The sequence below is a fragment of the Impatiens glandulifera genome, chromosome 6, assembly GCF_907164915.1.
Source record: "Impatiens glandulifera chromosome 6, dImpGla2.1, whole genome shotgun sequence".
In the NCBI taxonomy this organism is placed as follows: domain Eukaryota; kingdom Viridiplantae; phylum Streptophyta; class Magnoliopsida; order Ericales; family Balsaminaceae; genus Impatiens; species Impatiens glandulifera.
The window spans coordinates 48,216,254-48,288,342 of record NC_061867.1 but is presented as its reverse complement, the minus strand read 5'-3'; the positions used below and the strand labels follow the sequence as shown (position 1 = coordinate 48,288,342).

Below are 72,089 nucleotides of genomic sequence, written 5' to 3'. Positions count from 1 at the left end.
AGATTGTTGATTAACCGAAATAAATGGAGTCACGTGATTAATAATATGACAAGTCAATTGATAATAAGAGATAATAATAATTTTAAACATGTAGATGAGACTGTTGGTTGGTCAAAGTGGTGATAAGTAAGTAAGATGAATGTTCGAAGTGATATCCAATTATTAACACTAAAAGGCGAAAGTGTGTATTAAATAAATTTGTTTACGTGGTTACGAAATATTAAGTTGGTGACGCAAATATTTTAAATGGTATTATTATTTAATATAAATTAATTATTTTAATATTTAAATTGATTTATTTAGGTGATAATAAAATATGTGAATTACATAATAAATTATTTAAATGATTCAATTCAAATAACTTTTATCTACAAGTCTTGGAGATAAAAGTTGAGAGTTATTTGAAAATAATCTTAATTCATCCGAATCTAAAATTGACATGTGTACAATATCTTTATCTATATATGGAGCTCAAACAAAAATGATTTTGAATTATTTGAATAACATGTAAAATTGTTTTGGTTTAAGGTTTTTTTGTTTTCGTTATTTAAAAGGTATTTGGGTAAAGGTCCACTCCTAAACCAAAGGGTATCAATAGGCTATAAATATATATATATATATATATATATATATATATATATATTAGTTTATAAAAAATAGATAACATTTTAATAATTTTAAGTAATAATTTGAATGACAAAAATAATAATAAGTTGTTGAAAATAAAATTCAAATAACTTATTTATTTTAACTTAAAATACATAAGTAGAGAAAATATGTAAATCAAAATGTTATCGAGATAACTTATCACTTGAATAGAACAATATATAACTGTTTTTCAAATTAAATTTTCATTTCACTTTTTTCTAATATAATTAATTATTTATTTCACATTTAATTATTCCACATGTTTCCTTTTCTCACACATACAAAAATTAGGACTACAAACTTTAAGAAACTGAAATCACAATAAAGCTATGAAAATGAAGAAAAATTTTAGATATAGTTTTTTAAAAGCAAAATTTTTGTTTGAATTTGATTAGTATGTTTTGTATTCATATTTTTTTCTTTCAAAAAGAATAAGTACTAAGAATAAATTAATAAATATATATAAAGGTGAACAAACGGTAAAACCAATCGTTTTATCCAATCTGTATTAAATCCAAACTAAATTTATCTGATCCGTAATCTAAACTATTTTATTAATTAATACTGATAGTAAATTAAATGGATTGGATATAGTTTGGAAAATTCAAACTAAAAAATATTTATATATTTGTCTTTAGGTCACTTGTTCAAATCCGGTAGGTCAAAATATTTTTTCTAATCTCATGTTTTGTTCTTAATTGGTTTGAATCCGATAGTTACAAGGGTTAGTCTTTCTTTACCTCGAATCTTTACAAGAGTCTATCCTTCTAGAGGAGACCCTAACTTTTATGTGATATTTTGTCATTAATTTTGTTTAAACGATTTTTATCATTTTTAATATTCATGTACCGTTTTAAAAAGTTTAATATACTAATATTTTCAAAAATAAAATTATAAATGGTTAGTTTAATATACTAATATTTTCAAAAATAAAATTATAAATAGTAGGTGAACCGTTTTAAAAAAATTGAATATGCTAATACTTTTGAAGATACAATTATTATTAGCAAAGTAAAATTACACCTTTAACAAATATGATATATTATATGTGATAAATTTTAAACATAAACCGACCTTAGCTCAGTTGGTAGAGCGGAGGACTGTAGTAGTTGTATGCTGTTATCCTTAGGTCACTGGTTCGAATCCGGTAGGTCGGAATAATATTTTAATTTTAAATCATGTTTTTGTTCGATTTGTATTAAACTTATCAAATTCGTAATTCAAACCATTTTAATAAATAATACGAATATGGATTTGAAATGAATATGGTTTGGATATTTCAAACAAAAAAATATTTATATATTTGTAAATGTTATTCAATAATTTTGATTTACTGGTGAGCAAACGGGTAAAACCAATTCATTTTGTTTAATATGTATTTTAAATCATGTTTTTGTTTGATTTGTATTAAATTCAAACTAAATTTATCCAATCTGTAATTCAAATCATTTTACTAAACAATACGAATCGAATATGGATATTAAATGAAAATGGTTTGGATATTCCAAACAAAAAAATATTTATATATTTGTATATGTTATTCAATAATTTTGATTTACGGGTAAGCAAACGGATAAAATCAATCCGTTTTGTCCAATTTGTATTAAATCTAAACTAAATTTATCAAATTCGTAATTCAAAACATTTTACTAATTAATACGATCGAATATGGATATAAATTAAATATGGTTTAGACAATCCAAACTAAAAAATATTTATATATTTGTAAATGTTATTCAATAATTTTAAATTAATTTGATTATTCAATCCAATCCGAATTAAACTTAATCTGAATTTAATACAAACCGAAATAGTTAATCCAATATTGTAATTCAGTTCGGATTAGTACGTCAAATACTCACATCTTGTATTAAAAAAAATCTAATTACGTAATGTTTAATATGTTTAATTATAAAAAAAAATATTAAATTTTTAATGTTATAATTAATTTTATTTATTTATAATTTGAATCTTAAAAAAAAGTTAAAAAATCTTGTTGACTAAATACTACAGAAATAAATAAAAATATCGAGGTAAAATGTAATTTAAAGAAAAACATATTAAAAAATATATTTTTATTTAGATAATTTAGATAATCATAATCCAATCCGATCCAATTTAAATCCAATCCGAATTACTATTTCAAATTTAAATTATATTGAATTTCGAATTAACACACCTAACTATATCAATGAAAGGAGAGCTATTAAAACAAATTAATAAAAGTGACTGAGAAAAAGTATTAAAATACGAGATTTAGTAGTGAAGTGAGCATAGAAATATAAAATAGAGATATAATAGAGATCTAGATCTAGAATAGATAGATAACATATAAAAGACAATAAAAAAAGCTACAAAATATTTGGATTAGGTAAGTTTATAAATATTTAAATAACTCCTTATGTTTTAATGCATATTCTTTAATAATTAAATAAATTAATTTATTAATTAAAATATTAAATTATTCTCTGTTTTCTTTTAAAATTAATACTCTATTAAAAAAACAACAATCTTTTCCCACAATAACTTAATTTTTCATAATTCAAACCAAATAAATTTATTTAAATAACTCAAATATTAAGAATAAAAATTTTAAATCTTTATTTTTATTATATTTAAGAAATAGGAAAATGTATTTTTTGCACCCAATTTTGAAGGTAGTTATGGGCATGTTATGTTCATTTATTTTTACGTTAGTAAGTTGATTTATTTTTATTTTTATTTTTAATAGGTTGGTGTTCATTTATCTTTCTTGTTTGTTTGTTTGTTTGTTTTGTTTAATAAATTTCTGTTTAAAAAATAAAAATCATATTATAATTAAGTAATTGGAAATATTGTCAAAGTTTATGTCCTTATTTGAATATCTTATCAATTCTAAGTAATATATCTTATAAAATAAAGTTTATATCCCAATTTAAGTATATTACTTTACTTTAAATCCCATTTTAATATTTTTATAACATGTTTCCGGGTAGGGTCAAAAATAGATAAATAATGGGCAAATGACCCATACCGTACCAATTTCCGTACTATAAACTATGTACAAACGCGTCCTTGGACTTTTCTCCATACTTTTTTAATTTTTACTGTCACCTTTATTTTGTTTATTTATATTGTACTTTTGCCACCTATTTTAGTAAATTTGTAATAACAATAAAATAATAATTAAATAAATAAAATAAAAGTAGTAATAGAATAATTTTAAATGTTTATTTTAAATATACTAATTCAAGTTATTATTTAATAATGGTCGAATTGTCAAATTAAGCCTTCTTATTGGAACAAATTAAAATTTTGAATATTTTATTTTACACCTCATATTTTAACTTTAACGATAAGAAGTTTCAAAATGTAGATAGGAAAGAATCGATAATCAAGATTACCGATTTGTTGAAATTTGATAGTTAAATTAGTAACATTATCTTTTATTTATTTATAAATGTTACGTATATAATAAGTTAACGGTGTTTGAAACGGTTTAAAATCTCGTTTGATATACTTTAACCTAAAAGTCTCAAATCGTAAAGTTTATACTAAAAAGTTGTCCAAATTCTAATTTGTCTCAATATCCCAATTTGACCAAACGTGAATGTTCGAACTTAAGACCTCTTAGAAGTCGGAATATCCACTTTTATTTTTTTTTTTGTTTCACCGCGATTACAAGAATGGATAGTTTGTTCTTTGTTTTTTATTATTATAGTATCTCAATCTATTCAAATATTTAGTTTCTAAGCAAATTTTGATTTATTAAAGAATTTGTAAACAATAACTTTAATGATAATTTTTTACTTATACTAATATTCATGAATTATTGAAAGACAATAAAATTGACGATGAAGTGACAACACTTGTTTAAACATTTAATGTATAGTATTCACCGCGAATAAATTACATATTCCACTTCAATTTCTTGTAAGAATATATATTAATAGATTAACAAAGACTCTTAACCACATCATATTTTTTTGTATTTGTTTTACTGAATTTATGATATTCTAGAAGCATAACTTAATTATTTTAAGAAACATAGTTAAAGATTGATTGAAATAGTTTTAAAGGTTAAAATGGGTAATTTAGTTGCATATTTCTAAAATTATGATTTGTACCAAATATAGATGTGATTATTTTTGGCATGAGCGTGACTTGGTGGGGTTAAAATTTATGTCATCCATTAATGACACATTATTATTATTTATTATAAAAAAATAACATATGATAAGAAAAAATGAGGAATTTTAACTGACTATTGTTGACTCTCCATAAGTTATCTATTGTTTAAAATAATTGTAACAAACATTATATGAGTGTGTTGGAATTGATTTTTCATATATACCAAGTCAAATAAATATATCATATTCAAATTTGGAAAATTTATTTTATAGTATCAATAAATTTGTTGATAATAAGTGTTCATAAATGGATGGCTGAAAGATATCATAAAATAGTTTGATAGTTCAATTGAAAACTCTTTGCAAAATAATTAAATAGTTCAGTTGCACTTTAAATATTATGGAAAATTTTGAGGTGAAGTTAATTACATGTCTATCAAACAACAACATTTATTAAATTGAAAATTTATAAAATATTATAATATAGTAAGATAAATAATCCTATATTTTCAAAGGAATTAAAATAAACTTAGTCCAAGATTTTTTTTTAAAAACACGAAATCAACCCTCAAAATCAGAAAAAAAATGTTTAAAATACATTCCCAACACCTAATTCCAACTAACAAACTTACACACCAACAAATTAAGATGATGAATTTGTAATGATCATTGAATTTCTAATGATCATTCAAACCAAACCAACATAAATATGGGTTAATAAGTCATGTATCTCGTATAGATCTTGAACGAATCTCATCCAACGCAATAGAGATGAAAATCATCATCTTAAGATTGTTGATAGATAATCATAGATTGGGTTATTTCAAATACACCTTAATATACAACGATTGATACAAGCAATATGAATCCAATCAAATTAATAAAGGGGTGATACCTCTAAGAGCTAATTTTATATATGAATCTTTTTGGTTAAAAAAGAAGCTTAGTTTGATGTTTTTTTAGAAAACTTGTTTTTAAGTTATTTTACTAAAATATAAAATTATAAAATAGATTAAAATAAAATATTTTATATTTTAATTGATGAATCGGATGATTTGATAGTTGAAAAGGAAGTAGTTGTTATATTATATATATTTTTAAATTAAGAAAAGATCAAACAAGCTCTAAGATGGTTATTTGAAGTTTTTATTGGATTTTCTTAAAAATATATGTGATTTTATAAAAATATGTTATTTGGATTTTTAATTAGTTGAATTATTATAGTTTTATTTATTTAAAAATTCTATTTTTATAAAATAATTTATTGGTATTGTAGTATTTTAATTAATAAATTAAATTATTAAATTTTTTAAAAAAAATAAAGACTTAATTGATAAAAATTCAACTTAATAGCAAACTAATTCTAAGAGTTCCACGCCTGAAAAATTATGTTTATTTATTTGAAACCCTAAAATATTAGGGAATGATAGGAAACAACTTCTCTTGGGTTTGTAAGGAGAAATCACATGGATGATGAGAACAAATGAGATTAATAAATTTGGGTTATCTAAGTAACTTTATTATTTGAAAAAGAATGATTAATGATGATTTTGAAAAAATAGTGATTTAAAAAAAAAGATTTAAAAGGTATTAACATATAATGATAAAATAAAAGATAATAATTTAAAATAGATGGTATTATAATATTTTGGTTAATGAATTGAATAATGTAACGAAAGAGAGGAGTGATATGATATTTTTGGGTTATAGCTATTTGAATCACTTCAAACGATCAAGGCCTAATATTTTCAACAATAAATTTTACCGTCAAAATTTAAATTAATAGGATAGGTTTGAGTGAGCGGAATTGAAATTGAAATTGGTATTGAAATTCTAATTCTAATTTTACAATAATTGACATTAAAATATAATTAAATTTCTATGTTTAGAAAATTATAATTCAATTTCAAATCCTAAGTTTAAAAAATATAATAAATACAATTTTAATATATATTATATATTGTAACCCCGGGAAACTCGCACTAGTGTGGGGCGTGGCATGGACTAGAGTGATTTGAGGTTCAATGATTTTAACATTGGTTTACGTGTTATGCATCATTTTAAAATAAAACATTATTTTAAAACATTTTGATAATTCAGGTTTTAAAATTAATTAAAAAATTAATTAATTTTATTCATATTTGAATAATATGGGGATTTGCGATAATCAAATAACAGTTTTATTTTTTTTTAAGAAATTATTGTTTCATAATTAATTTAAAAGATTATTTATTTAAAGACAGAGTCGACAATTATTTTCGAAAAATCAATAAAAATGTGTACGTGTAGAAACATATTTTTTACTAGATTTTTGTTTTGGTTCGAAGTTTGGTGATATTCTAGAAAGGACTTTCGCGCTTAATCATCTGTACCCGTTTTAAAAATGTATCTATTTATAAACTTGGTTTTTGAAAATTGGTTGTATAACATTTTAGTTTTAACCGATTATTCTTCTAATCCTCATGCTTCTGAGTTTTAACGTTATTTAAAATATTGTAACAACAATATTTAAATGCTGGTAAATGTCACTGATGATAACTAGAGAGGAAAATACCTGAAGAATATCAGTCATTTTAAAGCATTAGAGTTTAAACATAAATCTCAAACAAGCCTTTGGCAAAATATTTTTTTTTAGAAATATCCGAAAAATATTTTGAAATCATTTTTAAATCTCTTGGGATTTTAGAAAATGGTTTGATGCTTCAAAATTACAAAAATAATTTTGGATTTTGAAAAGGGGAATCAAACATGCTTTAAGATCGGTATCCTAGGCCTTAAATTCGATTTTCTCGGTCGGGGTTTAGGACCCTAGGTCGAACTCATCGGTCTAGGCTAAGAAGCCTCGGTCGAGGTGCTAAGGACTCTCGATCGTTGGCTTAGATTATCGGTCAATGTGTAAGAACCCTCGGTCCTAGGTTAACTTTGGGCTAACTCTATCGGTCATAGGTCTTTGGGCTAACTCTATCGGTCCTAGGTTCTAGATTCTTAGTCGGGGTCGAGATTCCTCGTTCTTAGGTTAGACTTCTCGGTCAAATGTAAAAATACTCGGTCGGACTTCTTAGTCCTAGGTGAAGAACATCTGTCGGACCACTCGGTCCTAACTGAAGAACATCGGTCGGACATGTCGGTCTAGGTTGAAATTCTTGGTTGGACCTCTCGGTTCTAGGATAGGATTTTTTAGTCGGACTCATTGGTTCGGACCGAGAATCCTCAATCGGACCTCTCAGTTCAAGGTCAGACATGTTAGTCATAGGTCGGACATGTCGGTCCACAAGAACATCAAAATTGCAAGTTTTTCAATTTTGATTGGAATTTTGTTTATTTGATCTATGGGTCTTGGTAGCTTCACAAAGCTCTCACGAACATTTATAATATCATCCTAAGGTATAAATCGACATAGATGATGATAAATTTGTTCAAAACATTTTGTGACCAAAATTGATTTTTTTTAGTTTTAAAGTTATTTTGAAGTGTAAGGAGCTATACAATAGCTTCCTTATACATCATACTTGATTGGTACCAAAACAAGAATACTGACTGTTCGTTTGGATTAATTCAAGAACACAAAATTTTCAATTAATTTGAAATTTTTTATTTAGATCAAACATTATCGGAATGAATCAAACATGATTCAAATAGTTGTCTAACATCATTACAATCACGTTGGGAAGTTGTATGGGCTATGATCCTTGAAGATTAACCCAAGAACAACAAACCTAATTTTTGAAATTTTCAAATTCAAATTTGGGTTTTTATGTTTAAGGTTGATTGGTTGCTTCTAACTTAAATAGAAAGCTTGAAAATGATCATAGGATTGATTTTCAATCATAAAATTGAATAACCAGACAAGATACAAGCTTATGCAATTTAAAATATAAAAATTTCAAATTCAAACTAGAAATATGAATTAGAGTGTGATTGGAATCTTACCAAGGATTGGAGAACACTCCTAGGACTTTAGGGAAGCTTTTGGGATGTTAGGATCCAAGTTTTAAGGCCTATTCAAAATTTCAAAAATTTCCAAAAGCTTGAAACTTTAATAGTAGATTTATGAGTTTCTTCGATTTGAAGCTAGCGAGTGGATCTCTTGGCTTCAGATTTATTCAAGGAGCTATAGTCGGTTGATCCATCCAAGTTTATTGAATTAGTCAAAAATACTAAATGGTGTTTTGGTTGTTCTTGGCTCAACTAGTTGGAATTGTTAGAAATAATGTCTTGAAATAACAGAAAATATATATAAAATGATGTTACAAATAAATTAAATAAATACAATATTACAAGAACGAAATCACCAGATAAAATGTTGATTCGAGGCATGTGTTAAACACATTTCCCTTAAAACAGTTCCACCGTCTCCCCATGTGCTAGAGCTTGTCACAGATGGCTGTCTCCCAGGGTACAACGAATCTAGTAGTGATTCAGCACCGGAATCACTACACAACGAGCTTGATAAAGTACCTGAACTATCACCGGGTTTCAACGGAAAATATCGAGCGAAGAACTCGAAGAACACTCACAAAATAAGAAGAAGGCTTTTGGAATTCTAGAGTGAGAAAGATGAAGGATGAAGTATTTGTAAAATGAATAATGAATGGGTATATATTGCTGAGAATTAAACCTGTAAATAAAACCATCCAAACGTTTATTAGCAATAAATATTGCTCATTCATTTGTTAATTAATCCATAACTAATTAACATCAGCCTATACGTTGATTTGCAGAAATGCAATGTTAGACATTCAATGCTAATGCTAGCTAATTGAAGAGTCCATACGTTAGCCAATAGGCCAATTAAAGCTAAATGTTTATCCTAACATTATGCTTTAATTTTCTAATTAGGCATTAAATATTAATTAAACAATTAATATTTAATTATAATTTGGATTAAATTCACCGTTAATTCACGTTTGAATTTGTGTGAATTTTATTTGATTTTATTTATTTACAATCTTATTTCCATTCATTAATGGAATTAGCTTAATTCCAACAATCCCCCACATTAATGGAAATTGAAAGATTAACCCGGTGAAAGGTTCAACAGTTGAATTCTACATAGGATAGGTAGGTGTAACCCTTTGAACCTTCCCTTGTGAAAGTATATAACTTTACTAGCCGATTAGTAGACTCGATGTCCTTGAACTATTCTGCCATTTGTGTAAACGATTACTCACTTTCACATAAAATTCTCCCTGATACATGTCAAGCTCTCATGGTTGTGTCCATTTTGGCCATGGAACACGTGCCTGGTTCTGTGAGAGGGTCTAGAATTGAGCCGTGCAATTCTTTCGAAGCGGCCCCACTTCTCCCTCACATAGGTGATCTCTTTTCTCACAAAGAATCATTAAAAGCGATATGCTTATCCTCGTCAAAATATATATTGTTTCGTTATAGGATTAATCCTCAACAATAACTTTCCAAGTTAGTACAATTAGGTTGTCCCATTGAACCTAGTTCTTGGGATCTCCAGTCTGCATAGGTTGGGTTTTCCTTCATACCAACTTATAGTAGGCTGATGTCTCATAAGACTTCAAACTATCTCTCTATTCAATAATTTGATTAGTGGATCCACTGTGTTATCTTTGACTTATATAGTCAAATTTGATAACTCCATTAGAGAGTATAGTCTAATGACATTATGTCTAAGACGTGTATGTCTAGACTTGTCATTGACTCTAAGTTTATCTAATTTCAAATTATTATTACAATAATTAGAAATTTCTGATAATCTTGGAATGTCTTCTAATAAGAAGCATAGTCATTCGTACATGCTTACCATTTAAACATTTTTTTTTTTATGAAAATATTGTTTACTTGACTAACTAGTAGACAAAATGTCTTTGAACTATTCTGCCTTCGTGTAAACGATTATATATTTTACATAAAAATATTTTATTTTTCGACATAAGTCAAAAATATAGATTATAACGTTTAATCTATACATCATAAGTTTATTAGAAGATTTCCATACGTAGATTGCACTTCTAAGTGTAAACATATTCACTTTAAGACGTAAAGTCTTTCATTTAATAATATCAATATATCATTTGATAACAATATGATATTTCGTTTAGTGCAATTCATATCCTTTATGGATTTAACCATTTTTATCGTAATTTTTCAACGATAAAAATATCGTACAAAAGACACGTAATGAAATAATTTTCATTGTCTTCATTATATATATAATTGTCACATTCACTTTTTAATAAAAGTATGATCAAATTTTCATATCATTATTATAAAATTTGTTATAAGTCATATCAAGACTTTATAAACTTTCTTTTTCATTTATTTCATAAAATTCTTTTGAAGACATTGGTTCTTCAAAATTTTATGAAAATAATGTCAAAATATGACACGTTTCTTGATTTCAAAATCTAAAATATCGATTTGAACACCAACTCAGCAAATATAAACAAGACATTTTCTTGTTATTTTCTTTCTTTTTGTAAAGTTGCGCAACTTTATCTTTTATAGAGAACATATTTCTCTAACAATAAATTATCTTTTTATTTATCATAATATACACAATTATTTTTGTGTTATAATCAATTAAAATATTTGCCCCCACATTCGTGTTGGTACCCTTGTTTAAATCACACACTTATATGATTTAAATCAATGATTTTCTAATCAAGAAATTGTCACACAATTCTTTTACAAATTTCTTTTGTTATACTTATCATACAATGAATAAGATAACTATATCATAAATATTTAATTGAATAAAATATAATTTCTATACAAGAGATTAGAATGTTTATTCATATATAAACCATTCTTCACATAATCTCTACATAAGAAATTAAAATATTTAATCAATTAAAATATTTATTTCAACACTTAATTTCTATAAAAGAAATTAGAATATTTAATCAAATAAATATTCACCATATCACATAATTTCTACAAAAGAAATCAGAATATTTCAAGCATCTTTGACCGAAGTCGCTCAAATATTTATTTTCGGTTGCACGTTTGCATCCCATAATATCGGCACGTTTGCCACATTATTCTCAAATGAAACAAGACTTTCCTTGTAATTATTTGATTTCAAAATTATCAAATTAAATTAAGTAAGTCTTAATGATGCGTTGAACAATGTATATCAAATATATTATATTAAACCAAAATTAATATATCCATATATATGATATTGTATATTATTGCTTCATGAATTTTTGTCACCACAACAAAACAACTATAATATATATAGTCAATAACATAGAACGTAATCAAATAAATAATATGTCATATATTATTAAACAAATATATATACAATTTCATTTATCATTAAAAATACGTTTAAAAAATACATGATAATTAATTAGAATATTAATTATTACACTTAATTAGAATGTTGATCATTTATCTTTAATCGAATATAAAACTAACTAATTATAAAAATAAATATTCATGTCATCAATTATTCGTTTCTTAATTAATTAGATGACCTTTAACATTCTATAACAATTCTTTGTCAATCAAAGAACACAATTTGTGACAAATTTCAAAATTATCTATTAAAATAAAATAGATATACAATAATATTTATTCACGTGTGTATATAAATAACAAGTTAATCATACATATTATGAATTAACACAAATTATCATATTATTAACTAATATGCATGATATATATACAATTAATCACTTAGTAACGTAATCAAATAAAATATAATTATAAATATATTTCATATCTTAATTGAAGCACTTACATTGCCATATTTTGAACAATAATCGACGTGAAACGACTATGCATGCTCAAAAATAACTTTGGGTAAATTGTTCTTACCGAGACAATTTTTGCAAAGACAATTTCGACTAACATAGTCGTGTCTTTTTAAATGCATGATTATAATAAGTTCTAACACAAATAACTTATTTAATCTCAAGAAATTTAAATGCCTCAAAATATAAATGACAAAGTCATTTTAGCAAATTAAATTTCTATATGAGAAATCGTTAAGTGCCCCATTTTATTTCATAATTTCTCCACAAGAAATTAGAATCATTCTAACATCCATGGTTAAAATCTTTTTGACAGATCAAATTTTATATAAGACATTGTTATGGGCACTCATTTATCTCATAATTTCTGCCTAAGAAATTGGAATATTTCAATTTCAACGACTATAGTCATTTTAACGAGTCTGATAAAGAAATCATTTCCTATAGTCATTTTAACAATTATTGACTATCTCATTATCTCATAATTTCTACAGAAGAAATTGGAATGGTTTCAACATCAATGACTAAATTCATTTTAACTAGTCAGATTTCTACAAACAAATCATTGATCATTCCATTCATCTCATAATTTCTATACAAGAAATTGGAATGGTTTCAACGTTAATGACTAATGTCATTTTATCAACGTCCGATTTCTACAAAAGAAATCAACGTAAATGACTACTGTCATTTTATCACGTCTGATTTCTACAAAAGAAATCATTTCATCAGCTAGATTCGAACAAGGGACCTCCTTTCCAACACACATCATTGTGTCTAAACTTTTAACCACTACACCAATGCGCCCTTTCATTATTGCATCACTTTTATGACCTTTTGTATCCTTTAATTAAAAGAATATATTTATTTCTTTGACTCAACTCTGTCAAAAAAAAAACAAATATTTACACACATTTTAAAATGATATCTTAATACCATAATAAAATATAGTACATAAAATAATGTATAAATAAATAGATTATCTCTCCTTATTTAATAATCATCATACCACATTCTTATTAATTATCAACTCTTAATTAATTTAAGAATCCATATATTATAATTAATTATTTTAAAACTGAAACAATATATTTCAATTATAATTAATTTTAATTACTATTATTAATTTATTTCTAGAAATTAAAAGCTAACTCTTTAGTTACTTTTATTTTCCATTTATTTAAAAATAAAATAAATTATTGTTTTCTAATTTATTTTCTAGAAAACTTTTGTATAATAAATATACATCATTTTTCTTTAGAATATTAGCTTATAAAGGTAAGCTTTCATACAAATAATATTAATAATAATTAACATTATATATATATATATACAATAAAGACTTATCTTTGTAGATTTTTCTATTCCTTTAGATTAACAACTTTATCTTGTCGAAATAATCGATCATCTGGTTTATAACATCACAACTCATATTCCTGAAACATCAAAGACAAAAATTTCGATGGCACAAGCTACTAAATAACTTAGCACATGAAATTGTTTTAAGATTGTTAGAAATAATGTCTTGAAATAACAGAAAATATATATAAAATGATGTTACAAATAAATTAAATAAATACAATATTACAAGAACGAAATCACCAGATAAAATGTTGATTCGAGGCATGTGTTAAACACATTTCCCTTAAAACAGTTCCACCGTCTCCCCATGTGCTAGAGCTTGTCACAGATGGCTGTCTCCCAGGGTACAACGAATCTAGTAGTGATTCAGCACCGGAATCACTACACAACGAGCTTGATAAAGTACCTGAACTATCACCGGGTTTCAACGGAAAATATCGAGCGAAGAACTCGAAGAACACTCACAAAACAAGAAGAAGGCTTTTGGAATTCTAGAGTGAGAAAGATGAAGGATGAAGTATTTGTAAAATGAATAATGAATGGGTATATATTGCTGAGAATTAAACCTGTAAATAAAACCATCCAAACGTTTATTAGCAATAAATATTGCTCATTCATTTGTTAATTAATCCATAACTAATTAACATCAGCCTATACGTTGATTTGCAGAAATGCAATGTTAGACATTCAATGCTAATGCTAGCTAATTGAAGAGTCCATACGTTAGCCAATAGGCCAATTAAAGCTAAATGTTTATCCTAACATTATGCTTTAATTTTCTAATTAGGCATTAAATATTAATTAAACAATTAATATTTAATTATAATTTGGATTAAATTCACCGTTAATTCACGTTTGAATTTGTGTGAATTTTATTTGATTTTATTTATTTACAATCTTATTTCCATTCATTAATGGAATTAGCTTAATTCCAACAGGAATATGGATGATTCATCTCTATTGATGTAGGGGAAATGATCACCGAAGTAGGGTGATCATTTCAGCTTTCAAATTAGTCGAAAAGGTGGACTATGGAGAAAGTGCCATCTTTGAAAAATCAAAGATGGATCTGTTCTTATCCCTCCAGCGATCGCGTTGAAGAAGATGATCGGAGCTTAAAACGGTGTCATTTCGGGCGAGAACATGGACGCGGAGCTGTTAGTTAGCATTCCGTCCGCGTTTAAGTCGTTCTGTCGCATTCTATCTGACGGAGCTAACACTCGGTTAACTGGTTCGCTGCTTCGCGGGCGCACGGTCCTTCGGTTGCAACGGGCTACGCGTGCGCGTCTGGGGTGTTGGATGAGATTCTAGCGTCCATCTGATGGACGCGGTTCCCATTGTAGCAATAAATCTGTATTTCGGCTACACTCGATTACATATTTTTTTTTAAAACCTTAAAAGTTTGTTTGAAATTGATTTTTCTTTCAACCTTCAGACTTTAATTTTTATTTTTTTAAATATACAAAATATTAAAATAAATATTACAAATATTTTACCAATTTTTTTTATTTTATATATTTTAGGTTAAATAAATAATTTTTGGGAATGAAATGGGTATCACATTTCATCCTAAATTATTTACTTTTGATCACTTAATTTTTCTAAAATTAATTTAATATAAAAATGAGTATAACATTTATTTCAAATAATTTTATTTTTTGTTTTGGCCTTTACCCTTAATTAATTAAATTTAATTATCTCAATAATTAATCTTAATTGATTTATTAATTGGTTTTTTGCCATGGGCTTAATTATTTCGATTTTATTTATTTGAAAATAAATCAAAATAATTATTTTAATATTATAAATTATGATGTAAATTTTTATTAATTACATCTATATTATTAAAATATTGATTTTACATATTATATTAGGATAGCTTAGGTTTCAAAAATTTTGTTTAAGGTCCCATTCTTAAAATATATCGATTTGACATGTTAATTTTGTAAATTAAAAAATATAATTATTCAAAATTTTAACCTTCTAAATAAATAAATAAATAAATATATATATATATCGGTTTTAACTTACTAAAATTAATATATATATATATAAATATATATATAGTTTCAAAATTTAAAATCCTAAAATTAAAATTATTGGAAAATAATAATATATTTTATTTGAAAAAACATCAAAAAAATAAATATTAAAATTATATTTTCGAATTAAAAATAGTGCGATTGAGAATTATAAAATTACATGGTTTTGAATTTCATTGAAATTTAAATTCCAATTTTAACTTTTAATCATAGATAGTGTATAAACTAACTAGACCCAATTTCAATTACATAGTTGTCAAACATACTTTTAATGTGTTTTATAAAAAAAATGATAATGTATTTTTTCTTAAACTAAAAATTTATCAAAAAATTACCTTTTTTCATCTATTTTTATATTAAAAATATTTTATTTAATTTATCGTATCTTTTATATTAAATAAAAATAATATTATTTTCATGATAAGATCTTATTTAAGTCCATAATGAGAATAAAGAAGAGGAATATAAAAAGAATAAAGTTAACAAAAGTTTGCAAAAAAATTTATTTTTAAATAAACACATCAATATATCGTATAGAATAAATAACACACTATATCTCAAATGATTCCTAATTCAACACATTCACATATATATATATATATATATATACATTTTGTTAATTTTGTTTTTAAAACAATGCCTATAATATATAATATAAATAATAATTGTCTACTCCTGACAATAAAAAATAGTAACATAAATTACTATCACACCCCCAAAACAAATAGAGTATAACTAATAGAAAAAACAGAAGAAAATTAAAATTGTCAAGTTTTAACATTTTAAAAAGAAAATAATGAAGTCCTAGTCTATCTTGTCTATCTTTACGATTTTCACGATTAAACATTTTAATCATTGTAATAACAACATTGTGAATAAACAAATAAATAATATACAAATGTAACATTTTTTCTATTTTGTTTGAAATGTTTTATTAAAATCAAATCTAACAATGCAATGAGTCAAAAGTTCAATTCCTACCATCACTTTTATTGGAAATCAAATGTATAGATGAAAGAATGAGTTGTTAACTAAAATATTCACATAAATTAAAGACCTCTTTCTCCTTTTCCCTTTCTTTATCTTCTTTCAAAGTAATCTCTATTTTCCTCTCTCTCTCCCTCCCTGTTTTGTCTAGACGTCTCTCTCTCTAGAATGTAGTTGAGTCATGAATCTTTCCTCCAATTTCCCCTTTCTTAATTAAGAACTCAGTTCTCTTTCAGTTACCCCTCAATAATTTATGATGAATTCTTTAATCATTCCCTCTCTTCTTTTCAATACTTCAGAAAAAAACATCACTTTTGTGTGGTGTAAAAGAGGATGATGAATTGATGATAGATCCTGCATCTGATGTGTCTTCTCTTTGTAACTATCAAAGATAGCACAAAATCACCATCTTTTTGTACCTGGTGTTATTGAAGGAATGAATGATCTTTTGAATCTTGAACCAGCTTCAAGCTATTCAGATTTTGTTGAAATAGATCCAACCGGAAGATACGGAAGAGTAATCATTAATACATCATTCTCTCTCTCTCTAAAGATTTATATGAATTATGTGTTTGATTATCTTTTTTTGTTGCAGTATAATGAAATCCTTGGCAAAGGAGCTTCAAAAACAGTGTAAAGAATCAAACCCATTTCAGATTTCATACAATTCTAATGTAATGTTTTAAATTTTCTTCAATTTCTTTTCTTTTTATGCAGATACAGAGCATTTGATGAATATGAAGGAATTGAAGTAGCTTGGAATCAAGTGAAGCTTTATGATTTCCTACAAAGTCCTGAAGATTTAGAAAGATTGTATTGCGAGATTCATCTTCTTAAAACATTGAAACATCCAAACATTTTGAAGTTCTATACTTCTTGGGTTGACACAGCTAATAGGAACATCAATTTTATCACTGAGATGTTCACTTCAGGAACCCTAAGACAGTAAATTTCTTCATTTTTTTTATATGGGTATTTGAATTTTATCTGTTTTTCTTATTAATTGATCTGGGTTTTCTTTTTTGGTTTTGAAATTTGGTTGGTAGGTATAGACAGAAGCATAAGAGGGTTAATATCAGAGCAGTGAAGAGTTGGTGTAGACAGATCTTGAAAGGGATTCTTTATCTTCATAGCCATGATCCACCAGTTATTCATAGAGATCTTAAATGTGATAATATATTCATTAATGGAAATCATGGTGAAGTCAAAATTGGTGATCTTGGTCTTGCAGCTATTCTCAGAAAATCTCATGCTGCTCATTGTGTTGGTATGTTTTTTTTTTATCTGTTTTTTGTTATTTGAAAAAAAAAATGAAATTTTGGGTTAGATGAAATGTGGGTTTTTGATATTTTTGAATGATTGGATGGGAATATGATAGAGATGATGATGATGATGGGATATTGATCAAAATAAAACCTCATCAATAACAAGCTCTTAGATTTTTATGACAATGGAATGGATAGGTCCCGCCCCAATCATATCATTTTTTTTACTACTTTGGTGGGATTTGTGTATATTATAATAGTTATCTAATAAATTTTTTATGAGGAAACAAATAAAATAAAACTAAGAAATTGTTTTATTATTGTTTTTTAATTAAAGTATTACTTTCACCTCAATTTAATAGATAAATGAAGTACGTTTTATCTTTTAAATTTCTTTTAACCAAAGTAATATTTTTCTTTTTAAGAAACCAAAATATTATTATAAATAAAGTGAAAAAGAAATAAGAATAAACGAATAAACAATTTTAATTTATGAGAAGTTTAAAAATGATAATTTTTTGAAAATTAATATTTTTACCATTATCACTTACTTTTAAAAAATAGGTTATTTATATTTTGTAAGAAAATTATAATTGAATTAAATAAGCTATTTTAGATTAAAAAAAATACATTTTTTCAAACAATTTTTTTGTTTGATTTTTGATAATATAATAATTTTGCGTTTCTATTATTAGATAGATTTTGTCAATATTTTTTTCTTATTTCATTAGGCACACCGGAGTTTATGGCTCCAGAAGTATATGCCGAGAAATATAACGAATTAGTCGATATTTACTCGTTTGGAATGTGCATATTGGAGATGGTAACGTTTGAATATCCATATAGTGAATGCACTCATCCCGCCCAAATCTACAAGAAAGTGATTTCAGTAAGTGATTTCGTTTCTAATGATTATTTGTATAAGCAAATGTCGCGAAATGAATGGTAAAGTTGCTCACATTCTTATGTTGGATTGCTTTTTTGAAGGGTAAAAAGCCTGATTCGTTTTATAGAGTGAATGATCCGGAAGTGAAGAGATTTGTTGAGAAATGCCTAGCCGTAGTTTCTATGAGGATGTCGGCTAGAGAGCTTCTAGACGACCCTTTTCTACAAACCAATGATATAGAGTCGAGATTGATTGATTATTCGGATAATCTATCATTGGATTATGATGGGAATGCTGCTTATACAAATCATAGCTCTTTTAATGGATTTTCAAACGAGTTTAGTGAGATCGAGCAATGTGGGATTGATCTATTTGATCACAACAATGATGAACACGACATACATTCTTCTAATGTCGACGTAACCATCCAAGGGAAGAGGACGGAGGATGGGAGTATTTTCTTGAGACTTCGGATTACGGACAAAGAAGGTAAAATTATCATTTTCTTTTCATTGTCTTTTTCGTTTACTTGATTATTTCTCGAGAAATGCCTTATTTAGCCTGGCTAATCTTCGGTCAAAATATCTTAAATTCTTTTCTATATAGAAAAAATATTTTTCTAATGTCCTTTTTTTCAAATAATCAAAATAGTTATTTGAAAACAACTCAAGACCTCAATTTTGAGTTATTTTCGAATAACAATTTTTTATATACATTATATATTTGCATAAAATGGTTTTTGATTGATTATTTGAATGACCAAAAAAATTATTATGGGATGGTTGGTTACATAAACCTAAAACAAAAAAAATCCCATGTTCGAACAAGACCTTGTAAGCCTTGTTTCCTTGTTGGTGTATTTGTTGGCAGGACATATACGTAACATTTATTTTCCATTTGACATTGAAATCGACACGCCTTTAAGTGTGGCAACGGAAATGGTTGCGGAATTGGATATAATGGATCAAGATGTTACTAAAATAGCAGATATGATAGATGGTGAAATCACTTCTTTAGTACCCGAGTGGGAGTCTCGTTTGAAAATCATCGAAGAAATTCCTCGTTTTTGCAACAATTGTGCGTCCAACCATATGTCCATGGGGTCATTCTTAAACTTTCTCACGAACACTCCGGATGGTAATTGCTTAGGAAACGGTTGTGCAGCCACTCAAGGCCGGTTTGAAGATATCTCCTCCGAAACCCTAAATAACCCCAAGTTTTCAAAACTAGGAAATGGATCATCCTTATGCTATGGAATATGGGATCGTCACGAAAGCTTTGAGTGTAGCCCGATGGACTCAGAAGAGAGCCACTCCGACGAAGATCACGAAAAACAAATCATCCATTCCAACAACAATCGTCAAAAAATGAATCAATATCGGACAAGGAATCGTTCACTTTCTTGCGACCTTACATACGATAATGATGTGAACCAAATAGAACTTAGACAAGTTCAAGACCACCGGCTAAGATGGGGAGCAATACCGAAATATCCTAAGCCTCGGTTGGTTGGTTCTTCGGGCATAATTGGGAAACCACGGGTGACAGAGAAATCATCGAACTTGAGTGGAAAATCGGCTACTTCTATAGGATCTACGAGTCTAAAAGGATATTATTGCGGTTCTCTTCATAGAACAACATCTCTGCCTATTGATGCTTTTGACTTGTGATCATGTGAATTAAACTTCACTAATCACATTTAGCTCGTAAAAATTAACTTCAATGGGATTCCAAACACGACCTTAAAGTTTTGTTTGTTGTTTAGAGAACATGCCATGGTTTAAATGGATTTTGATCATTGTAATCATGTATATATATAATTTTTAAACAAATAGAAACGTTTTGTAAATATTGTATCTTAATTTGATAAAAAAAAAAACCTATATACATAAATTTCTCAATGTCTTTTGATTACTTTATTTATTATTATTATTTTAAAAAATTAGCACAACCCATTTATTTTCATGTGTGGGCTAGCTGCAACCAATAGTTTTTAATTATTATAGTTTATAGAGGTGTTTTTTTTAATAAAAAAATATTTAATCTGATCATCTAATAATGATACTATGGTATTAATTAATAAAATTGTAATAGCAGTATATATTGACTGAGAATTATTGAACAAAGAAAGATGGGAGTGAATTATATCCTCCATGTGCAGTCGGTGGTTGGTCAAATTGCCATTTGTCTCTTATCATAAATATATATAATAATATCCAAGTTAGAAATATATTTTTTTTTTTAAAACTCAAAATTATTTATATTTACAATATGAGATTTGTTGATTTTTTAAATAAGATATTTTATATTTGAATAATTTAGGTAATTTCTCCGTTATTTTTGAATGGACTATTTATTTGGAGAGAAACCAACGAATCTTTAATGATTGTAATAGTTTTATATCGTTGAGTATAATTCATAATTTTTTTTGTTTCGAAAAGTCGACGAAGTTATTCTTTCTTTATAATGAGAATTAATGAGAATAACTTTTTGGGTAATATATTTTGTATTCTTTCCTTATTTTCATATTTTATGACTTTTTTTATTTTTATTTTTATTTTCTAATATCATTTCATCGGTGTGTTTAAACGTTTTTTTATCAATTTTAATATACAAATCATTTAAAAATAAATTAGGTAAGTTATTTTATATAAAAGGACAAAATTATAATGATAATATATTTAATATCATTTGATTTATTATATTCAAATTATATATATATATATAATATATTGGTGTTCTTAACTTTATTTTTTTTTCTAAAATTCTATATTAATAAATAATTGTAAAGTTGATAACATGAAAGTGACTCATTTATCACAGAATACTATAAATGAAAAAAAAAAATGAAAGCAAAGATGAGAAAAAGATAAGGAATGGCCGAATGAGAACCATATATCCATCCCGATAGATTGAGAAGAATCTTTGTTAAGAGATTAAACTCTGATATTTGATTTTTTTTTTAATATAGTAATCTAGGTAAAAAAAATTATGACATTAAGAGTTAGTTTAATATAATATTTTTTTAATTTTATTCAATATTCACCCACTATTTTTTTTTCTTTAAAAAAAAATGTCCGTGATATTAAAAAAATATCGTTGAAAAAACAATACTTAAAATGTTATCGAGCTTGTAAATCATCGAAAAGAACGATTAACTCCCCGACAGACTCTACTAGTTTTTCTAAACGAATATCAGAAATCATCATAAAAATAATATTATGAATGATACGCATCGGACGACTACGATCAATGAAAGTTCGACGATTTCTCTCAAACTAGATAGTCCACCAGAGAATAATTGGGATGGTAACCCAAATATGTATACATGTCATATCAGCTGCATCAATCCAAACTTCTCAACAACTATTTAAAGACTCGGACATCACCCAATGAATCCCAGTAATACTCCACAAAAAACTCCAAATACTAGTCACTCCTCGACAATGCATAAGTAAGTGAGTTACCGATTCAACATCTTCTTAACATAAACTAGCTATAATACATTTTTTTTTTTATCATTCACATATCATTTGTTATAATTCCACCATGAATAACGCTTCATCCAAAAAACAAGATTTTGGATAAAATCTTTGACTCCCAAAATTTTTTCTAATAAAAATTATTTGGAATCATCTTAACAAACAACTTATAGCAACGCTCCACATGAAAATTATTCATATCTTGCAACGCATAATGTCTTGGTCAGACGGTGACACTTGTTTGCGTCCTACCAAATGTAAATTCTATTATGGGACGAAGTCTCCATAATGTTTAATCTTCTTCTATATCTAATTCGGCTAGCGAAACCACTAGACCGAGGATCAAACATGTCATTAATAGTGACATTTCTACATATACCAATGGAAGGCAACTTAGAATATGTCGTAACTTGACTTTTGACACTGCACAAAGCATCGTCTCAATTAACTATTAAATTATTCACTTATAAATAAAACATTCAAATTTCTTTACTTTATTTTATAAAATTTAAATATAAAAAATATTATAATAATTAACTAATTAAAAACTCATTATAACATATTTGTTCATTAACCAATATTTATTTTTATTAAAAAATTATCAAATAACCAACATCAATAAAATAGTGTAATTTATTTCTAGAAATAAATATTAATAGTAAAAATAACTCACAAATATACAATTTTATAATTTGTAATGATATATTTTAATCAAATAATCAAAATTTCATCCATTATTATTTGAGATTTAATTCAAAATTTAAATAATCAAATATTTCATCCATTATTCTCATCAAATCATTTAAAATTAAACAGCATAATTTTTAATTTTATTCACTTTATTTTATGAAAACTAATAATTTAGTAGTATATTCTAAAACAAAATTATTTTCTAAAATTTTAATTTTGTAAATTTAAGAGTATTAATGAACTATATTTTTCAAAAAAAAAACAGAAAATTAATCAACATAATATTTTATTTTCACAAATTTATTTTGTTGGATCTATTCTTCATTTAGTATCATAGTAATTTAAAAATAAATGTCACACCCAACAAGTAATTACTAAGGTAATAATTATGTTGATATTATTTAGATAATTTAGTTTAATCCAAACGATGTCTAAGTTCATTGTACTTTACTTGATTTGGAAAGGACATGGGGCAAGGCATGGCCTAGGCTTTTAATAATTAGTTAATAAAAAAATAATAACAATAATACTTTTCCATGTGCCGACTAATAATTATATTTCCAAAGTTACCTACCCCTGCACAGATCTTCTCTTCAATATTTAATAATCCTATTTTAAAATGGGTTAAAAAATTATAAGGTTGGTTTTAGGTTCAATTTTATTTATGAACAAAAAAAAATGTTAAATGTATTAATAAAAATTAATATATTTTATATAAATTAATAATTAATTTTTGCCACACTATCAACCTAATAAGATCCATTTTTTACATGAAACAAATTTTTTTTTATTTCTTTTTCCTTATTTTTTAAAACAAAACACACAATAAAATATAAATAATATATATATATATATATAATATATATATATATATATATATATATATATATATAACCTTCATTTTCTATATAAAAAAGAAAAAAGAACCAGGGATAAAGATAATTATTATTAAGAAAAAATTACTATTTTTATTTTTATTTCTCACGACTGATTTGTAATAAGGTTTATTCAATAGTACCCCAGTTTTAAGGTTAAGAGACCAATGATTCAGTGGATATTTGACTCCATAAATGTTAGATTTGGGTTCATATTTTATTATAATTTATATATTGTAATGAATTTTAGTTTTTATTGGTATTAAGAGGAGTAGTTTATATTATAATTTATATATTGTAATGAATTTTAGTTTTTATTGGTATTAAGAGGAGTAGTTTAATTTTTATGATATTTTTATGTATTCTTATAAATAGAGACATTGCAATCTAGGATTATTTGAACCATTATTCCATGAAAAATATATAAAATGGACAACTCCCCGAGGAAGGCATTTGTTGGCCGAACATCGTTATATATTGTATTCCTTATTATTCTTTACCTATTTATCTTTATATCTTCTTTTATCGTGTGTTTAAATTAGATGTTTTCTCAACAAATAGTATCAGAGCATGTTTTGAGAATATTTAACCTAATATATTTATAAAGATATGATATAAACATAACTGCCATTGAAGAAGTTGTTGGAAATTTGTGTTTTTGTTGAAGATTATTGGTTGTTTGAGAAAAAAAACATTGGTTGCAAGAATTAGTTGTTGTAAATATTTGAATCAAAATCTTCGGTTGCTAAGAAGATGTTAATGGTCGTTAAAATATTTCTTAGTTTTGGGTGACGATGTTTTGAGAATAAGAGAAAAGAAGATGTGTCTTTTGTTCTTCTCAAAGGCACCAATGAGCTCATCTGACGAAAAATTGTCGTGTATGCAACGACACCAGAACAAAGAAGTTGATGTTTATTTTTTTAACTTATTTTAATTTGGGACAAACGGTCTATTAAAATATAAAAAAGAAAGAATATATATATATATATATATATATATATATATATTATATATATATATACTATATATATATATATACTATATATATATATATTATATATATATATATATTATAGTATGATATAATATAATATATAGGGATAAAAAGTCAATCAAAAATCTTTGAAACTATCATTAACTAAGACTTTTTCTTTAAGTCTCGTTTGTTTTCATAAAATAGGTTTAAAGCTTATTTTATTCCAATTTTCACAAGTAAAGCTTGTTTGATTTTGATCAAGTTTTAAAAGATTTTTTGACTTTAATCTTGGATTTGTTTGATATGTATTGAGGCTTGTTTGACTTGAATTTCTCAAAGATGGAGATTTGTGATTTATCTTCTAAGAGATATGATATTCGTCAATGTGGAGATTGAAAATTGGAGTTGAAAAAAAAGGTGTAGTGCTTATTCGATGTTGCAGATTGTGGAAGACAGTTGATGCAACATGTAAAGGGTTTTTTAATTAAAGCGGGTGACTTTAAAGTTTGTTTGTAAGATTGTGGTTTTGATATGTGTGTATAAGGGCCGAATTTGGATTTGCATCAAACCTTTTGAGTAGGTTTTGTTTGACAATCTCTGATAAGTGCTGGTGCGAAGTTGTCAAGAGGGTGTTGATGCGTCAAAGGTTCTACCAAGAATGATAATTTATAAGAGCAACTGCATTAGCTACTCTAAATCTGAGTATCTAAAATACATTAAAACAACATAAACTTACTTTAGCATCTCAAATTTTAACTGGTCAATACATCAGCTACTCTAAATTTTACAATTCTATCCTACAAAATTATAAAATATTCATTTTAGAGTCTATTATTATAATAAGAGAGAAAGAGGAGAGAGAAAGAAATGGTAGAGAAGAGAGAGGAGATATAAAGAATTATTAAAAAATTATAGAAGAGAGAGGAGAGAGAAAGAATTATTAAAAAATTATAGAATTTGTATTTGGTATGCTAAATTTAAACTAGGAGAGTCAAAATTTTAGAATTTTCTATTTTAGAATTAATGTTTAGATTAACTGATGTATGGTCCTTTTTGAATATTTTTTTGTTAAAAAATCTAATATAGCATAGATGGTTGTGTTTAGAGTAACTGATGCACTTGCTCTAATGTATGAATTGAGGGTGCACTAATCATATACATGGTTTATTAGATTCTTTATATGTAGTATTTGACTAGAAGAACGTGAAGAACAAATAATACATCTTCATTCTTGTTGAAAATTAGTTGAAGGTTTTTTTTATAACCGATTATTGTCTTGGCATACATTAGTAAAATTATTTGAAGCTCTTATTGACATACTCTTAGAGATAGTCAAAATTAAAAAATTTCATTATGTTAAGGCTTTGACTTGAAGAAATTCTCGGCTAAAATGAGTTTGGAGAGATTTTCTTTGGAAAAATGGTTATTGAAGAAATATATTAGAAAAATTAATCAATATGAAGACGGTGGTAAGATTATGTGTTTTACACTTGACAAAAAATGATCGAGTATGAAAATTTGTTATAAAAAAGGTGTTTACCGATGACAACATTGTCGACATGTTGACATGACAATCATTTAGGAAAAAATGCAAGATTGCATTGAGTAGACGGGTGATTAAGAATTAACACAATTCTAGTTAACACACAATATGAATGAAAGACTAGGAAGAGGAAGACTAGTGACATACACTTATAAGTTGAGGTGGAGACATCTTGAAAGCCACTATCAAACGAACCAAGAAGAAATCATTGCATTTTCTTCTAATATGAGAAGATAAATAAGACTTTGAGTGAGATTTCTAGTCATGGAAAAGAGACTAAATGGGAGACTCAGTTAATTCGAATGTGATGATTTTGTTACCTCTTTTGTTATATCTTAATTGTTTGTGTATTGTGGATCATAGTTTAGATGAATGAGATGATTGATTTGTCATCTTATTGAGGAGGTGATTGAAATTTTGAATGAGATTCCTAATCATGAAAAATGGGGTAGATGAGAGGCTCGCTCAATTCAAATGAAAGGATATTCATGACTTCTTTCGGAAAAACTATAGATTTGAAACATTGGTGAAGATAATTGAAGAGAGTTTGTGAATCTTAAAAACATATTCTTGAATTTCTAGTAGTTTTGGATTAAAAAATTAGTAGATTGTAAGTTAATTTGTTTAAGGAGGATTGTGAGGTTAAGTTGGTTGAGTGTGCAACGTTTAAGGAAAGATGAGTGACGAATTCTTTATAAGATCTTGAGTTTGAGAAAAGAAATATCAAGATAACCTAATTTATTTGTTATGAAGTAGACGATAAAAGTTCGTCTTGAGTCTTCTCGCTTTAGATCGATATCTTATTTTGAGGTTGGAAGTTGGTTTTGAATGTCCTCAATTTTTGATAAATATCTGATTTTGAAAAAGTAGACGACGAAAGTTTGTATTGAGTCTAATCGGTATTTTGGTTTTAGTCGATTATTGGACTAGAAAAATAAGACACTCAGTTTATGGCAAACAATGTTAAATATTATTTTAACATAATAAAGAATTGTTAATTCTAGTTTCCGCATATGTCAATGAGTATGAACAAAGATTGGAAAGAGTTGATGAATGTCTCTCGTCATTTAAATAACATGGTTACCTAAATTTACTTGGTGTTATAAACTCTATGATTTTATTTTTTAAGGGTTTTTGATCGGAAGTGTATGTATAATAATTTATCTCGTGAATGGCTCGAGCAGTGAAGATTGATGTGTGGCTCATAAGATGGCGTGATATAAGTGATGATAGAGATTGTTTTTGTTCTAAGGGATCTTGAATGGAAGTGGAGGTACGAAAAATATCTAATGAATGACTCGAGCAAATGTGAAGATTTAAGTGTTGAACCCAATTATCAAGGTGGAGAATGATGAATATGACTCATGTATTTCTTAAGTGACGTGAAATGGTGGAGATTGTTGAATTTGTAACTTATTCATCACAGCTCAGTAAGAGCGGTATTCGCCCAAGGTGGAAATTGTTGGGTTTGGGCTCATATTTGATTATAGTTTATATATTATAATGGGATTTAGTATTGAGCTTAGAAGTAGTTTAGTCTCTATGATTTTTGATGTAATAAATAGAGACGTTGTAATATAGGGTTACCTAGACCATTATTTTATTAAAAATATATAGAATGAACGACTCCCCAAGAATGTAAACATTTGTTGGTCGAATCTCGTTATATTTTGTATTTTTTATTATTCTTTACACCTCTATCTTTATATATTTTTTTATCGTGTATTTATATTAGATTTTTTATCAACAATATATTCATAATTATTTTATTAATTTTATATTTGAGGTTTGGTAAACCCTCATATGCTCATGATAACGAACATAACAATACAATATCTACTTTGTGAATGGTAGGATATGCAATGTGATTAATCTGTTAAATATTTTTATTTTATTTCATTCACAATGTTAGTTAAAAAAGAGTTCTAATTCAATCCTTTGCTAAAATCTAATTTACTTTAGAATTATTTCAAGGCTTAGTAGTAAATAAGTTTTGCTCAAATTTTTAGAATTACTCATTTGTTTAGTAAAATAATTTATCCTTTAATGATTTTGTCTAACACACCAGAGTTTGATTATAAAAATGGAAATAGCTAGACCAAAAAATTTGAACTAAAATCAGGAAAAAAAAGGACTTGCATGTTTCGTTTGGCCGATTTTTTTTCACCAAAATTTAGCGTATTATTGTCCTCGATTTTTGTTGGTTCTTGTCTTTCTAGTTGGAAAGACCCAACATGGTGTGAGTTTTATTTAGACCCGCATTATATAATTTAAAGAGACATTATTTTTCATCTAAGTTTTTCTTTGGGTTTTATAGAACAACAAGAGAGAGAGCAGAGCAACAACAGATTTAAGGGTTTGAAGTAGTAACTAAAGAAAATTTTTGTTTGTCAGAGTTTGCACCATTTGTTTAACTTCAAAGTTGAAAACTTGTTGATTATTTATGTGGCTACATTCTGAACGATGAAAATGTGTTTCTTTGAGGATTCTAAGACAATCCAAGAGAAACTAGAATTTTAGAATATGTAAGGTTGGTTGATCGTTCTCTTTCTTGTCTTAGTTTTTATTGTCAAAATTTTGGGTGATCTTGATGTAATTAAATAACTCTAGTTTGGTTATATCAAGAATGAACCCTTAATTGTAACCTTATTAATGATAATAGATTGTTAAGTGGCTTGGTCAAGTCCCGTAGTTTAATCTCGATTTGAAGATAGGTTTTTCCATGCTAAAGATTGTCTTGCATTTTCGATTTCATTCTGTTTTGATCATCTCTTATACTCAATTAATTAGAAAAATATTTTGTTTTGAAGGTTATATTTTCCCATAAAGTGGTAGAAGAGCTCGTTTTTATTTGAATATAAGAATAGAGATTAACACATTCACAATGGTGAGCTTTAATTGTTCTAATTATAATATCTGAAAAGATAAAATATAATATTTGTTGTATGTAAAAAATGTAAATTTATTAATGTTCTCTTCAACTAAGCCTGTAGAAAAAAATATGGATAATTGAATTTTTTACATAGACAAGTATATGGTTATATTTGTCAATGGGTTGATGACAATATTTTGAACCATGTGATCTATATTACTGATGTTCTTACCATTTGAACTAAATTTGAAGAATTGTATGAGAGAAAGACATGTAATAATAAGTTGTTTTTGATAAAGCAATTGATGTCCTTAAGGTATATAAAGTTGGTTCTTCGATGACTGACAACTTAAATACTTTTATGGGAATTATTAATCAATTGAAGGCGATGAAACTCAACTTTGATGACGAGATATAATGCCTTATGTTTACTTAGTACTCTTCCTAACTCATGATAAACTTTTAGAATAATAACTTTGTCTAGTTCTGCTTCAGATGATGTTCTCTCAATGTATTTAGTAAAAAGTAGTGTGATTAATGAAGAGATGAGACGAAAGACACAAGAATGTTCTTTACAATTTGAGGTATGGGCTATAGAATCCAAAAGGAGAAGTAAATGGAGAGATGTAAGCAATCTTAACAAATCTCGCGGAGCTTCTAATAAATGGGAAAATATTGAGTGTTATCATTGTGGCCTGAAGGGTCATATCAAGAAAAATTGTTTTAAATTGAAGTAGGAGAACAAGAAAAAAAAGTTAGAACACACCCACTACTTCCAACCACAAAGAAGGTAAAATTATGATGATGTTTCTATTTTTGATGATTTCCTTATTGTTTGTTATAATGATGTTGAGATATTAATGTGTCTTGTGATGAGATGAACTAGATTGTAGATAGTGGTATTTCTACTCAAGTTACATCACGACGATATTTTTCTCAAAATATATATGAGGCTAGTGGTTTTGGTATTGCTCGTATGGGAAATGATGTTCAAACTTAAGTTGTTGAAATTGGTAATGTTTGTGTATAGATGACCAATGATACTACTCTTGTTCTAAAATGGGTTAAGCATATTCCTGAAATTTGCTTGAATTTTTTATCGGTTGGAAGATTGGATGATGAAGGCTTCTATAATTCTTTTTCTGGTGGTGAATGAAAGCTTAAAATAGGATCAAGGATTGTTGATAAAGGTAAGAGGCTTTCGAATTTATGTATTGTTCGTTCTGGAATATCTAAATGTTACATCAATACTTGTAAAACTAATTATTCTTCTAAGTTTTGGCACAAACGTTTGGCTCATATTAGCAAAAAATGCTCAACTATATTATCTAAAAAGAATGTGTTATGTGGGATTTCAAATGTGCACTAGAAGAGATGTCTAGATTGTTTGGTTTGAAAACAAAGACGGGTGTCATTTAGATCGTCTAAATAAAAAGAAAGTCAAAACTACTAAACTTGGTGCATTCTGATTTATGTGGGCCAATAAAGTCAAGATTATTTGGTGGTGTGTACTACTTTGTAACATTCATTGATAACTATTCTCGAAAGGTTTAGACTTATACATTGAAGACAAAAGATCAAGTTCTAGACACATTCAAAGTGTTTCAAACCTTAGTTAAGAGGCAAACTGGAAAAAATGTGAAGTGTATTCGAACGGAAAATGAGGGAGAGTACATTAGACCTTTTGATGAGTATTGTGGACACCAAGGTATTCGTCATAAAAAAATCGCCTCCGAAAACACCATAGTTAAATGGGTTGGTTGAAAGAATGAATAGGATATTGATGAAAAGGGTAAAATATGTGCTTTCATAAGCAAAGTTGCCAAGATACTTTTGGGGTGAAGCATTGAGTATAGTGGTACATGTGTTAAACCTCACACCATGTGTTCTTTTGAACTTTGATGTGCCGAACACTATTTGGAGTGATAAAAATGTCTTTTATGATCATCTACGAGTATTTGGGTGTATGACTTACGTGCATGTTCCCAAAGATGAGAAGTCAAAGTTGGAAGACAATACCAAGAAGTGTGTGTTTGTCGGATATGGAATGGATGAGTTTGGATATTGATTATTTGATCTGGTTAATAAGAAGCTTATTCGTAGTCGCAATGATGTATTTATGGAGGATTATACCATTGAAGATATCGACAAGGTGGACGAGGTTGATTTCACTCAAGTAAATGAGGAAATGGTTGAAATTAATCTAATTCTAGTTGCTCTTAACTCGATAAGCACTAACAACGATCAAACTGAAAATCAAGGTATGAATTTACATGTTGGTAATCCTTTAAATACAAATAATTTTGTTGAAGTTGTCTCTAAAAGTGAAGCTAATGATGGAAATGAAAATGTGGAAGGGAATGAAAATATTGAAAAGTCAATTTCTTATAATGAACCATGACGGTCTACTCGTGAGAGACGTCATTTGGTTAAATACTCAATAAATGAGTATATGTTTTTCAATGGTGGAGAACTTGGGAGCTTTAAAGAAGCATTGGAAAGTGAAAATAAAAAGGAATGGATGGATCCCATGCATGATGAGATGCAATCTCTTCGTGTGAATAACACTTTTCAGTTAACAAAGTTGCCTAAGGGCAAGAAGACTTTAAAAAATTGATGATTTTATCGATTGAAGCAAGATGAAAATACTTCACAACCTAGATATAAGGTTTAGTTGGTTGTAAAAGGTTTCTTGCAAAGAAAATATGATATTATATCATATATGATGACAAAGGTGTTGTCACGAAATAAGTTTGAGTTATGTCGCTCAGTTGCCTAGTTGGAGAGACATAACTTGTTATGTGCTTTATTTAAGCCCATAGTATATAATGTGAAGAGACATTATTTTTTATCTAAGTTTTTCAGTGGGTTTTACATAACAACAAGAGAATGAGTATAGCAAAAATAAATTCAGGGGTTTGAGGTAGAAACTAGAGAAGATTTACGTTTGTCGGAGTTTGTACCGTTTGATCAACTTCAAACGTTGACAACTTGTTGGTTATATCTGGGGCTACGTTTTGAACGGTGAAGATCTGTTTTTTTAGACTTCTAAGTCAATCCAAGAGAAACCAAAATTGCATAATTGGTAAGGTTGGCAGATCTTGCTCTTTCTTGTCTTAGTTGTTATTGACAAGATTGTTGTGTGATCTTGATACAATTGATTTGTCTCTAATTTGGTGTTGGGTCAGCTCATTTGGCAGCTGGGCCTAACAAATTAATAAAGCCCATTAGGGCATATTTAATTAAGGAAAAAAAAAACACAGCAGTTTTAGATTGGTTTTTCTCTCTCTCTCTTCCAGCAGTTCTTCCTCCATTGAAGCAGCAATTCCTCCATTGAAGCAGCAGGTTTTTCTTCTGATTTCCTTTATCTCTTCTCCATTTGGTTAGCCATCTTTAATGATGATGATAATGTATGTGAATGACAAGTTAGGATGAGGTCAATTGATAACTTTTGTTAGATTACCTCTAGGCTTGTATTGAACTACATTGTATACCCATTTGATATAGTGGATGATTTAAGTGGCCGAAGTGTCCCGTGGTTTTTACCTAATTTGGGTTTTCCACGTAAAATCTTGGTGTCCTGCTCTCTGTTTTTTGATTGTTTGATGCTCAATTGTTTTGGCTGCTTATTTGATTACACAAAAGGGAAAAAGAATTGTTAGGCCTTGTTGTAGCTTGTTTATTTCTGAATTGCTAAACAGGTGCTATTATTCGATTTCTCCAACAAGTGGTATCAGAGCTGAGTTCGTTTGGTGGTGATTCTTGTATAATTCAAATGGAAGAATCGTTGAGCAGTAATGGAACGATGAACAAACTCACAGCTACCAATTACACAATCTGGAAGTCACGGATGGAGGACTTATTGTGTAATTATGATTATGAAGACACTATTTTGGGTGATAAAGGCAAACCAGAGGCTATGACAGATGGAGATTGAAAGAAGCTGAACAGAAAGGCAGTTGGTAAAATCAGGCAATGGGTTGACAACAGTGTGTATCAGCATGTGGCTACTGAAGTTAATGCTTATAAGGTGTGGACTATTTTGAGTGAGCTGTATGAGAAGAACAACACTCAAAACAGAGCATTTCTATTTAGGAAGCTTTGCTCGTTGAAATATCAAGATGGGTCTTCTATGTCTGAGCATCTAAATGCTTTTCAGGGGATTCTAAATGAGTTGGCTGCGATAGGAATGAAATTTGATGATGAGCTTCATGCTATGTGTTTGATTAATTCTCTGCCTGATAGTTGGGAAACACTTGTGGTTTCAATTACCAATTCTGTTCCACAAGGTAAGCTCACTTTGAAAATGATGAAAGAGAGCGTGCTGAATGAAGAGGCTAGAAGAAAAGAACAGGGCTTCTCGACTCCAAGTCAGGTGTTCATGACTGAGAAAAGGGGTAGAAGTAAAAGTAAAACTCCAAAGAATCGCAGTGGCAGTTCAGACAGGTCACGGGGAACATCCAGCTCGAGAAAAGAGATTACATGTTATCATTGTGGCAAGCCAGGACACAAGAAGTATCAGTGCAGATCTTTGAAGCGGGAACAAAAGGAGAATAAGCAAGATGGAAGTAGTAAGGTTGCAGATGTGGGTGGTAACGACATCGATATTGTTTACGACAATGATAGTATCAACCTTGTTTCTCAAGATACACAATGGGTGGTAGACTCAGGTGCTTCTTATCATGTCACCAATCGTTGTGATATATTTGCTTCTTACACTAGTGGACAGTTTGGTTCAGTGACGTTGGGAAACCATGTTACGTGTAAGATTGTTGGAAAAGGAGATGTCTGTTTGGATACTAACACTTCGTGCAAACTACTTTTGAAGAATGTTCGACATGTTCCTGATATTCGGATGAATTTGATCTCTACTGGTATTCTTGATGATGAGGGCTATCATAGTTACTTTGGTGAAGGAAAATGGAAACTCACTAAGGGGTCTTTGGTGATAGCTAAAGGAAAGAAGGTCGGTTCTCTTTATGTGACAGAGACTAAGTCTTATGGTGGAGAAGCAAATGCAGTTAATGATTGTTCATCACAGCTTTGGCATAAGAGACTTGGTCACTTAAGTCAGAATGGCATGCGAGTTCTCTCCAAGACAATCGATCTCCAGGGCTTAAAGTCCACATATTTGAAGACATGCACAGATTGCTTAGTTGGTAAGCAACATAGGGTTTCCTTCAAAAGTTTCTCTCCATCTAGGAAGCCCAATATCCTAGATATGGTTCACACAGACATATGTTCTATGGATTCCTTGACTTTAGGTGGTGCTCATTATTACATCACTTTTATCGATGATTGCTCAAGGAAGGTGTGGGCCTATTGCTTGAAGACTAAGGATCAAGCATTGGATTACTTCAAGTTGTTTCATGCTGAAGTGGAGAGAGAAACTGGTAAGAAGTTGAAATGTGTTCGTTCGGACAATGGTGGCGAATACAGAGGACCATTTGTGGAATACTGTAAAAGTCATGGGATCAAGCTTATGAAGACTGTGCCAAAAACACCTCAACAGAATGGAGTTGCAGAGAGGATGAACAGGTCTATCAATGAGAGAATTTTGTGTATGTTGTCTCATGCTAAGTTGCCAAAATCCTTTTGGGGAGAAGCAATGAAGACAGCGGTTGATCTGATAAACCTTTCACCCTCAACTCCTTTAGATGGCGACGTTCCAGAAAGAGTTTGGAGAGGTAAAGACGTCTCTTATGATCACTTGAGAGTTTTTGGTTGTAAAGTGTTTGTTCATGTTCCTCGAGATGAGAGAGCTAAGCTTGATAGTAAGACGAGACAGTGTATCTTTATTGGGTATGGCCACGGAGAATTTGGGTACCGATGTTGGGATCCGGTTAACAAGAAACTCATTAGAAGTAGAGACGTGGTATTATTTGAAGATCAGACCATTGAAGACTTTGAGAAAAAGGAAAAGCCGAAGTCTACAGAGAATGAATTGCCTGACAATGGTAGGATTCGTACACCACAATCACAGCCCAATGATGTGGAGAATACCCAAGTTGAGGTTGATGAGACTTCTTTAGTTGATGCTGAGCCAACAGAGGAAGCTGAACAAGATGATGATAGTTCTTTAGAGCCACCTGATGATCAGCATATTAGAAAATCTAGTAGGCAGAGACAACCTTCTAGTAGGTATCCTCCCAATGAGTATGTGATGTTGACTGACGGGGGAGAACCAGAAACCTATCAAGAAGCATTGTCTCATGAAAACAAGAACAAGTGGTCGGTGGCAATGCAAGAAGAGATAAATTCCTTGCAAGAGAACGAAACTTATGACTTGGTGAAACTTCCAAAAGGAAAGAAGACTTTGAAGAACAAGTGGGTATTCAAGTTGAAGCACCAAGAGAATAGCTCACAACCTCGATACAAAGCAAGACTGGTTGTGAAGGGCTTTGGACAGAAAAAGGGGATTGATTTTGAAGAGATCTTCTCACCAGTTGTGAAGAGGTCATCCATCAGAGTTGTGTTAGCATTGGCTGCTAGTCAAGATTTGGAAATTGAACAACTGGATGTGAAGACTGCATTTCTCCATGGTGACTTGGAGGAAGAGATCTATATGGAACAACCTGAGGGTTTCAAAGTTAAAGGTAAAGAAGATCTTGTCTGCAGGTTGAGGAAAAGCTTGTATGGGCTCAAACAAGCGCCTAGACAATGGTACAGGAAATTTGACTCCTTCATGGAAGTAAATGGGTACAGTAAGACTACTTCTGATCATTGTGTTTTCATCAAAAAATACGGTGTTGATGATTATGTTATTCTTCTGCTCTATGTTGATGATATGCTGATTGTTGGGCAAGATATTGCGAAAATTGAGAAGCTCAAAAGAGAGTTGAACAAGTTTTTTGCGATGAAGGATTTGGGTTCAGTGAAACAGATCCTAGGCATGGAAATCACAAGAGACAGAAAGAACAGAACACTTTGGCTATCACAGGAGAAGTACATTGAGAAGGTACTTGAGAGGTTTGCAATGAAAAATGCAAAACCGGTTTCAGTTCCACTTGCAGGTCATTTCAAGTTGAGTTCTAAACAATGTCCTACAAGTGAGAAAGAGAAAGATGAAATGAAGAATGTACCTTATGCCTCTGCAGTTGGTAGTCTTATGTATGTCATGGTATGTACAAGACCGGACATAGCACACGCAGTTGGTGTTGTTAGTCGGTATCTCTCCAACCCTGGAGAAGAACATTGGTTAGCTGTTAAGTGGATTCTCAGATATCTTCGAGGCTCTTCGAAAGTACGTTTATGTTTCGGAAGTGATACTCCTATTTTGGAAGGCTTTACAGATTCTGATATGGCGGGTGATGTTGATTCAAGAAAATCTGTATCAGGTTTTTTGGTTACCTTTGCAGGCGGTGCTCTTTCGTGGCAGTCAAGGTTACAAAAGTGTGTTGCTTTGTCTACTATAGAAGCTGAGTATATTGCAGCTACTGAGGCATGTAAAGAGGTGTTATGGATGAAGAAGTTCCTACAAGAGTTGGGCCAAAAGCAAGAGAAGTTTACTTTATTTTGCGACAGTCAAAGTGCCATTCATCTCTCAAAGAATTCAGCTTTTCATTCGAGATCCAAACACATCGACGTGAGATTTCATTGGATACGTGATGTGCTTGAGGCAAAAGAGCTGAACTTGGAGAAGATTCATACAAGTGAGAATGGTGCCGATATGTTTACGAAATCCTTGCTTAAGGACAAGTTTGAAGATTGTCGGGAGAGAGCGGGTTTATTGGAGCCCGCGAAGTTGTGCTGACGGGGGAGATTTGTTGGATCAGCTCATTTGGCAGCTGGGCCTAACAAATTAATAAAGCCCATTAGGGCATATTTAATTAAGGAAAAAAAAAACACAGCAGTTTTAGATTGGTTTTTCTCTCTCTCTCTTCCAGCAGTTCTTCCTCCATTGAAGCAGCAATTCCTCCATTGAAGCAGCAGGTTTTTCTTCTGATTTCCTTTATCTCTTCTCCATTTGGTTAGCTATCTTTAATGATGATGATAATGTATGTGAATGACAAGTTAGGATGAGGTCAATTGATAACTTTTGTTAGATTACCTCTAGGCTTGTATTGAACTACATTGTATACCCATTTGATATAGTGGATGATTTAAGTGGCCGAAGTGTCCCGTGGTTTTTACCTAATTTGGGTTTTCCACGTAAAATCTTGGTGTCCTGCTCTCTGTTTTTTGATTGTTTGATGCTCAATTGTTTTGGCTGCCTATTTGATTACACAAAAGGGAAAAAGAATTGTTAGGCCTTGTTGTAGCTTGTTTATTTCTGAATTGCTAAACAGGTGCTATTATTCGATTTCTCCAACATTTGGTTATATCTAGAGTAAACCCTTACTTATAACATTATTGATGATAGTGGTTTATTAAGTGACATGTTCAGTTCCATGACTTTTTACTCTCGATTTGAAACTTGTCTTGCATTGTCGATTCAATTTCATTATGTTTTGCTCATCTTTTATACTCAATTAATTTGGGAAGTGCTATGTTTTGATGAATACAGTTTTCCATCAATTCTATCATATCGTCTTGAATCATAGTTGTAGTTCGAGTTTTAACGATTAAAATGCCTCGATAAACGCATTGAATAGTTGAGTATTTGTTGAGTTCTTATCTCTGTAACCGCTGCGACGTCCAAAAACTGTAATCAACAAATTGATGATTCTAGATGCTTCAACACGATCACGTCCAAGACTACGTATTCTAGGAAAAGAACACTAAAAAAAACAAAGCAAACAATGGAATAACATAGAAATGAGCACTTTGTGAAAATTTTGGATTTCGAAGAAATGATTTTTACAAATTGAAAGAAATTGGACTAAGGCAAGAATGTGAGTATTTTTGGGAGATGGAAAGAATGCCTTTTAGACGTGAGGAGCTTAAGCATTTGTACCCATAAATCAAATTTTAAAATTGAAATTTTGGAACATTGATTTTGATCGAATTTGAAGGATTTTGAGATATAATTGGTTAAGATTTTCATTTTGATTTGATCCAAACTGCTTCCAGAAGCTGCCAATTCAGTGTAACAATAGAGGACAAAACCATACCAAATATATTTTCAAATTTGAAGCTTGTACGCGTTTTAATGAAATTCTAATTAGAACATTTTCATAAATGATAATAAAAATGATTGAAGAAGAAAGGAATCGAAACGAAAAAAAAAACTTATATAAAACATGAACAATATTTTTCCTCACAAATCTCAAACACCATAACATTTGCATTCTTCTTTATCATAATTAAAATCAAATATAAAATAGTAAATTTTCAAATAGTTGTATTCATCTCCACAAATCCTGATGAACAAAGTAACATATTATTGTACATTATTATTACTGACATTTGTTCATAGCCGCATATAACCTTTGACCATTGATTCGTCCCAAACTAACAGGAATCCATTGATTAGAGGGCCAATTACAGAGTTTCTCAATTACTTCCAAACTGTAAAGACAGTCATCTGTTTCTACTGTTCTCTTCATCTGTAAAAAAAAACAAATATATTTTTACAATTTGAATTTCATATAAGGGTTTAAGAAAATTATGAGTAAAGAAATCTGAAGAAAAAAAAAACCTTCTCCAATGTCAATCTTGCAGATTCTCTTTCCATTTTCAACTTAGCTTCATTTTCCTTCTTCTCTGCAAAGTAATATATGGTTCAAGATTATTAATCTTAGGTCTTATTCCAAATATACAATGATATGTTAATTATTAAAATAACCCAAGATTCAGCAAGTCACAAATGTTTATAATGTGCAATAAAATAAATAATGAACATCAATTAAACAAACCTAGCTGTGATTGTCTTTCCATTTTAAGCTTTTCATGTTGGGTTATGATTCGATCATATTTATCGCCCTGAGAAATGAAAAGATTAAATTGGTAGCAACAATAGCAACATCATATAGTGTTGTAAGAGAATTGTGAGTTGCAATTTTATTAGTTTTCGATGTGGGAAGATTGCGAATACCTAAGGATGAAACCGAAAATAATAGAGAAAATTTTGAGCATAATCAAAATTTAAAAGAATATAGAAAGTAATTAAGTATTACATTCAATTCCTCTAGCTTTATCTATCCCTTTGTTTGTGTCCAACCTATGAACTAATGGAAATTTAGTCTAGAGTATTCACCTAAAGTTTGGAGGAAGAATCATGGTTCTTGGCAATTGATGTTGGCACACAAAAAAATAAGAGATTTTAACAAGTTCACAATTAGTTACATTTATTATAGTAACACCTTCTCATGTAGATGAAATGAATAAAACACCATCAAATTTTGAGAACCAAAACATCAAAATTCACATGCGAATATGCAATAAACATGAAAAAAACATTGATCTTTTTCGAAAGCCATTATGCATCAAATAGAGATCCAGATAGGGGGTAACCTTGTGTCCAGAAGTGGGCAAAGAGGACCTTGAATACTTATCCTTCTTGTAAAGAGCTTGATCCCATTCTCTTCCTCTAGCTACATGTTGTCTAATCTCATCCGATTTCACTTGTGGAAACCCTCGAGTTTGCTTTCTTGGAATCATAATCCTAGGCATCTTCTTTTGAATATCTTCACCCTAACACATTCCAATCAATATTTAAAATAATAAGAGTTGATCAATTTATTCGGGTTAGCTAACAACTAATATGAAAAAATCACTTTGTCACCTGTATATATCTTACTTATTAAGTTCATAACCGTTAAATTAACGCGTGATGATGACTTCAACTATTTTTTCTTTTCATATTACTTTAATTAAATTTCACATCTTATTAAAAGTAACCGTTACATTTATTTCTCGTTCACTTTCGTGCTTATAAAAAATTCATCATTGAAACATTTGTTGGGGTTTAGAATTTCATTAGGTCCTATATGAAATTCAAGATTATAAATTTGATTAGGGTTCAAATTTTCATTAGATTATGTTTATGGACTTTTGATAGTTTATTATTTCATTGTAGTATTTATTGTAGTTTGTTTGATATGGTTTATTTTTAGTCTTAATTGTAGTTCATATATAGTTTTAATGGTAGTTTGTTGACATGGTTTATTTGATAGTCTTATGTTTAGTTTGTTTATTTAGTAATTTTATACTCATTTATATTTTTATTGTTTCCTTAATTATTTCATTTTCTATGGTTATATAATTAGAAGATTAAAGGGCAAAAAAGTCTTTTAAAAAAAACGTGTCTTACCTACCTATTAATTCAATTTTTTTTAATAGTTTAATATATATATATATATATATGGTATTTTCAAGTGATCAATAATTAAGATATACTTTTTCTACATAAGTACTAAATATATATATTAAAAAAAAAAGCTAAAATATACCCAATGATCAGGCACTGCTTTTACTTAAGACTCTTAAATTCGATATCAACACCAACTAATTTTAAATTTCTGTAGAAGAGTTATCAACCATAATTAATTTTAAATTTCTTGAGTTTAAAGTTGTAAATATTGTTATTTTTATCAATATTATATTTGTATGTTTTTGTATAAAGATTATTGAAGATAGTTAATTAGAGATAAAATAGAGCTCTTGCAACTGAATCAACCATGATGCGATAACCTTAAATTTTTATTTTTATTTTGTAACCACAATAAATAAAGAACTCTATAGATATCCCAAAACCCTTTGACATATATAAAGAATAATAAAAATATACAAAGAATAAAATATAAAGAAATAATTAACTTTTATTAATTACTATATAATTATTAATATCATAAAGATAAAAGTGAAAAATATAAAATAAAAAGAAATATTTTTCCTTGATATGAATTTGACCATTAGTCTCTAGCTAGAAGATGTTTTATAAATATAAATTTATTTATAATAAGGGTTGTATAATTAAGTTTAAAAGATAAATTATTTTACATTACAAGTTAGTTTATAATGTACAGTTGCATAGATGAGAAGTGAATAATTATTTTTTTTTAAATGATTCATTCAATAAAAAAATTCATTTAAGCACAATTATAAAAATATAACATAAAAAAAATTTATATACAAATTGAACATATTAAAATAATTAATTGATTTGAACACAAATCTACATGTTTTTTAGATCTAATCTCCGACATCGTCATGATAATGATGTGAATAATCATTAACGGTCTACTTTCGTTATTAAAAGTCTTCTAATTTCTTTTCAACCAGATAATCCATTAGAAAATTATAGTGATAGAGACTCATTTTCTAAGTCTCGCATTTTTAGTCGCTCAATTCATACCTTCCAATAGCCACTAACGGTTTCTGGCATAATCCATTGTACTCTAGTCATATTTCACAAAAGACTTCATATATACTTGCAACAACGCGACAATGTAAAAGTAAATGAGAAGGCGTCTCAACCTCTTTGTAACACTTACGACAATGACTCACAATAATCATGTATTTTTTCATACATTTATCATCAGTGATAATTTCGTCGTGAATAACACTCCAACAAAAAGGGAGATTTTAGTAGGCATCTTAGACCCCATAAATTTTCCCAACAAAGATCAATTAGGTTAACTTTGTTGAACAAAGTGTAACAATGTCCTACATGAAAGTTATTTAAATCACACCATCGCATAGAATATTGAGAAGATGAGTTTAACCCTTAATTCTAACCATGAACAAAAGTCTATCATTGGACATGTTTTCCTCACTATCCAATCTTCTTTTATATCTGATACGGTTAGCAAAACCACTAGACCGAATGTCAAACATATCTTTGATCGATGTATCTCTACAAATAGAAATAGAAACAAGCTCGGGGAAAACCTTCTCCAAACATTTACCACAACACCAAGTATCATCCGAAAAATTATTCGAACTTTCATCACCCACAATAAAAGTCGAATGCTCCCGATAAACCTTTCACATGGCATAAATACTATCTCAAATGTTGCATCCCACGAGTCTATAAGAATTCTTGGTGAACCAACTAGACTTGTCATAACCATAATTATATTTAATCAATTTAGCCCAAATACTTTCTTGCTTAAATACAAATCTACCACACTATTTGGATAATAAGGCTTTAATAAACGAAACAGGATCGTGGATTCTCAGTCCCCTTACTCTTTTATTAATTTAACCTTATCTCAACTAACTAAATGAGAAAATGAGGAATTAGACGATCCCCATAAAAATTTACATATAATTCTCTTAATCTTCATGGCCACACACTTTGGGAGGACAAATAGAGACATCATATAAGTTGGCATTGAAGAAAAAACGCTTTTGATAAAGACTAAACGACCTCCTTTAAAAATTGTCTTACTTTTCCAAATGGAAAGCTTTTTCTCCATCTTACTGATGATCGTGTCCCAATAAGCTTTGGATCTAGCTTTAGTCCTAGAGGGAGCCCGAGATATGTAGATGGAAAAAACCCAATTTTAAATCTCAGAATACATGTCAATTTAATCTTTCTCCTAGACAAAATTGAATTAGAGAATAAGATATTAGACTTACTCAAATTAACACGCATTCCCGAACACGCTCCAAATAATCAAAGAATATTACGAAGGTGCTTGACATTTCTCTAAGTAGCTTGAATCATGCAAAAAGTATCATCTGCAAATAATAAGTGAGACATAGAGAACGAATATCGTCTCACACCGCACTCCACTCCATGAAACAAACCCGCATTTTCGACAAACAAAATCATTCTAGGAAGGCCTTCCATAAAAAAATAACAAATAAGAAAGGAGAAAGAAGGTTCCCTTGTCTTAAACCCTTTAAACTCTCAAAGAAACTATGAGAGCTCTCATTCACGATAATAGAGAATTTCGTAGTCGATACGCAAAATCTAATTCATCTTATCCATTTTTTCCCATACTCATTCTACCCATAATATCAAAAAGGAACTTCTAGTTAACATGATCATATGCTTTCTCGATATCGAGTTTGACAAAAGCACATTTTTTACCTCTAGAGTTAGTCGAATCAATAAACTCATTAGCGATTAGTGTCGCATTGAAAATTTGATAGTCTTTGATGAAAGTCATCTGATTTCCAAAGATAACCGTATCCAAAACTCACGCATTCTATTTGTCAAATATTTTTAGATAATCTTAAAAAATGATGTAACTAAACTGATGAGTCAGAAATTCTTCACATCGATAGTTTCGGTTGTCTTACAAATTAGGACAATCAACGTAGAATTCCAATTTTTCTCAAATATATATAATAGAAATAGAAGCAAGCTCGGGAAATTTTTTTGCTAAATCAGATAAGCCAACTAGTGATAGCCTATAATTCCACTAAAGAGAATTCAAATTACGTTGATCCATATTGTCTTTATGACCTACCAAATTGAAGGTTTGAGAGTCAGCTTCAATGGTACCAAACTCGAATTGGCATGTAACTAGGGGTGAGCATAATTTGGGTTTACCCAAACCCAAAATATTAATATGGGTTGGTTAATATGAGTTGGGTTGAGTATGGATTGGGTTGAATATGGGTTGGGTTGAGTATGGGTTGAGTTTAATTTGGGTTGGGTTGGGTTAGGGTTACCCAAATTATATAAATTTAATTTAATTCTCTATTATTAATCCAATATAAACTAATCATCTTCCAACTTTAAGTCGAACATATTTTTGACATGTTTAACACGTTTTTCACACGTTTAACACGTTCTTTACACATTTAATACGTTTTTAATATTTTTAACACGTTTTATCACTTATAGCACGTTTTCACATGTTTAACACATTTTCACGTTTTGACATGTTTAACACGTTTTGGCACGTTTAACACGTTTTTGACATGTATAACGCGTTTTCACACTAATAACACATTTTTCACGTTTTTGTCACGTTTTTATCACGTTTAACACGTTTTTGACATGTTTAATACGTTTAACGTGTTTTTGACAAGTTTAATATATTTTTTATGTTTTTGACACGTTAAACACGTATTTAACATATTTAACACGTTAACACTTTTTTGATAAGTTTACCACGGTTTTCACGTTTTTGGCACGTTTAACACGTTTTTGACATTTTAACACGTTTTTGATATATTTAACACGGTTTTCACACGTTTAACATGTTTTTCACGTTTTGGCATGTTTAACACATTTTTGACATTTTTGACACGTTTTTCACATTTTTGGCACGTTTAGCACGTTTTTGACATGTTGAACACGTTTAACACGTTTTGGCTCATTTAACACATTTTTAGTACATTTAACACGTTTTGGTATGTTTAACACGTTTTCACGTTTTTGGCACGTTTTCACGTTTTTGGCACATTTAACACATTTTTGACATTTTAACACGTTTGACACGTTTGTGCACATTTAACATATTTTGATATGTTTAACATGTTTTTGTACGTTGACACATTTTGATAAGTTTTAACATGTTTTTGTCACGTTTAACATGTTTTTGGCATGTTTAACACGTTTTTGGCACGTTTAACACGTTTTTCACGTTTTGGCACGTCAAACGTATGAAAAATATATTAAACATGTAAAAAAATATAAAAAACATGTTAAATGTGTAAAAAATATAAAAAAACATGTTAAATGTGTTAAACGTGTCAAAATGTGTCAAAATGTGGAAAACATGGAAAACGTATCAAAACGTGTCAAAACGTGTTAAATGTGTTAACGTGCCAAAAACGTGAAAACGTGTGAAAATGTTTTAAACGTGTTAAAAATGTGCAAAACGTGCCAAAAACGTGAAAAACGTGTCAAAATGTGTGTAATGTGTCATAATTGTGAAAAACGTGTCAAACATATCAAAACATGAAAACCGTGTTCAGCGTGTCAAAATGTGTTAAACGTGCCAAAAACATGTTAAACGTGTTAAAAACATATTAAACGTGTCAAAAACATGTCAAATTGTGTTAAACGTGTCAAAATGTGTTAAATATGTCAAAACGTGTTAAACGCACCAAAAACGTGAAAAACGTATGAAAACGTGTTAAACGTGTCAAAAATGTGAAAAACATATTAAACGTGTCAAAACATGTTAAACGTGCCAAAAATGTGAAAAACGTGTCAGAATGTGTTATAATCGTGAAAACGTGTCAAAAACGTGTTAAACGTGTTAAAAATGTGTTAAACATGCCAAAAACATGAAAATGTGTTAAACATGCCAAAAACATAAAAACGTGTTCAACTTGTCAAAAATGTGTTAAACATAGTAAAAACGTGTTAAACGTGGCAAAAACGTATTAAAAATGTCAAAAATGTGGAAAACGTGTTAAACATGTCAAAAATATGGAAAACGTATTAAACGAATAAAAATGTGTTAAATGAGTCACATACATGTTAAATGAAAAAATAAAAATAAAATAATTTGGGTTACCCAACCCATATTAATAAATAATATGGGTTGAATTATGGGTTGAGTAAATTTAATTTGGGTTGAATATGAGTTGGGTAATACGGGTTGAGTTTACCCGTTTGCTCACCCCTACATGTAACATACATCTATCAGGAGCTAGTCCATAAGTCACTTATGTCGATCTCCGGTTATTGAAGATTCCACCAAAGATTGATGGAGCTAGGTTGCACCTCACGTGATGATCCACCTACCAAAGTTGATGAATTGAAGATCAGATACACGATGGTATTGACCTCAACCCGTAACTTACATTGTGTAAAGTAATAGATGTCTCGCAAGCCGATTGTCATCGCCAGATTTACTCGATCTTTAACGTGGAAGAAATTTTGTTACGGTGCACCAACTAGCGTGAATGAACTAACAATGAAAGCCTTAAATGAGACATTTTTAATTCACCCATAAGACTTCCTAAGTGTTACATATCTTGTCTTGAAATAACATATATATATATATAAATAATGTTACAAAAAAATTAATTAAATACAATGTTACAAATAACAAAATAATCAGAATACAATGTTGATTCGAGGCATATGCTTAAACACATTTCTCTTAAAATAGTTCCACGGTTTTATCGTCTCCTTCTTGTGCTCTAGCTTATCACAGATGACTGTCTTCCAAGGTACAACGAATCTAGTAGTGATTCAGCACTATAATCACTACGCAATAAACTTGACAAAGTACATAAATCGTTCATTGGGTTTCAACGGAAAATATGACGAGTCAAGAACTTGAAGAACACTTGATTGAGTGAGACACTTGAAAAATACTCAGTTGAGTGAAGAACTCGAAGAACACTCAAGAAAAAAAGATAAAATCTTTCGAAATATAAAGAGATAATGAAATATGAGTGAAGAAGAGATATATGAAGAGTTCCAACATGAAGGGAAATAAATAGCTGTAAATTAAACCATAACAATAAATTCATTTATTAATCAACGGCTGATAATTCATCCAACAGTTGTCATTCATAGAATCTTGGCATTTCTAGACTCTTGCATTTTCTATCTTATCCATTGTTATTAAATTTCACTAAAAATTCACATTTGAATTTGGTATGAATTTATATTTATTTGAATTAAATCACATTTAATTTATTTATCTAAATTCTCATTTCATTTAATTAATGAAACTAGTTTTAAATTCTAACACTAAATCACCATAATCAAGCCTTTTAACTTTCGACCCAAGTTTCTTCATTAGCTAATATCTTTAAAGTCTTTTGTTCTAGAGTTAGGAATGATCAGGAGCTACCTTAAGGAGAGATCAGAACCTCCAAAACTCTTCCTACGAGATTTTTTCATTAGATCCTCGCCAGACTTTATAACTCGTAGTAGAAGCTAGCACAACCGATCTAGAGTCCTTAGAGAACTTATTTGAACCGATCATAAGTTGATTTAAGACATTGCCAGTGATCATATCTCTTGTAATTTGGCTTTTTGATTCATAATATTCAATTCTTCATTATGTGTGATTCAATAATTATTTGTTTGATTGTTCTCTCTAAGACTCTAATTATCATTTGAGCACTTAATTGCATTTATACTGATAGATGAAATCACAAGTTGAATTTTTGAAAATCTGATTAGAGTTCTACTTTCGTCTCAAGGACGAAAGTCCTAACTTAACGTTCCTAATCAATTAGAGGAAATTGTCTTGACAATTCATGATCAAGAAAGGAATTTTTTTTCCTAAAATGTAAATCATACAATGTTCGATCCTTTTTCCCAAAAATGTAAATCACACAATGTTCGAAAATAAAGGCGATCGATCATTTAGTTCGTTGTCTGAGGCCAAACGTTAGTCAAGTCCGATGATGTTGAAGCTTATGCGCAAATTGTCATTTGTTTTTATCAATGTGACAATTTTTATGGTTCGAACGGAACGGAAGTCTGGTCGTTAAGACTGCCTAAAAATCGTTTGGAAAACAAGAAGAGAATGAGTAAGGTGGCAAAGTCTTTCTTAATTAAAAGAAAAATGAGAAATGATTCGGGAAATTTGAGTGAGGGAATGACGTGACGCAATCTAATTGGCTGAAAAAATAAAAGAATTTCTCTCTCTACTCTCATTCCTCACACTTTTTACTTTTTCCAACCAATGAAATTATGTCACGTCATTCCCTCTCAAATTCTCTTCCCTATCACTACTCAAAAAAAAATCTATGTGGACTCTTTTGTTTTAAACTTAAATGACCACTTTCGATTTTCCTCTTGTCCGCCTAAAGCCCGAACCAAATCTTTTTGTCCGGGTCTATTAATAAACCAAGCCATTTTTGTTTATTTTAAATCCATTAGGATGGTTTGATTTTAGCTTATTTCATTTTAAATGATTTATAGGCTTTTTGATATTTTTCAAGGCCTAATAACTTTCTTAACTTAAAAAAATAATTTCACTATTTATAAGACTCGTTTGGGCCATTTATATATTTTCTCAAACTTTGGGAGCTCATAACTTGAGTTCTACGACTTAAAAAATTATGAGAATTTTTAAATAATTCCTATAATTTATAGGACATTCTCATGCTTTAATATTCAAATTCTAGACAATTACATATTTGTACCTTGTTTTTACCCTCTCGTAACATGTAATATGTCTAATACTTTTGTTCTTAGTCTTCTCTTAATATTGTGTACATTCTAGACATATGTTTAGGAACGAAAAATGCAGTCCCTTAGACGTAAGATATTACTTAGATGAATACTTAAGTTTGAATTCATACTAAAGTGTAACAAGTTTTACGTTTTAAAAAGGTCAATTGTTTCAGAGTAAGTTGATGCATTTTCAACATGTCGTCAAACACCGAACCCACAAACAAATTTCTGAAAATTTTTTCTTTCCTAATTTTTTAAAAGAAAATTAGGTGGTGATTATTTATTGAGTCAACTATGTTGCATTGCTAAATACTTCCTCATCTCACTTTTGGATGAGACAACTCTTGCTTGTAACTCACCAAAGTAGTCAAGTGGTAAGAGTTGACTTATAAAACCAAAATATCATGGGTTTGGTTCTATCTATGCTTTTTTTGAAGTGTCAGGTCATGACTGTAGGTGTCATACTAGTGCTACTTAATTATAAAAAAAAAATTTAAAGATGAATCTTCTCACACATTTTACGAGATTTGAAAGGAGGTATGCCAAAAAATTTAGTAAAGTAAATTGAAAAATTGTTTTCAAAACAGAACTTGAGTCGATTTTATCATTTTGGTTCATCATCTCATATTTTCTGAAACTGCTCGGATTAAAAAGTGTTTTTTTTTATATTTCCCTTTTAAATAAGAGGATCGATTTTATAAGTATACAAAAGTAATATCTGAATTTATTATTATTATTATTTTATTTTTAATATGGTAGATAGCCTCAACCCACAATTATAATCTTTATTTTAATTTAAGATATTCTAAAAGAAAATTTTCACTTTAACTATTTTAGTGTGTTAATTTTTGAAAAAAATATTTAATAAATTTAATAAATTCTAAATAAAAAATTAGTCTTACCAACCTATTATGAATTATTGATAGATAAGATCACATTATACATCATAACTTTTTTTCAGTTGTTTTTATTAAATTCAATTATAATCCAACTATAATTTTTTTTTGGTTAACTACATACTTAATTTATTAATGAAAATAATAAAATACTTTAAATTAAAATTAAAATATAATTTGATTATTATTAATACTTTTTAAATTTTTTATATAAAAACCACACAATCTTTTTGGTGATCTTGATCTTTTAAAACCATCCCGTTATCAAACTTTTTTTCTTAATTCAATTATAATTAAATATTATTTTATTTATATTTTCATTAATTACATTATTTAATTTATTAATAAATTATTAAAATAATTTAAATTTAAATTTTATTTTATCTTTAAATTTTTTACCCAAAAAAACACCATCTTTATAATCCAAAATTTATTTAATTAATCAGTAAGGAAAAGCAACTATACAAGATTATTTATAAACATACATTAACTTCAACAATAAGCTAATCATTATTTTATTTGCAAGTGGAAAAAAACCATTTGTTACACTCTATGTGCGTGTTTTATTTAATTTATTTATTGTGTGCGCCCGAATAATTTTTTTACTATGATTAAAGTTAAGTAGTGCATAAATTGAATCATAGATTTTTTTGGTTTTTAAAATTATTTTTTCCACCATATAATCATATTTCTAATCATGGAATTATTTAATTATAAATTAAAATACTAAATATCTATACTTTATTTTTATTAAATTTGAAATATAAAGAGATATTTTAATAATTCATCCTATAAAAATCTCAAATAACATTTTTGTTTTATGTAAACAAAGTTTTTTCAAAAAATCTAAAAAAACCCAAAGATCAAGAATTGTGTTTTTTGTTTTTGTTTTTTTCTGCTAGAATGTTTGTGGGTATGTTTGGAGGAGATATAGGTCAGTTCACTATTGTTTAGCAAAAAAAATGATTTCTTTCCATCTCTCAAAATTTCCGTCATGATTGTACGCTTATTAGTGGATTGACTGGACTGTATATATAATCTGATCTTATCTCTCAAAATTCGTTATCTTGTCTCAAAGAGGTAGGTATTATCGATTATGCATCATTTCCCTGTTTTAGTTATTGACCCTAATAGAACTTTTCTTCAAAATCCTGATCGAAATCGATGAATGTATCAGTAAATCGTCTCTTCAATCTGAAATTGAGCTTACCCAGTAATCTTTCATCGATGTTTTAAGTGGGTTTTTATCTTTGAGAGATTTGCTTGTACTAAACGATTCCTTTTCTTTTTTTTCAGTTTGTGCAGTTCTTGTTAAGTGTTAACCCAAAATGACAGAAGTGAAGAATGTGATTGCCAATGATATTACTGAAGTAAGCTTGGATTATTGTCTCTTCTTTCAATTCGATCTGTTTCTTTTTGAATCTCTCTTTACTTAACAGTGTTATTATTATAGTTGATAGGTAATACCCCTTTGGTATATCTCAACAATATCGTGGATGGTTGTGTTGCTCGTGTGGCAGCAAAGCTAGAGATGATGGAGCCTTGTTCCAGTGTAAAAGACAGGTGAAAACTTGTTTATTCATCTTTCCTTTGTGCCAGAAGATCTCCACTAAGAAGATAATCATTTTTTATTATGTATTATTAAACTGAAATTGGGATATGGTCCTATGAAACATTACTGATAATGGGCTTGTACTAGTTAAAGATACATTATAATAAATATTTGAAACTTCGCGACGAACCTAAGAAGCTAAAATGTGTCAAAATGAAAAGAAAATAATATGTCTATTGGATAATCTGTCCAATTGTATGTATGATAGATGAAGTGGAGGGAATTCTCAAGATGCTAGGCTTGTATTCTTGTAGATTATATAATTCATTTTACATTTTGATGACAATTCTTATCATTAATTACTCTTGAATCTTGATATGCAGGATTGGGTACAGTATGATCAAAGATGCAGAGGAGAAGGGCCTGATTAAACCTGGGGAGGTTATTTCTATCATATTTACTTTGTACATTTCCATATGAACTTTTTTGGTTGATAGAGTTATAGTTATGATTTCGAAAGGAAAAGAGGTTAAAATAGTCTAGTAAACGGAGATAGAGTAAAAAGGATCAATATTCCCACTTCGCTAGATAATTATAACACGGTAGTGATGCTCCCAAACCCCTAATAGAAAGAAAGGACTTTGAACAATTTCATAATTATTTTGTTGAAGGGATATTTGAAATAATAGAAGTATGCATGGTTATTTGATCTTTATTCCATTTCAAAAAGTATTTAGAGAAAATAATTGTTATAATGTATTTGGAAAAGTTCATTGTATTATTTTTGTAAAAAATAGTGAGGGCACAAAGATTATATTCTCCTGCCTCGAAAGAAAATCAACAAATAGATTGCTCTCATGCCCAAAGAAAAACATAAAAAAGTACCTCAAAATGTGTTCTTCTGAAATAACATAAACAAAAATCATCATGAGCCAAAACACAAACAAAATATATTGAAAACTACATCAAAACTAAGATCTCAGGTTCGATTCCCATTAAGAACACCCTGATGTAAAGGAGGTATTAATCATCATATCAACGATGTTAAAAGTCTCCAAACTAGAGACGATTCCCACCCTCAATAAGAAGGAAGTGAAAAATAATCACCTTTGCTAAAAATCTTTTAATTGGGATTCAGATATCACAAGCGGAAATACTTGTCTTAAGTCTGTTAGATATCACCTTTGCTAAAATCTTTTAGGAAATTGGAACCAAACTAATGGGTCTAAAATGTTTATTTGCCCCATTAATCTTCTTTATTAATACAGTAAAGGTTGCATTCGAACTTTTCTCAAAGGATCCAAATCTATGGAAATGGTTGCATTTTCATTGCTTTTTATGCAATATGTTGCTCATCTCTTATATCACAAATATCTAAAATCCTGATTGGTTGTATTTGCCTGAATGGTTATGAAGAGTGTCTTGATTGAACCAACAAGTGGTAATACTGGTATTGGATTGGCATTTATGGCGGCTGCAAAGGGATACAAGCTAATTATTACCATGCCGGCTTCCATGAGCCTTGAGAGGAGAATCATCCTAAGAGCTTTTGGCGCTGAATTGGTCCTTACAGATCCTGCCAGGGGCATGAAAGGAGCTATGCAGAAAGCAGAAGAGTTAAAGGCAAAGACTCCCAATTCATATATTCTTCAGCAATTTGACAATCCAGCAAATCCAAAGGTTCGTCTTTTTTGTCCTTAACTTGTTATATTTTTTCATCTAATAACACCGTGGAATTGTTTTAGATACATTACGAGACCACCGGGCCTGAGGTCTGGAAAGGAACAGGTGGCAAAGTTGATGCTTTTGTTTCTGGGATAGGTACTGGAGGTACTATTACCGGTACAGGGAAATTCCTTAAAGAACAAAACTCCAATATTAAGGTTAGATCTTTTTATTCTTGTGTATGGTGGAAAATTGATGTAAATAGAACTCTCAACTTCTAATTCATTTATGGTTTTATCCGTTTATTTATCACAGTTGTATGGTGTAGAACCTCTTGAAAGTGCAGTTTTATCTGGAGGAACACCTGGTGAGTTAATGTAGGATGTGCATCTATAAATTCTGTTGAAATTTCCATCGTTTATGAGAACTTCTGTTATAATGATATTTATGAAAGTTATGCATGATTTGACATACTTGATGCTGAAACAATCTACTGTCATTTTCTCGTAGCTTCTTCTCATCTTAGCTAAAGGAAGATTTTTGTGTTGTGAGTAAAATGTATGATCCTTACCATCTTATATTGAATTTCATATACAGGAAATTGTATTGTTTTACAATCTTAAGCCATATTGAGATATTACAACAGTATCATTTTTCATGAGCAATTGTAAATTCCATTTAAATATGAAAGCAACAGGAAAATGATTTATTGGCTAGATATTTATGGAGATAATTTTATACATCATGGGGTTGTTGTGGGCTTCATCCCAAACATAGTTTTGATTGGTTAATTTTTTGGATTATTGCATTTTGCATTAGTTCTTTTCTTCCCCTTTTCACTTTGTTAGATATTTCTGCCTTCTTCTTTTGAAATTGATTTATAATTCTATCTTGCTTCTAGGTCCTCATAAAATCCAAGGGATCGGAGCTGGTTTTGTCCCAGGAGTACTGGAGGTTGATTTGATCGACGAAGTTGTTCAAGTATGTCCTTGAAGCTTCCGTTATTCATTTTATGTTGGAAACTGGTATTTTGTCAATACCTCTTACCCAATTGTGATTTATTTGAAAATTCTCTAAAACTAAAATTGAATAGTAATTGTTTTTTCGTTTAGTAATTGATCAATATTATTTTCTGGATCTATGTGATTTTTTGGTATAAACATTATTTTTGGATCATGATCCAGATGCTTAAGATTTGAACATATGTTTTGCAGATATCAAGTGATGAAGCTATTGAAACTGCTAAGCTTCTTGCACTGAAAGAAGGCTTGTTGGTAAAAACAAATATTTCTCATTTTAACCATACTTAGAGATATTCACTTTTATAAGATCTTTCTTTTACTTACTTCTGTGTAGCTGCGTTTTAATTCAATTTATGATACTAATGGATTTTGGGATGTGAATTCAGGTCGGTATATCATCGGGTGCAGCTGCTGCAGCTGCGATTAAGTTAGCTAAGAGGCCAGAAAATGCAGGAAAATTAATTGTTGTAAGTTTTTTCGTTTTAAGCCCAATTTGAACGATAACAGTTGCAGAATCCTTTTTTTGTTTTTTAATCCTTGTGTTATACAACAGGCGGTTTTTCCTAGCTTTGGCGAGAGGTATTTATCAACTGTGTTGTTTGATTCCTTGAAGAAAGAGGCCGAGAACATGCTTTTTGAGCCATGACTCTTCACCAGCCCGAGATAAACCCTTTGAGATTTTTGTTTGGGAGGTTTAAGCAGCTTTTAGTTGTATTTTTCTCAATAAGTTTCCCTACATTGTGTGAAATTTGTGGTTCCTGCATTAATAAATCTGAAATGACTCACGATTATGTTTAGGAACATTTTTTTTAAAGGATGTAACATATATGTCTTTTACCCCAAATGTGGCATGCCTGTCTTTAAAATATTTGTTTAAGGATGTGTCTTTAAGAATGTCTGTCCTTATAATTTTTTAATACTTAATTTTGAAAGTTCAAAAATGAAATTGATTTCCACTAAGATGAAGTTAAAAATCATGATTGTGGGGGTGTCTTTTAGGTCAAAATGGCACCATATAATTATTGCTGTAATTGATTACTTTTATAATTGAGAATATATATTCAACTTATTAGGGTAGTTTAATTGAAAAAAAAGTCTTATTAAGAGATCAAATATTTCAGATTTATTTTTTATTAAAAATGTTTTAAATTAAAATGAAGGGACCATTATATTCTTCCTGTTCCTATTAATCTTTTACTATTTTTTTTTTGTTTTGTTTTAAGGTTCACATAAAAGATAAAGATTGTGTATTCGTATAAGGTAGCTTATAATACCACTTATTAATAAGAAAGTTCATGATTTTATTAAAAATCAGTTATAATATTTTCTCACCCTAGAAAAATATTCTATAAAAATGTGTAGTCATTTTTTATTCTTGGTTCCCTTATCGCTTCTCTAGCTTGGATTTTGATTTGTCATTTCAGAATTTTATAATTTGAATAATATTCTCAGTTTTTGGTGGATTGTTTGTTGATTATACATGTCGATTGTTCTGGTAATCTTTTCTCGAGTATTTGTCCATCACCTTTTCAGAACAATCTACGATTGTTCTGGTAATCTTTTCTCGAGTATTTGTCCATTTGAATTCATATTTCATTTGGAGGATCTCTTACAACTATTCTTACTTATTTTTATGAATTTTTTATTATTTTAATCATATATATAAATGATCTTATCATTTGACAGAACTTTTTCTAGCATTGTTTACCAACTCACAGGCAATGTCATTTTTACTGTCGTCCAAAATATTTAGTAGAGATTTTTTCGACACTGCTAATTGATTTGCTTGACTTGCTCTTGTTAGAGTTTGTGGCCCGAATTCTTGTTGGGTCAGCGGGCTTTGCCCGCACTGTATGGACCTGTAGTCTTAATGGGTTTGGCCCTTTTAATTTACATCATATTTTAGGGTTAGACAATATATAGAGAATACAGTCGTCTTTTTTCTTATTCAGTTTTTACGTTTTCCATCAAAATTTGTACAATCTTCGATATAGTGAAACTTTCTCTTCTGCCTGTGATTTTTCACCCGTAAAGAGTTTTCCACGTAATCTTGGTGTTCGTTCTTCTTTTTGCTTTTATCCTCGTTTATTGTGGTTTGATTATAACAAACTGGTATCAGAGCCAAATTTGTTTGTTTTATTTTTGGTCATGACCACTATGAAATACGATATTCCGTTGCTGGATCGTAACACCAGATTTTCGTTATGGCAAGTGAAGATGCGAGCTATTTTGGCACAGATGGATATGGAAGATGCGCTATATGGCGCTGACAAGATGCCGTCTTCGTGGACTGATGAAGAAAAGCAACGAGCGGATCATAAGGCTCTATCGCAGATTTATCTGCATCTGTTGAATCAGATTCTTCAAGACTGTTTGAAGGAAAAAACAGTTGTTGCGCTCTGGCTAAGATTGGAGTAATTATGTATGACGAAAACGCTGACTAACAAGTTACACTTGAAGCAACGCTTGTATTCCCAACGTATGTATGACGGTACGTCTTTAGAAAATCACTTAACTGTTTTTAAAGAAATAGTCTCTGATTTGGAATCTATGGAGGTTAAGTACAATGAAGAAGATTTAGGGCTGATATTATTGTGTTCACTACCTCCTTCGTATGCTAATTTTAGAGATACCATTCTCTATAGTCGTGAGACTTTGACTCTAGATGAGGTTTATGATGCACTCTTCTCGAAAGAGAAGATGCATAAACTAGTTGGTTCAAATAACATGGATGAAGGCCTTGTTGCACGAGGCAGACAGCATGAGAGATGTTTTAGCAACAATAACCGTGGTAGGTCAAAATCCAAGAACAAGGATAAGACGTGTAGGTATTGCAAGAAGAAATGTCATATTGTTGTTGAGTGTTATAAGTTACAGAATAAAAATAAGAGGGCTGGTGAGGATCATAAGAGCAATCAACTAGAGAAATATGGCGAAGCTGATGTTGTTGAAAAGTAGAATGATGGAGAACTTCTCGTTACGTCTGATATTGATTCGAAACAGAGCGGCGAATGGATTCTTGATTCTGGATGCACGTTTCATATGTGTCCTAATCGGGACTGGTTCTCTATATATGAAGTGGTCTCTAGAGGTACCGTTGTGATGGATAATAATGCATCTTGCAGAATTACTGGTATTGGTACGGTTAGAGTTAAGATGTTTGATGGCACTATTCGAACACTTGGTGATGTAAGGCACGTTCCTGACATGAAGAGAAATCTGATCTCTTTGAGTATTCTTGATTCTAAAGGGTACAAATACACCGGTGAAGGTGGAGTTGTGAAGGTCAGCAAGGGATCTCTTGTTGTGATGAAGGGACTCAAGAAAACTGTCAATTTATATGTTCTGCAAGGCTCTACGATTACATGTGATGTTGTTATTGCTAGTTCGTCTATGTCTGATTCCGATGTTACAAGATTATGACACATGCGTCTAGGTCACATGAGTGAGAATAGCATGGTCGAATTGAACAAGAGAGGGCTTCTTGATGTGCAGGGTATTACGAAACTGAAGTTTTGTGAACACTGCGTTTTTGGTAAGCAGAAAATAGTTAGGTTCTTGTCTGGTATTCTTAATACGAGGGGGACACTAGACTACATTCATTCTGATTTGTGGGGGCCTTCTAGAGTACCATCTAAAGGTGGTGCGTTCTATATGTTGACTATTATAGATGATTTCTCCAGGAAGGTTTGAAAATTCTTTTTGAAACAAAAGAGTGACGTGTTTTCTACCTTTAAAGAGTGGAAGTTAATGATTGAGAAACAGACAGGGAGGCAAGTAAAGCATCTCCGAACTGATAATGGTTTGGAGTTTTGTTCTAATGAGTTTAATACTTTATGTAGAACTGAAGGTATTATGAGGCATCATATAGTTCGACATAATCCTCAACAGAATGGAGTTGCAGAGAGGATGAATAGGACTTTGATGGAGAAGGTGTGTTGTATGCGCCTTAATGCTGGGCTACCGATGTCGTTTTGGGCTGAGACCGCTGGGTATGCATGTCATCTCATTAATCGCTCTCCTTCGACTGTTATTGATAAGAAAACTCCACAAGAGGTATGGACTGGTTCTCCTGCTAGTTATTCTGATTTAAAAATTTTTGGATGTCCTGCGTATGCTCATGTGGATAATGGGAAGTTAGAGCCTCGTTCGGTGAAGTGGTTGTTCATAGGGTTCAAGCAAGGTGTGAATGGATACAAGTTGTGGTGTCCTGAGACTAGTAAAGTCGTCATTAGTAGAGATGTTGTTTTTGATGAGACTAGCATGCTTCAGGGGTCTCCGTTTTCAACTCCCTCCAAGGGAAATCAACAGAAGTCAAGTATTGAGGTGGAGCTTGAGATTGGGTTGAAACCTACACCAGAGCAAACTCCAAAGCATATTCCAGTTTCTATGGTGCTAGCTACTCAGAAGCACCTCCACAATATTCAATTGCTAAAAATAGGTCTCGTAGAGAAATTAGACGTCCTTAGAGATATGCAGAGCCTGATTTAGTTGCGTATGCATTAAATGTGGCTGAAGAGATTGATTCAGAAGAAGAACCCGCGACGTATTCAGAAGCAGTTACCTGTGAAAACTCTGGCATGTGGATGATCGCTATACAGGAAGAGATGGAATCGCTTCACAAGAATGCTACATGGGATCTAGTGAAGCTACCAAAGAGCAAGAAGGTTGTTCGCTGCAAATGAGTGTATAAGAGAAAGGAAGGTACGATGGGAGTTGAAAAAGCCAGGTATAAAGCCAGACTTGTTGCAAAAGGATATAGTCAAACTCCAGGTGTTGATTTTACTGAAGTATTTTTTCCAGTTGTGAAGCACAGTTCTATTCGGGCTTTACTAGGTAGTGTGGCATTCCACGATCTTGAGCTTGAGCAGTTAGATATAAAAACTGAGGAAAACATCTACATGCAGCAACTAGAGGGATTTATAGCCTTGGGAAAGGAAGACTACGTATGTCAGTTGAAAAAGTCTCTTTATGGTTTGAAATAGTCACCAAGACAGTGGTATAAGAGATTCGATACATTTATGACCACTCATGATTTCAGGAGGAGCAGTTACGATAGTTGTGTCTACTTTAAAGTATGTGATGATGGGTCGTTCATTACCTGTTGTTGTATGTTGACGATATGCTAATTGCCACTAAAGATCAAAGAGATGTCAGAAAGGTGAAAGCACACAGTTGAGTAGCGAGTTTGAGATGAAAGATTTAGGTGCAGCAAAGAAGATGTTTGGAATGGAGATTCTTAGAGATCGAATGGCTGGTAAATTGTACATAAGTCAAAAGAGGTACATCGAAAAAGTCCTTAGTAGGTTTAACATGCAAAGTGCCAAGCCGATAAGTACTCCACTAGCTGCTCATTTTAGACTTTCGTCTTTTTGTCACCACAGTCAGATAGTGATGATGATTATATGTCGTGAGTTCCATACTCTAGTGTCGTTGGCTCCCTTATGTATGTTATGGTTTGTTCACGGCCTGACTTAGCATATGCAGTTAGTGTTGTTAGTAGATATATGGCAAACCCTAGTAAGGAACATTGGAAAGCAGTTCAGTGGATTCTCAGATACTTATGTGGTTCTATTGATGTTTGTTTACAGTTTGGGAAAAGTAGAGATGGAGTTGTCGGTTACGTTGATTCAGATTACGCTGAAGATCTTGATAAGAGAAGATCATTGTCTGGTTACATTTTTTGTGTTGGTGGTTGCGCTATTAGTTGGAAGGCTATGTTGCAGGCTACAGTTGTTTTGTCTACTACAGAGGCAGAGTACATGGCGATTACAGTAGCTTGCAAAGAAGCAATTTGGATGAAAGGCTTATTTGGCGAACTTAGTGATGATTTGCAGATTTCTACAATCTTTTGTGATAGCCATAGTGCTATTTTTCTGACAAAGGATCAGATGTTTCACGAGAGGACTAAGCACATTGATGTACGGTATCATTTTGTGCGTGATGTGATTGCTCGTGGTGATATTGTTGTGAGCAAGGTAAGTACACACAATAATCCTGGAGATATGATGACCAAGTCACTTCCTATTACCAAGTTTGAGCATTGCTTGAACCTGGTTGGTCTTCATTGCTGAGTTATGCCCTTAGGGGCTTTGGTGGAAGAGGTTTGATTTTGTGGTTATGCTATCAAAGATTGGAATTCGTTTCAAGGTGGAGATTGTTAGAGTTTGTGGCCCGAATTCTTGTTGGGTCAGCGGGTTTTGCCCGCACTGTATGGACCTGTAGTCATAATGGGTTTGGCCTCTTTTAATTTACATCATATTTTAGGGTTAGACAATATATAGAGAATACAACCGTCTTTTCTCTTATTCAGTTTTTACGTTGTCCACCAAAATTTGTACAATCTTCGATATAGTGAAACTTTCTCTTCTGCCCGTGGTTTTTCACCCGTAAAGAGTTTTCCACGTAATCTTGGTATTTGTTCTTCTTTTCGCTTTTATCCTCGTTTATTGTGGTTTGATTCTAACAGCTCTATTTTCTCACTTTTCCTTATAGAATTCAAACGAGTTCGTCTTTCAAGTCACTCTAAAAAAATGCAAGATTGTTGGATATCTCTATTGTAATTTTAATTTTTACAAATTTGATATATTATTTAACATCATGATTATCATTTAATTGTTTTGATTGTGTAGATATTATATTGTTAATCGTTTTTTATTGTGTAGATGTTATATTGTATTATTTGCAAATTAATTTTGTATATGTAACTCCTCTTTTGAATTAATGAGAGTTAATTCCTTATAAAAAAAAGTTAAAATGATTAAGTGAAAAATATTCTAGAATTTGTATATTATTAGCTTATAGTGTTGTTCAAAAATAATTTTATCTAATACAAGTTATTATTCCCTAATAGCAATCAATCTATTAACACATTAATACTCCATTAATTATTTTCCCATTGAAAATTAAATATTTTTTCACATTAACAATTTACTTTTCAAAACATCAAATTAATTAAATTTGTAAAATTAACAAAATGGAGAGCTCTCAGGTTAGGATTTTGATTTAAGGTGGGTGGGGTGTAAGGAGGTAGTATCGACCAGAAATGTTTTATGCGGTTACAAGACATGAATTGTTTTATGTGAAACATGGTTATAGTTGGTAGGTTGAGTTGTCTTTCTATGATTACGAATGGAAAAAGTTGTGTGAGTCTCTAAGATCTCTTTATTTAGTTAGAGTGTTATTCATGATGAAAATTTGAAGGACGACATATCTATAAAAAATATTATATTATGACACTGGTAAAAAAAGGATCTTTACCGACGGTTTTTCCCGAAGGTTTTGTAAACCTCTCCTAAATACTCCCGAGAGGAACAAATCCTTCGGGATTAAAAATAGATTCCGAGTGGGGTGTAAAATCTTCGGGTTTATTAATTATTACCGAAAGTTCTACAAAGAACTTTCGTTTTTTACCTTCCCAAAAAACTCAAAAAAATTCTAAGTGTTGGATGTGGGTTAATTGCGAAGGTTTTTGTAAAAACCTTCGGTTTTGAAATCCCTGGTTTTTTAATTGCGAAGGTTATTCAAAGAACCTTCGGTTTTGCCTTTTTTGAAAATTTCATTTCCGAAAGTTTTACAAAGAACCTTCGGTTTTGCTCATTAAAAAAAATTATAAATTTGGTTATGGTTTTTTCCGAAGGGTCTTTAATAAACCCTCGGTTTTGAATAATATCAAAACCGAAAGTTTTATGAAAACCTTCCGCATCAACCTCTATAAATACAAACCCTAACCCTTCTCTTTTTCATTCCACTCATTTCTCCTTTCTCTCTCTTCCGCCGCCGTCGCCTGCCTCCTCCAAGCCGCGGGTTCTTCTCCTCTCTTCAGGTAATTTGTTTGATTTGGTTTTTTTGTTTTGTTTATTGTAAGATTTAGATTTCTTAAGTTTATATATATATATATTATAGATCTAGATTTATGTTAGTTTACGTTATTTTGTTTGATTAATATATATATACATATATCTGAAATGCATTTAGGATATGGGTGATTCGACATGGAAGAGACTTCGGCAAACACCGGAGAAACTGCATCCGTGTTACCAGAATCTGATAACACAATCAGAAATTGCGGCACGTGAGGAAGAGGTCAGAAAGATGACGCTGGAAATGGAACAAATCCGATTAAGGGATGCCGAAAGAGGTCGTTTGCTCAGTGAAATCAAAGCGGACCGGGCCGAAATGTCTCAGAGATTAGAGAATCTCGAACAGGAACTTGTCTTGTTGAGGAGTCGACTGAATCAACCACCCCCTCCTTCCACCCCATCTAATAATTAATTTGTAGATTTATTATGGATTTATTATAGGTTTATGACAATTAATATTTAATTTTATGCGTTATGTTTTAATATTTATGCATTATTGTTATTATGTTTGTTTGGTTTGGTTTAATATGTTTTAAATAATTATGTTTTGTTGACTTTTCACCTTTTTTTTAAAAAAAAACCGCATCGCCAAAACCGAGGGTTTATTTGAAAACCTTCGGTTTTGACCAATTTTTTTTAAAAATATTGAGGTAAAAACCGAAGGTTTTCAAATAAACCTTCGGTTTTGACCTTACATTAAAAAAATCAGATTTTTTTCTAAATATGGGGAAGGGTAAAAACCGAAGGTTTTCAAATAAACCTTCGGTTTTGACCATACATGAAAAAAATCAGATTTTTTTCTTAGTATGGGGAAGGGTAAAAACCGAAGGTTTTCAAATAAACCTTCGGTTTTGACCTTACATTAAAAAATCAGATTTTTTTCTAAGTATGGGGAAGGGTAAAAACCGAAGGTTTTCAAATAAACCTTCGGTTTTGACAATACATGAAAAAAATCAGATTTTTTTCATAGTATGGGGAAGGGTAAAAACCGAAGGTTTTCAAATAAACCTTCGGTTTTGACCTTACATTAAAAAAATCAGATTTTTTTCTAAGTATGGGGAAGGGTAAAAACCGAAGGTTTTCAAATAAACCTTCGGTTTTGACCATACATGAAAAAAATCAGATTTTTTTCTTAGTATGGGGAAGGGTAAAAACCGAAGGTTTTCAAATAAACCTTCGGTTTTGACCATACATGAAAAAAATCAGATTTTTTTCTTAGTATGGGGAAGGGTAAAAACCGAAGGTTTTCAAATAAACCTTCGGTTTTGACCTTACATTAAAAAAATCAGATTTTTTTCTAAGTATGGGGAAGAGTAAAAACCGAAGGTTTTCAAATAAACCTTCGGTTTTGACCATACATGAAAAAAATCAGATTTTTTTCTTAGTATGGGGAAGGGTAAAAACCGAAGGTTTTCAAATAAACCTTCGGTTTTGACCTTACATTAAAAAAATCAGATTTTTTTCTAAGTATGGGGAAGGGTAAAAACCGAAGGTTTTCAAATAAACCTTCGGTTTTGACCATACATGAAAAAAATCAGATTTTTTTCTTAGTATGGGGAAGGGTAAAAACCGAAGGTTTTCAAATAAACCTTCGGTTTTGACCTTACATTAAAAAAATCGGAAAATTTTCTAAGTATGGGGAAGGGTAAAAACCGAAGGTTTTCAAATAAACCTTCGGTTTTGACCATACATTAAAAAAATCAGATTTTTTTCTAAGTATGGGGAAGGGTAAAAACCGAAGGTTTTCAAATAAACCTTCGGTTTTGACCATACATTAAAAAAATCGGAAAATTTTCTAAGTATGGGGAAGGGTAAAAACCGAAGGTTTTCAAATAAACCTTCGGTTTTGACCATACATTAAAAAAATCAGATTTTTTTCTAAGTATGGGGAAGGGTAAAAAACCGAAGGTTTTCAAATAAACCTTCGGTTTTGACCATACATTAAAAAAATCGGAAAATTTTCTAAGTATGGGGAAGGGTAAAAACCGAAGGTTTTCAAATAAACCTTCGGTTTTGACCATACATTAAAAAAATCGGAAAATTTTCTAAGTATGGGGAAGGGTAAAAACCGAAGGTTTTCAAATAAACCTTCGGTTTTGTCCTTACATTAAAAAAATTAGATTTTTTTCTAAGTATGGTAAAGGGTAAAAACCGAAGGTTTTAAAATAAACCTTCGGTTTTGTCCTTACATTAAAAAAATCGAAAAATTTTCTAAGTATGGGGAAGTGTAAAAACCGAAGGTTTTCAAATAAACCTTCGATTTTAACAATTCCCAAAAAACTTCTGATCAAGGTCAAGACCGAGAGATATATTTAAAACCTTCGCAAATACACATCAAAACCGAAAGTTAATTTTATAACTTTCGGTTTTAACACTACCTAGTTTGTTCAATTATTTTGTTTTTAACCCACTAATCTTAACTTCTAACTAATATAATCATTTTCGTGTTCTATTTTAAAAATTAATATTGTGTTTCATGTTCAAATATTTATGATTGTGTTTGATTATTATAGAGAAGTCTATATGAATGTTCATGTTTGATTATCTTATGAATGTAGGTAATGTTTGATCATATGAATTGTGCAATATTTTAAAGACATCAAATGTGGTAAATTAATATTGTTATAGGTCATTAGAAGGTGAAAAACCAAAGAATTTAACAATTTGTCAAGTGCTAATTCCGAAAGTTATATAATTAACTTTCGGAAATAACCATCAAAACCGAAAGTTTTCTATAAACTTTCGGATTTTACATTTCTCAAGAACGAGGGTTTTATATAAACCCTTCGGTTTTGATGGATATTTCCGAAAGTTAATTATATAACTTTCGGAATTAGCACTTGACAAATTGTTAAATTCTTTGGTTTTCTACCTTCCAATCTAGACTCCTAAGTAATATAATCAAGTGTGTGTTTTTATTTGAAAAATTTAAATTGTCTTTAATGTTAAAATGTTTATGAATGTGTTTGATTATATATAGAAGTGTATATGAATGTTTATGTTTGATTATCCTATGTATTTGTGTAATGTTTGATCATATGGATTGGGAAATGTTTTAAGGATATCAAATGTATTAAATTAATGTTGTTCAACGTTATTAGAAAGTGAGAATCCAATTAATTTAACAAGTTCTCATGTTGTAAAACCGAAAGTTAAATATATAACTTTCGGAAATATGCATAAAAAACGAAAGATTTACTAAAGCCTCTCGTTTTTGTGTATTTAAATTTAATTGTGAAAATGTATTTAAACATTAAAAACCGAGAGTTATATTTAAACTCTCGGAATTTGAACATTAAAAAACCGAGAGTTATATGAAAACTCTCGGTTTTTGATTATAATAAAAACCGAGAGTTTTAATATAACTCTCGGTTTTTATTATAATCAAAAACCGAGAGTTTTGCTATAACTCTCGGTAACCATTTATTTAATTAAAAAAAAACCCTCTCTTTCTCTTTTCCGCGTTTCTTCTCCGCTTTCTCCCTCTCCAGCCGCTCCTCTTCTCCAGCGCCGCCAACAGATCCGATCGACGACTCCCTCCGGTTGAAGAAGACGACGCCGCCCGTAGAAGACAACGCCGCCAAGACACCGCCCCTGTTGAAGCCGCGAAGACGTCTCTCCGCCTCTCCGGTTGAAGATCTGCCGCGGCTCCTGTTGAAGATCTGTCGCCGCGCCTCCGCCGCTTTCAGCCGCGCCTCAGCCGTGCCTCCGCCGACGATTGAAGGTCAGTTATTGGATTTGAGGTTTATTTATATATATTAGTGTTATATATGTTAGATTTTAGGGTTAGTTTTTAGGATTTGTTAGATTTAGGAATTATTAATGTTATTATTGAATCTAATTGAATCTGTTTGAATGATTGATTTACTGAAGTATTAGATTGATGTTATATATGTTAGATTTGGTTTGGAATTGTTGGATTTAAGTTGATTTATGTTAGAATCTGTTTAATTTAGGATTATGGTTTGATTTTTGTTTGATTTAGTTTAGATTGGTTTGATTTTGGTTTGATTGAGGTTTGATTTTGATTTGATTTATGTTTGATTTTGGTTTGGTTAATTGGTTTGGTTAAAAATTGGTTTATATTGAGTTTGATTTAGGTTTGGTTAATGGGTTTGATTGATGGTTATTGATTTTGATTTAGGTTTGGTTATTAGGTTTGATTAATGTTAAAAATTGGTTTATATTGAGTTTGGTTTAGGTGTGGTTATTTGGTTTGATTGATAGTTATTGAGATTATGTTAGAATTGAATTGTTTGGATTAGATTTGATTTTGGTTATTAGATTTGGTTTGAAATTGTTTGATTAATGTTAGATTTAGGTTATATGTTCAATATTTTGGTTAGATTTGGTTTTTATATTGATTTGTTAGATTAGGTTTGTTAGATTATATTTTGTTTGGATTTATGTCAAATTTAAGTTAGATAATATGGTTTGATTTTGTCTGATTTTGGATTAGGACCGTCCGTCTCTTGAAGATCGTCGAGGTTATTCCACCTTCAGCTGCCTCCTCCACCGTCGCCGCCACAACTGCTGAAAAAGGTCAGTTTTTAAGGATTTTTATGTTTTTCGGATTATATTGGATTTTAGGTATGAATTGAATTATTTGAATTATATATGATTGAAATAGTGTTTGACTAGGTTTGATTAGTTTAAAAAATGGGTTAGATTAATGATGATTGGTTATTTGAATTAGGCAAGATTGAAGACTGCCGTGCTAGATTGGTTAAATTAGGTTAGATTAGATTTGAAATGTTTATGATGAAATATTGTTTGTTTAGGTGGAATTTGGCTTGGATAATGTTAGATTAGGTTTGAAATGTATATGAATGACATATTAATGTTTGTTTAGGTTAAATTTGGCTTGGACAATGTTAGATATTGTTGAAATGTATATGAATGAAATATTGTTTGTTTAGGTTGAATTGGGCTTCGATAATGTTAGATGAAATTGATTATTGGTTGGATAATGATAGATTAGATATAAATTATGTTAGCATTATGTAAGCCTAATTAATTTAGTGAAATATAAGTAAATAATAATGCGGGTTGTGTTCCATTTTATTAGAAATATGGAAGTACCCGATAAAAGCTGGATGACCTTACGTCGAGATCATCCAAATTACGAGGAAGGCGTTGACAAATTCCTCAAGTATGCTGTTAGGAATACATCCCGACAAACCGTGAAATGTCCCTGCGTGAAATGCTTGAACACGCCGTTTATGGAAATAGACGAAGTGAAGACTCACCTCATTGTTTATGGAATAAATGTACATTATCAGTATTGGTATTTTCATGGAGAAAAAAGACGTACTACTCAAGTGGTGAATGACGATGTCGATGAAGATGCCGATGACTTCGATGATGATGATGATGATGATGACGATGATCAGTCGGAGGATGCCGTGCCGGAATTCAACGATGCGAGACCGGAGATGAATAATACAGTTAATGAAGAGGTCAACGAAGAACGTTATATGCACGAATTTATAAACGATATGTTCCCCAACGTTAATGACGTCTCGGATAACGATGAACCAGTCGAAGATGCGCATAGATTTTATAAATTGCTTGATGATTGCAAACGGCCATTGTATGAAGGTGCTCGAATAACGAAATCATCGCACTACTGAAACTACTTCACATAAAAAATGTATGTCAATGGACGAATTCTTCGTTCGATATGTTGTTGCGTCTGCTTAAAGACTACATATTACCGATTGACGCTCAATTGCCAAACTCATACTACGAAAGTAAAAATTCATTACTGATATCGGGCTAAAATATGACAAGATAGACGCATGTAAGAACAACTGTATGCTATTTTGGAAGGACGACATAAATGAAGAATCTTGCAGAGTTTGCGGTCTTTCAAGATGGAAAGTCGACCAAACAAGTGGGACAGTTCGGGAGAAGCAAACGGGAAATTCATTCCAAAAAAGGTGTTGAGATATTTCCCTTTAATACCAAGACTGCAAAGACTATACATGTCCTCAAAAACGGCTCCAATGATGAGATGGCATAAAGAAGGAAGAGTTGATAGTGATACGTTGAGACATGCCGCTGATTCCTTAACATGGAAGACGTTTGATGAAAATTATACAGATTTTGCTTCAGAATCTCGAAACGTAAGACTGGGTTTATCAAGCGATGGGTTTCAGCCATTTGCAAATGGGAAAAAATCATACAGTGTTTGGCCGGTTATTCTCGTTCCTTATAATGTGTCACCCACGACTTGTATGGATTCTAGCAATTTCATCTTATCTATGTTAATTCCGGGTCCAAAGAGTCCGAGAGATGCAATTGACATATTTCTCCAGCCATTGATCGAAGAGTTGCATGAACTGTGGCAAACAGGTGTGAAAACGTTTGATGCACACACCTCGCAATACTTTAACATGCGAGCGGCGTTGTTGTGGACCATTAACGACTTTCCCGCATACGCGAATTTATCAGGCTGGAGTACGAAAGGTAAATTTGCTTGTCCTTGTTGTAACAACGACACGGTATCCCTTCGATTGGTTCATGGTTCCAAACAATGTTACTTGGGTCACAGACGTTTCCTTCCACCGAAGCACAAATACAGAAGGGATAAAGAGTCGTTTGATGGTCGAACTGATTATAGGGATCCCCCTAGATTGTTAACGGGGCAAGAAAGTTATGAGCAAACACGAGACCTAGAAGACATTATTCTTAGTGCGGATATGAGCAAGAGAACCAAGATATATCATGAAACGCGGGGAGACAATTGGAACAAACTTAGCATTTTCTTCCGTCTACCTTATTGGAAATCGCTATTATTGAGACATAATTTGGATGTGATGCATATTGAGAAAAATATCTGTGATAGCGTGTTGGGAACAATAATGAATGTGAAAGAGAAGACTAAGGATGGTCCTAAAGCGCGTAAAGACTTAGAACTCTTAGGCATAAAATCATGGTTACATCCTATAAATGATGAAGGAGTTGTTCATTATCCAGAAGCGCCTTTCACTTTGACATCCGATAATAAAATACGTCTTTGTAACTTCTTGAAAGATCTTAAGTTGCCTGATGGGTTTTGCTCAAATATCGGGGGTTGTGTAAATTTGGAAGAGAAAAGCTTTCGGGATTAAAGAGTCATGATTGTCACATTTTGTTGGAATATCTAATTCCTTTAGCAACTCGTGGATTGCTTCCAGAGTATGTGTATGATGCGTTAGTAAATTTGTCTCGTTTCTTTCGGTTGTTGTGCTTCAAAGAGTTGATTCAAGAGGACCTGGAACAATTGTACATGGATATTACATTGACACTTTGCAAATTTGAAATGATTTTTCCGCCGTCAATCTTCGACATCATGATGCATCTCCCGGTTCACTTGTCATTTGAGGCTTTGCTTGGAGGACCTGTTCAGTATCGATGGATGTATCCGTTTGAACATTACATGGGTACAATGAAAAGATATTTGCGGAATAATAACCACCCAGAAGCCTCTATAAGCGAGAGCTATCTTGTTAACGAAAGTATTAATTTATGTGCCAGGTATATGGAGGAACAAGATCAAGAAAATGCACATCCTGAAATCTCGGGCATTTCAATATTTGCATCATTGGAAGACCTATCTAACGGAAAAGTATACAACTTGGATTATATCGATCGAGTGATAGCTCATTCTTACATTTTGAAAAATTGTCCCGAAGCAGAACATTTTTACATGTAAGATTCAATGTTGCTGTTACTAATTAGAATTAAAGAGTGTTACTAATTAGCATTCGATCTATTTGCAGAGATTATAACAACGAGTCCAGTGGAGAAACGTTTGCCGCATATTTCAAGCATCGAGTGAGTAAATTACAAACCATATATCCTAACTCTTCTTATTCATATTAACAACTTCATTTCGGATTCATATATAGGTCGCCCATTTAGCAGAAATGAACGACATATCAAGAGACCTCAAGATCTTAGGAGAAGGTCCAAGTATGTACTCGTCTATGTATGTTTGGTGTAAAGTAAACGGATTCAAATTCTGTACAGAAAAACACGACGAAGGTTTGACAACTCAAAATAGTGGGGTGGTTGTTGAGGGGTACAACGGATCTGAAACTATGTCATACTATGGAGTTTTGACGGATATAATCGAAGTACAATATTATTCTCACAAACGAGTTGTTTTATTCAAGTGTAAGTGGTTTGATACACACTCGGGGGAACTAGGAGTGAAAGTGGACAAATATGGCTTCGTAAGTGTAAATGTAACCGAATTTTGAAAACCCAAAGTCAAGACCCGTATATATTGGCGAGTCAAGCAAAACAAGTATTCTACGCCCTGATATGTCAGCCCGACCCGGTTGGAAGATTGTGACAAAATAAACCGCGGTTTTACAAACATATAGTTCAGATTAATTAATTAGGTAGATTTAATAATGTTTTTAACTTTATATTCATTTTTATTACTACTTATTTCAATATTCACTCATTTTTATTAATGGTTGTGAATTAAGAATGTCTGAAGGTCCTAAAACAACTTGGAAGAGTATGAGGAAGACACCCAAGAAATTGGATAAAAGTTACCAAAAACCTACTTGCCAATCCGAGTCGTTAAAGCTTCGAGGGATCGTCTTCTAGAGACCAACCACCGATTTCCTGTGGTCCCGATAGCTACCTGCGCCTCCCTCCGAACATACGAGACTGAAGACGAATGATGAGCTCCACGAGTTTATAGATGAGCACATACGCTGATAACCTACCTAGCGATGAGGCTGAAGACGAGGGTCTTGAGGAGCCTATCGAGGAGCAGGAAGACGAGGAGGAGGACGGGACCACTCCGACCCATCATCGACAGGTATTTCGTTTACAAATTAGTTTAGTGTTTCAATTGATTGACATATTTAATTAAGATTTTGATAATTTTGAAGAATCTTCTGCCCACAAAAGACGGGGGAAGAACAAGAATATTGCGTTGTCTAAGGAGGCTAGCGGGGGTACGAGGATCCCTCTAACGTTTAGAGAGAAGGATGGGAGGCCAGGCGGTACAGACGTGGAAGGACAAGGTGGTCTAGACATGTGGGGTCGATTATCCGGGACCCGCAGCCGTCTCACACACGTCTTCTCAAGTGGAAGGCTTTAAGTGCAGACCAATTAGATTCACTGTGGACTGCTATCAAGGTAATACTTATACTTGATTATACATTACGTCATTAAATAATTATTTGTAACATTGGATGTTATTTTTTTCAGGATCCGTTCGAAGCGACTAATGGCGACATTGATTATTTCGAAAGACCGGGTTGGGACACGCCAATCAGATATGGGATAGATGGCGGTCGGATTTGAACAAGAATTATATCCGCGTCCACAAAAGAGACGAGGCGGCGGTACTGGCTAATCCTCCACCGGACTACGATCGAGATGATTGGGAGTTTGTGTGTCGCAACCATTTCTTCACAGAAACGTTTAAGGTACGGTTTCATAATTCAAATAAAAGTTTATATAATTAATCTAACTTCATTTGTTATTTCAAATACAGAGACACAGTTCTACAAATATGAAGAATCGGAAGAATCTGAAATTCCCGCATCGAACGGGAAGTAGACCGTTTGCACAAATTGAAGACGAGTTGGTAAGTACATTATTTGTAATAACTTAATATGTAGATTGTTATTAATTATATAAATCATTTATTTCAACAGGCGATTGAAATGGGACGGCCACCGACTGTAATTGAAGTATTCAAGAGGACCCGTACACCAAAACCGACACAAGAAAACCCAACACCCGTCCCGGACGAACCGTGCAAGAGAAAATTGGTAAGTGAATTGAATAAGCCTAGTGTTTTATTATAGAAATGATATTTTATTTGAATTGTGCAGGCCTGAGATGGAAGAGGTTGTTAGTAACGAACCGGGAATAGCGGATTTTGAATTGACTGGAGAGGGTGTTCAGGACAACAAAAACACGGGGTAGTGTTTCGGAATGGGATCAGGCGTCGCGGTCCCCGACACTTTCGTTGAGGATCGTCGTAGTGGAAACAGTTCACAGCGAAACAATGAGCGATTGGTTAGAATAGAAATCAAATAATTGAAGCTCAAGCTGGAGGAACGGGAAGAAGGAGATGAAGAAGAAGGCGCAAAATGGAAGAATGGCAATCAGAAAAGAAAGAAATTGGGGAAAGAATGGAGAGGAGAATTAGAGATTAACCGAAAAATGGAGAGGGAGAAGTCAGAGATGAACGCGAGAATGGAGAATAATCGAATTATATATGAGGCAACACCACCTCCTCCCCCCACAAGCTAAGGTTGTTTCGATTATGAACATGTTTTCATTATAGTAGTTGACTTTATAACAGATTGTTCGTAATATTTGTTTGGTTTCGAATTTTGTAATGTTCATGATCAATTAATGTGACGTTTAATGTATGCTGCATTCTTTTATCAGTAATATTGGTTTGGCTGAACAGGTTTTGGTTAGGTTTTGGTTGTGCGAGCAAAATAATCCGCACATTTTTAAAATTAGGGGGAAAAAAACCGAAAGTAATATTGAAATCTCTCGGTTTTTCCTCTTTTGGAAAAAACGAGAGATATTAGAAAACTCTCGGTTTTTAGCCAAAGAGAAAGCCGAGAGTTATATGCAAACCCTCGGTTTTTATCCTAAAGAGGAAAACCGAAAGTTTTGTAAATAACTCTCGGTTTTCCTCTTCG

General features: G+C 30.6%; 2 protein-coding genes and 1 non-coding gene across 3 annotated transcripts; all 3 read left to right on the top strand.

Moving 5' to 3' along the window:
- Nucleotides 1–1,717: 1,717 nt before the first annotated feature.
- On the top strand, nt 1,718–1,805 carry TRNAY-GUA. Its single transcript is given in 2 exon segments — nt 1,718–1,754; nt 1,770–1,805. It is a non-coding gene; the product is annotated as a tRNA-Tyr (tRNA).
- Nucleotides 1,806–16,981: 15,176 nt separating this feature from the next.
- On the top strand, nt 16,982–20,806 carry LOC124941799 (probable serine/threonine-protein kinase WNK9). Its single transcript, XM_047482151.1, has 7 exons — nt 16,982–17,398; nt 17,477–17,514; nt 17,599–17,826; nt 17,928–18,148; nt 18,878–19,035; nt 19,134–19,521; nt 19,903–20,806. The coding sequence occupies exons 1-7, from the start codon at nt 17,318–17,320 to the stop codon at nt 20,700–20,702; spliced, it is 1,914 nt and encodes a 637-aa protein (XP_047338107.1). The 5' UTR covers nt 16,982–17,317; the 3' UTR covers nt 20,703–20,806.
- A 29,441-nt stretch (nt 20,807–50,247) lies between these two features.
- Nucleotides 50,248–54,372, top strand: LOC124941356 (cysteine synthase). The gene is made up of 11 exons (XM_047481667.1): nt 50,248–50,389; nt 50,606–50,679; nt 50,763–50,872; nt 51,245–51,302; nt 52,278–52,541; nt 52,607–52,744; nt 52,842–52,893; nt 53,428–53,507; nt 53,741–53,800; nt 53,935–54,015; nt 54,102–54,372. The coding sequence occupies exons 2-11, from the start codon at nt 50,638–50,640 to the stop codon at nt 54,192–54,194; spliced, it is 978 nt and encodes a 325-aa protein (XP_047337623.1). The 5' UTR covers nt 50,248–50,389; nt 50,606–50,637; the 3' UTR covers nt 54,195–54,372.
- Nucleotides 54,373–72,089: the final 17,717 nt, after the last annotated feature.

Coding starts and splice junctions, on each gene's coding strand:
- LOC124941356 (XM_047481667.1), top strand. CDS start 50,638: ATGACAGAAGTGAAGAATGTGATTGCCAATGATATTACTGAA. Junction 52,894..53,427: donor TTTATCTGGAGGAACACCTG/GTGAGTTAATGT, acceptor TCTTGCTTCTAG/GTCCTCATAAAATCCAAGGG. Junction 53,801..53,934: donor CACTGAAAGAAGGCTTGTTG/GTAAAAACAAAT, acceptor ATGTGAATTCAG/GTCGGTATATCATCGGGTGC.
- LOC124941799 (XM_047482151.1), top strand. CDS start 17,318: ATGAATGATCTTTTGAATCTTGAACCAGCTTCAAGCTATTCAGATTTT. Junction 17,399..17,476: donor CAACCGGAAGATACGGAAGA/GTAATCATTAAT, acceptor TTTTTGTTGCAG/TATAATGAAATCCTTGGCAA. Junction 17,827..17,927: donor ACTTCAGGAACCCTAAGACA/GTAAATTTCTTC, acceptor TTTGGTTGGTAG/GTATAGACAGAAGCATAAGA.